The sequence below is a fragment of the Rana temporaria genome, chromosome 4 (genome assembly GCF_905171775.1).
Source record: "Rana temporaria chromosome 4, aRanTem1.1, whole genome shotgun sequence".
Lineage (NCBI taxonomy): Eukaryota > Metazoa > Chordata > Amphibia > Anura > Ranidae > Rana > Rana temporaria.
In genome coordinates, this window is record NC_053492.1 from 6,538,612 (window position 1) to 6,610,700 (window position 72,089).

At 46.7% G+C, this 72,089-nt stretch overlaps 1 protein-coding gene across 1 annotated transcript; it reads right to left on the reverse strand.

Annotated features, from left to right (window-relative positions):
- Window positions 1–5,388: 5,388 nt before the first annotated feature.
- Window positions 5,389–28,311, reverse strand: LOC120935242 (oocyte zinc finger protein XlCOF22-like; the record flags this gene model as incomplete). The annotated part of the gene is made up of 3 exons (XM_040347408.1): window positions 27,965–28,311; window positions 20,087–20,130; window positions 5,389–6,761 (listed from the first exon to the last, which is right to left on the reverse strand). Coding segments are annotated over exons 1-3 (1,764 nt in total), but the record flags the coding sequence as incomplete, so codon positions are not given.
- Window positions 28,312–72,089: the final 43,778 nt, after the last annotated feature.

Here is a 72,089-nt window from a genome sequence, read left to right on the forward strand (position 1 = left end):
TGGGGCAGAGGACAGTGTCAGTGGGGCAGAGGACGGTGTCAGTGGGGCAGTGGACGGTGTCAGTGGGGCAGAGGACGGTGTCAGTGGGGCAGAGGACGGTGTCAGTGGGGCAGTGGACGGTGTCAGTGGGGCAGAGGACGGTGTCAGTGGGGCAGAGGACGGTGTCAGTGGACGGTGTCAGTGGGGCAGAGGACGGTGTCAGTGGGGCAGAGGACGGGGTCAGTGGGGCAGAGGACGGGGTCAGTGGGGCAGAGGACGGTGTCAGTGGGGCAGAGGACGGTGTCAGTGGGGCAGTGGACGGGGTCAGTGGGGCAGAGGACGGGGTCAGTGGGCAGAGGACGGTGTCAGTGGGGCAGTGGACGGTGTCAGTGGGGCAGAGGACGGTGTCAGTGGGGCAGAGGACGGTGTCAGTGGGGCAGAGGACGGTGTCAGTGGGGCAGAGGACGGTGTCAGTGGGGCAGTGGACGGGGTCAGTGGGGCAGTGGACGGGGTCAGTGGGGCAGAGGACGGTGTCAGTGGGGCAGAGGACGGTGTCAGTGGGGCAGAGGACGGGGTCAGTGGGGCAGTGGGCGGTGTCAGTGGAGCAGTGGACGTGGGCGGTGTCAGTGGGGCAGAGGACGGTGTCAGTGGGGCAGAGGACAGTGTCAGTGGGGCAGAGGACGGTGTCAGTGGGGCAGTGGACGGGGTCAGTGGGGCAGAGGACAGTGTCAGTGGGGCAGAGGACGGTGTCAGTGGGGCAGTGGACGGTGTCAGTGGGGCAGAGGACGGTGTCAGTGGGGCAGAGGACGGGGTCAGTGGGGCAGAGGACAGTGTCAGTGGGGCAGAGGACGGTGTCAGTGGGGCAGAGGACGGTGTCAGTGGGGCAGTGGGCGGTGTCAGTGGGGCAGAGGACGGTGTCAGTGGGGCAGTGGACGTGGGCGGTGTCAGTGGGGCAGAGGACGGTGTCAGTGGGGCAGAGGACGGTGTCAGTGGGTCAGTGGACGGTGTCAGTGGGGCAGAGGACAGTGTCAGTGGGGCAGAGGACGGTGTCAGTGGGGCAGTGGACGGTGTCAGTGGGGCAGAGGACAGTGTCAGTGGGGCAGAGGACGGTGTCAGTGGGGCAGAGGACGGTGTCAGTGGGGCAGTGGACGGTGTCAGTGGGGCAGTGGACGGTGTCAGTGGGGCAGAGGACGGTGTCAGTGGGGCAGAGGACGGTGTCAGTGGGGCAGAGGGAACGGTGTCAGTGGGGCAGAGGATGGTGTCAGTGGGGCAGAGGACGGTGTCAGTGGGGCAGAGGACGGTGTCAGTGGGGCAGAGGACGGTGTCAGTAGAGCAGAGGACTTTTAATTGACATAAAAATAAAAGCAATCCACAGAAGAAAGAAGATATTAGATAAAGGCTACTGACTGAGCTCTGGACAATGAAGTGATTATACCAGGATGGGTCTGCAGGGAGAACTAGACTGTGATCTCCAATCAGCAGCCATGTCCCTGGAAAGAGCAGCATGACAAGTCCCACACTGGAGAGCCTGTGGACTGAACTGCAGGAAGGTAAAGACCCTCAGCTCTGCACTCACCCAGCTGTCGGTGTCCCCTTACCTCACACAGCAAGCTCTGTGTTTGTTCCTCCCGCTGTCCAGACAGGTCACATGCTCAGGTTGAAGAGGGGAAGAGCCAGAGGCTGTGTTTGCATGGAGAAGGCACTGGTGCGTCTCTCCCCCCTCACAGCACACAGTCGCTCCTGCAAAGTGTCACTGCACAATTTATACATTACCAGAGACTCGGCCAGAGCGTCGGACAGTGCAGGCAGGGAGGGAGATGCCTGCAAGGGGAACCCCATCACAGAGTAGCAATAGGAGACTTCTCAGCACTGTGTCCGGGGCTCAGGCGGACTGATTCCCGTACACAGGATTCAAAACCCGTACTGTCCGGGTGAATCCCGTACGGGTGGCAACCCTAATGATAGGGGTGTCCAAACTTTTTTCAAAGAGGGCCAGATTTGATGAAGTGAATATGCGTTAGGGCCGACTATTTTGCCTGACATCCTTTGAACCATTAAAATTTGGTCTAAGTGTGTTCGTCCGAGCACTAATACACGGCACAACAAGAATTCTCTTGCCTTTTTGGCTGTGTGTGGTGAATAGATGAGCTTGGGTGTGTTATTTGGATATACTGTATACATTTCTTTTGTGGCCCCAACGAATCACAGAGTGCTGCTCAGGACTAAGGATGAGCTTGGGTGTGTTTTTTGGATATACCGTATTTATCGGCGGATAACACGCACAGGCTTACCATTGCCATGAATGCAGCCTTACCATTGCCATAAATGTAGTCTCACATGTGCCATGAATGCAGCCTTACCATTGTCATCGGTGCAGCCTGATCGATGCCCATCTGCAGCCTCGGAGGGCAGAAGGAGGGGGCAGGATGAGTGCCGACAGATTACAAACAGGAGAATCTCTTGTTTACTCTGTGGCCTCTTTAATACAAAGTCCCGCCTCTTATGATCGACAGAACAGTCGTCCAATGGCATTCCAGGAGACGGGACTTCCAATACAGACGCTGCTGAGTAAACAGGAGATTCTCTTAATGTAATCTGACGGCGCTCTTCCTGCCCCCTCCCTGTCCCCTCCAGGGCAGCACTGATAAATACAGTGTATATCAGGGGTGCCCAACCATTGGCCCAGGGGCCACATGTGGCCCGCGGAGCTCTCTGATGTGGCCCGCGACCTCCTGCTCTGGAATGAAATAGAATACTGTTATTAAAGGTTAGTTTATTACTAAAATCACAGTGTATATATGGGCATATCTGTTCTGCAGTGGTTACTAGGCTGCTTTCAACTGATCCACAGAGGCAGAGCAGTGCACCTGCGGGTTACCTGCACTGAGCCATAGACTTCTATTACCTGCGAGTTTGGTGAGCTTTCTGAAAGTGCACCACACCTACAAGATATAATAGAAGTCTATGGCATGATGCAGCTAACCTGCAGCAAAGCCACAGGTGAATCCGTGGTGCGGATAAACCTTGCATCAGTGTGAAAGCAGCTTTGGGCCCCTTTCACAAGGTCCGTCCGACCCGATCAGACCCTCTACTTACCTCTAAGGAGTGGCAGATAAATGGACTTTTGTCCGTTTACAAACGCTTACCTCCAATCCGATCTGCTAAAAAAAAAAAAGAGTTCAGTGAGCTCTATAGAGTGGACTGCCATCCACCCGCTACACTCATTGTGGCCCACGATCGGTTACCAAGCCGCTTAAGTGGCCCTCGCTCTTGAAAAGGTTGGGCACCCCTGGTATATATCTTTTGTGGCCCTGGGGGCCACAAACAATATATATCCAAATCCCCAGGGGGGCCATATTAAATCAACAGGGGGGCCACATTTGGCCCGCGGGCCGGACTGTGGACATGCCTGGCCTATGATAAAAGATAATGGGAAAGACACAGACTAAAATACCGCTACCTTATACCGCTACCTTATGTAGGTGAAAGTTGTAAGGATTTTGTAGCCAGAGTATGTGGGACGGATTACTACCTCATTAACCCATGGGTAGATAATATGGCAGGATGGACAGAAGGTCTAGGCAGTTGTAATCCCTTTCCCCCAAATGACCCCTTTCGTATGGACATGATAAAGGTCTCTGTCTAAATGATAGAGACGAGTGGCCATATTATGGTCCGGACCCCCAATGGGACAAGGACTATATGCGCAAGGGAGGGGAAGATTGGTTGACATATGCTCCCTATTGGTATGGTAGGACAGATAAGAAAATTAAACATCCCAAAATACAGGATAAAGATCCAGCTTCGGAGAAGAAACATGAGTTAGAGAAATCTAAACCATATAAGCTTCGCCGTCACCCTGCCCCCGCCCTATAATGCTACTACAACTTCCAATTTCTCACGAAAGGTTTATACCCAAGTCTGAGTCCTGAAGACTTAGATTTGCTAGCAGGTTACCAGGCTACACAAGATTCGCATCTCCAACAAGGCAGGATGCCCTCCAGAGGCCAGCTTAAAAGAAGCCAACCGACTGCATCACACCGCAGAGCTCCGCATTTGCAGGGCGCTGCTGTGTCTGCGCATTATTCCAAAAGTTCTTTGGTGTGGGCCTTTTTTGAGACATGTGCAGCAGATCGCACCATTGCTATTTGCAATATATGTCTGAAGCGTATCTTGCATGGCCAAAACATCAGCCGCTTGGGCAATATATGCTTGACCAGACATATGTCGACCTGCCATGCAGTCCATTGGCAAGCGTACATAAAAGACCCATACCAAAGAACAAAGTGGACCTCTCCTTGCTCCTCATCAGCTGGGATCTCCAACCCCACTATACCTTCAGTCCTCTCAGAAACCTGCACTGAGAGGAATGAAGGTGTAAAGTTAGGTGTGTCACTGCCAAGTACTTGCAGGCAATCTGCTATCGGTACACCAACGTCCGATTGCACCAGGTAAATTTCCCTGCCCCAGCTGCTGCACCGCCAAAAGAAATTAGCTTGCAGCCACCCACATGCCCATCGGTTGAATGCTAGCTTGGCTAAATTGCTAGCACTTCAACTGCTGCCTTTTCAGTTGGTAGACTCTGCCCCTTCTGTGAGTTTGTGGAATGTGTGGTACCTCAGTGGCAGGTTCCCAAACGCCACTTTTATTCACGGAAGGCGATTGCGGCTCTCTACCGGCAGATGTCCTCCTGTTCGGTGAACCGCGAACAAGCAAAGTTTGCCGCGAACCGACCACCGGGTGAAACGCCAGGCCATCTCTAATTAGTATGAAATCATGTCTGACAGAGCAAACTGAGGGGTCTACTTATAGGAAATTCATTCAGCTGTTTTTTTAACACAGTGATTTCGTATGATTGTCAGCTCCATCTAGTGGCCATAAAACTGTATTTTTCATTAAATACCTCAATCAGTACAAATGGCACAAAACTGATTAATGGTCACTAGATGGAGTCAAGGAAATCAGAGTATGAAATAAAATACATCCAATATTCATCATGGCCGCTCACATTCATTCAACTATTTTTTTTTTTAATAAGACCTCTAAGTGTTTTTGAAATCTTACACCACAAAATGTACCCAATGAGAGGTAATGACTCAATTTTTATTTTTATACTGCTATCAATGGCCAACACGGTACAACACTTCATCCATGTCTTTGGTGATCTCTGATCTCCTTATGAACTGTTTCTTACATGATGAAGATCAGCCATGGAGTATATCTGAGGTGTATATCAGGGTGTGCTTCTTCCCCACATGAGAGCTGTGATGTCCAGCAACATTCATATACAAGACATTTCCCACACTCAAGGCACTAATACACCTTGAGGGTTGTGTGGGATCCCTGATGTACAGGAAGACAGGACTTCAGTGAGGAACAATTCCCTCACTCAGGACAGGAAAGTGGCTTCTCCCCTGTGTGAGATCTCTGATGTTTGTAAAGATTTAACTTCTGTGAAAAACATTTCCCGCACTCAGAACAGGAATACGGCTTCTCCCCCGCGTGAGATCTCTGATGTTTGGAAAGATGGGACTTCTGTGAAAAACATTTCCCGCACTCAGGACAGGAAAGTGGCTTCTCTCCTGTGTGAGATCTCTGATGTCTGTAAAGACTGGACTTATCTGAAAAACATTTCCCGCACTCAGGACAGGAAAACGGCTTCTCCCCTGTGTGAGATCTCTGATGTTTGGAAAGATGGGACTTCTCTGAAAAACATTTCCCGCACTCAGGACAGGAATATGGCTTTTCCCCCGTGTGAGATCTCTGATGTCTGTGAAGATGGGACTTCTCTGAAAAACACTTCCCGCACTCAGGACAGGAATACGGCTTCTCCCCTGTGTGAGATCTCTGATGTGTGGAAAGATAGGACTTATGTGAAAAACATTTCCCGCACTCAGGACAGGAATACGGCTTCTCCCCCGTGTGAGATCTCTGATGTATGGAAAGATAGGACTTCCGTGAAAAACATTTCCCGCACTCAGGACAGGAATAAGGCTTCTCACCTGTGTGAGATCTTTTATGCACGTTAAGTTCAGATTTAAAGGGGAAACAATTCCCGCACTCAGTACAGGAAAGCCTCTTATCTGTTGGAAGGATGGCACCGTCCCTCACAGTCTGAGGTTCCTCAGGATAAGAGGGATATGGCTTCTGCCCCTTGTGAGATCTCTGATGTTTGGAAAGATGGGACTTCTGTGAAAAACATTTCCCGCACTCAGGACAGGAAAGTGGCTTCTCTCCTGTGTGAGATCTCTGATGTCTGTAAAGACTGGACTTATCTGAAAAACATTTCCCGCACTCAGGACAGGAAAACGGCTTCTCCCCTGTGTGAGATCTCTGATGTATGTAAAGATTGGACTTCTCTGAAAAACATTTCCCGCACTCAGGACAGGAATATGGCTTTTCCCCCGTGTGAGATCTCTGATGTCTGTGAAGATGGGACTTCTCTGAAAAACACTTCCCGCACTCAGGACAGGAATACGGCTTCTCCCCTGTGTGAGATCTCTGATGTGTGGAAAGATAGGACTTCTGTGAAAAACATTTCCCGCACTCAGGACAAGAATACGGCTTCTCCCCCGTGTGAGATCTCTGATGTATGGAAAGATAGGACTTCCGTGAAAAACATTTCCCGCACTCAGAACAGGAATAAGGCTTCTCACCTGTGTGAGATCTTTTATGCACATTAAGTTCAGATTTAAAGCGGAAACAATTCCCGCACTCAGTACAGGAAAACCTCTTATCTGTTGGAAGGATGGCACCGTCCCTCACAGTCTGAGGTTCCTCAGGATAAGAGGAATATGGCTTCTGCCCCGTGTGAGATCTCTGATGTTTGGAAAGATGGGACTTCTGTGAAAAACATTTCCCGCACTTAGGGCAGTTATATGGCTTCTCCCCCGTGTGACATCTCAGATGTGTGCGAAGACCAGACTTCACTGGAAAACATTTACAGCACTCAGGGCAGGAATACGGTTTCTCCCCTGTGTGAGATCTTTTATGCCTATTAAGATTGGATATAGAATGGAAACACTTCCCGCACTCAGTACAGGAAAACCTCCTATGTGTTGGAAGGACGGCACCGTCCCTCCCAGTCTGAGGTTCCTCAGGGTAAGAGGAATACGATGGTCCATCTACACTGTGTGGTGCCGGATGGACATTTGAGGTAGTTGGGTTTTCTCCTGGACTATACTGTGTGATGTCCGCATCTTCTACTTTACAGTCTGGAGACAAAGTGAGACAATCCTCTGAGGTTTTCCTCTTCTCCCGTCCATCTACTAAAATAGAAATAAAAAGATTATTACTAGACATGAGCAGATTGGTTCCCCTAAACCAGGACTCCGCCCACATCAGGCAGCTTTGTCTCTGAGGATCTTACAATTCCACCCTCAAGGTAACTAGTAAATGGCTCCTCCGATCTCCTACCAGATCATTTCTTTATTCATGGACCTTAGTCAGAGAGTGAGGAAACAATGAGAACTGTCTTTTATAGGAGTGACAATGATGAAGAGATTATAGGACGAGTGTCCCCACCCCCTCTATCACTCATTACCATCTTCCCAACACTGAAGTACTGCACTTCCTTATTTAGTCATTAATAACAGCGGGACTGAGCCCCACCAGAGGTCAGAGAGTGAGGATGGGGGGGAGAACAAATGATGAAGACTGGACTGATTCTGAAGACCACCATCATTGGGTTATTGACTCCTCCCTCGTTATCACTTTCTGTTTAAGGTTCCAAAGTTTGAAGATGTTATCACATTATTATCAACATGTAAGTCTGTGCTCCAATCAGATATAAAATGGTAGGAAATGGGTGTAACAAAAGAGAATACATATTATGTGTATATAAATCAGTGGGTAGAGAGAAGTCAGGACTATGTAATGTACAACATACTGTATAAGATACAACAGATAGGACTATATAGTATCAGAATGGTGTAATGTACAACATAGAGTACATAGTGCAGACATTTATCCTGCAAGGCTAGTTAAAAACACCTGAACATATTAAAAAATATGGGGGTTTGGTAACACTATATAGTCATATAGTGCTAAGCCCACTTACTGCGACAAAGTACACCAAATTAGTGGGTCCTACCCTGTTAATAGAATGAAAGAACCTGCGTCTCAACCATGAGAGATAAACTCATCTATGTGGGAGAACTGAAGGGATTCCTCCTATGCACTGGTGGCCACTAATAAGAGGTAATAAAGAGGGGAGGAGTGCTCCAGCCCAAGAGACCTGGTCAGCGGACATGACGTGACCAGCCGAGCGGGACCCAGAATCGACATGTGAGACACGTCGCTGACCAGCAGCGGCACCCGCCTGGCCACCAGGGCCATGCCAGCGGAATCCGGGTGCACAGACACTGTGCCTCCTGTGGATTCTTTACTCCCGTGAGCAGAAGAGACTGGGGACTCTGAAACACCCCCCGCTTGAGGTGGGGGGGCTGGGATGGTCGCTGCACCCAGGCAGAAAAAAACAAAAGGTAAGCCTATCCCCTCCAACCTTGGAGAGAACCCAGCTCCCTGGTTCCCGCTGCTGCTTCCACCATGGCGGAGGAAACATAATAACTGAGGCCATGGTGGAAGAGGAGGGATTTAAAGGCTGCATGTGTTTACTGTTGAAGGGGCGGAGCTGCACTCTCTCCAAGGTTCTCCTGAAAGGCAATTTGAGAAATGTCAGAATTGGCCTGGGTGCTCCAGAACGCCTGAAGGTACTCCCTGCATGTTGGGCCTCTGTATGTGGCCACACTGTGTAAAAGTCTCACACATGTGGTATCGCCATACTCAGAATGTGTTTTGGGGTGTAATTTGTGATATGCATATGCTGTGTATGAGAAATAACCTGCTAATATGACAATTTCGTGAAAAGAAAAACAGAAACAAAATCTTGATGTTTCAAAGAATTGTGGGAAAAAAATACAACTTCAAAAAATTCACCATACGTCTTTCTAAATACCTTGGAATGTCTTATTTCCAAAAAGGGATCATTTGGGGGGTATTTGTACTTTTCTGGCATGTTAGGGTCTCAAGAAATGAGATTGGCCGTCAGTACTTCAGGTGTGATCAATTTTCAGAGATTGGCACCATAGCTTGTGGACTCTATAACTTTCACAAAGACCAAATAATATCCACCAATTTGTACTTATTTTTACCAAAGATATGTAGCAGTATAAACTTTGGCCAAAATTTATGAAGAAAAATTACGAATTTGTTAAGTTTTATAACAGAAACAAAGATATTTATTCTTTTTTTTTTTTTACAGAATTTTCAGTCATTTTTTTTATAGCGCAAAAAAAATAAAAAACCCAACAGTGATTAAATACCACCAAAAGACAGCTCTATTTGTGTGCAAAAAATTACAGAAATTTCATATGGGTACAGTGTTGTATGACTGAGTAATTGTCATTCAAAATGTGAGAGCACCGAAAGCTAAAAATTGGTCTGGTTAGGAAGGGGGTTTAAGTGCCCAGTGGTTAATGACCCACCTGTGCTGATCTCTGTAGGAGTGTCCTCCTCTATAAATGTCCCCGTTATTCCATCCTCCTCCATAGACTGCTGATCATCCCTCACATACGTCTCTTCTTCTTCTGATTTCACCTCAAATTCTATATCGATTGGATCTCCACTCTAAATCAAGAAAATGAGAGAAAATATCATCTGTAAACAATAGGAATTATTATTGTGACATCACATAAAAAATCCACACATCATCTCTAGGAGTCAATGTTCTAGATCAGGGATAAGCAATTAGCGGACCTCCAGCTGTTGCCAAACTACAAGTCCCATCATGCCTCTGGGTGTCATGCTTGATGCTGTCAGAGTCTTGCTATGCCTCATGGGACTTGTAGTTTGGCAACAGCTGGAGGTCCGCTAATTGCATATCCCTGTTCTAGATGCTCTGTCCCACCAACCTTGTAACAGTGAGGGATGGTGTGACCTTCCTGTGTGGAGTCCCGGGAATACAGAGGACGGGGACATCTCTCTGGTGGGTTCCTGGTATTAGGTGGCTCCATCATATCCTTGTGTCCTTCTGAAAACTCCTCCATCACTCCATACTCCTCATCCTCCTCTTTATACTCTTCTTTAACATCAATATTGTCATCCCCGATATTTCCACTCTGAATATAGAATAAAACATTCATTGTAACAAACATGCTGTGTATAAATCAGAACTACCAATAATTGTCACTCATCTACCTGATGATGGTGAGGGATGGTGTGACCTTCCTGTGTGGAATCCCGGGAATACAGAGGACGGGGACATCTCTCTGGTGGGTTCCTGGTATTAGGTGGCTCCATCATATCCTTGTGTCCTTCTGAAACCTCCTCCATCACCCCATACTCCTCATCCTCCTCTTTATACTCTTCTTTAACAACAATATTATAATATCTCAGGTTTCCACTCTGAATATATAATACAAATGACATCAATGGTAACAATGCAGATAATGTACAGATCCTAATGATACTATCAGTGATTGTTCCTCATCTACCTGATGATGGTGAGGGATGGTGTGACCTTCCTGTGTGGAATCCCGGGAATACAGAGGACGGGGACATCTCTCTGGTGGGTTCCCATTACTGGATCCATCTGTAGGAAACGCACACACTGACTGAATACATTGGGCTAGATTCAGATAGATTTCGGCGGGCGTAGCGTATCTCAGATACACTACGCCGCCGTAAGTTAGAGCAGCAGGTCCTGTATTCACAAAGAAGTTGCGCTGTAACTTACGGCGGCGCAGTGTAACTGGGCCGGCGTAAGCCCGCCTAATTCAAAATAGGCTGATTGGGGGCATGTTCTATGCAAAATACTAGTGACCCCACGTATTTGACGTTTCTAACGAAGGGCGCATGCGCCGTCCGTGGACGTATCCCAGTGCGCATGCTCCAAATGACGTAGGCAAATCGTCAATGCTTTCGACGTGAACGTAAATTACGGCCAGCCCCATTCACGGACGAGTTACGCAAACGACGTAAAATTTGAAAAATTCAACGCGGTTCCGACGTCCATACTTAACATTGGCTGCGCCATCTTTTTGGTGTTTTATCTTTACGCCTGAAAATCCCTTACGTAAACGGCGTATCTTTACTGCGACGGCCGGGCGTACGTTCGCGAATAGGCGTATCTAGCTGATTTACATATTCTAGGCGTAAATCAGCGTACACGCCCATAGCGGGCAGCGTAAATATGCAGTTAAGATACGACGGCGTAGGAGACTTACGCCGGTCGTATCTTAGCAACATTTAAGCGTATCTCAGTTTGAGCATACGCTTAAAGTTGCGACGGCGCGGATTCGGACTTACGACGGCGTATCTACTGATACGGCCGTCATAAGTCTTTATGAATCTGGCCCATTGTTTCTATGTGTTTATCAGATGATGGGGATCTAGGTGGAGCCTCCGTACTGCTCTCTCCTTTACAATAAAGTCTCCTCTTACCCGGTGATGTGAGGGGCGGCTGATTGTCCATCATGACGTCCTTGTAGAGATCCTTGTGTCCTTCTAAATACTCCCACTCCTCCATGGAGAAATAGACAGTGACATCCTGACACCTTATAGGAACCTGACACACACAATGATACAGTCACCATCCAGACACATCCCTTGTCTGTTACTGGATAATGTCCCAGAATTCCCGGCACCGCTCACCTCTCCTCCATCATCTCTCTGGTGACTTCTAGAATCTTCTTTGTATTTCTCTATTCTATCAGGGAGGGAGGTGGAGGCAATGTGATGGTCATATGATCTCCAGACTTCACAGGAGGAAAACTCTAGATCTGAACACAAATAGTGAAATCAAATACATTTCCCAGAATCCTCCTCACCTCACCATTCAGGTTTCCATTGTATTAAAGTCCCACTTCAGACGGAGATATAATTTACCCACACAGGACCCCCACACTCTCCAAGTTAAAAGCTTGTTGCAGGTATTCTGATGTCATTACATAGAATGCAGGACTAACAGTCTCACTTTGCAAGTGAGGAGGCCAAGGGTTCACCCACATCCTAAGAGCATCAGAAAAAAAGCCAGATAGATGGACATTAGGAGGAGGAGCTGTGAGGTCAGTGTGATGTCATAGGACATATAGACTGCATGGAGGGACATTTGGATGGGGAGATTTGAGGGGTCCTCTATATGAGGCTCCCATGCAGACCAAATCATTGTTCCTGGGTGTGTCCTATCTCACCTAAACTGAAGAGTGAACTTTGACCTTTACCATACAGAAATCTGTCAGGAATCTGTGAAAGTAAGCTCTCATGTGATCAGGTGACGTGTGGAGGAACCGAGTGTACACACCAGACAATTTTCTCCAGAGCTCCTAATGGTGGGGATGGGTTTTGCTGAGTGCTGGGGCCAAATTTCCACCCCCAGGGTCACTGCAGGTGTGGAGAAAAGCTGTGTAAGAGGATATGGAGGGGAGATGAGGAGGAGATCGAGGAATCAGGATAAAGGTCAGGACAAGCAACAGACGAGCGCATCCAAAAGATGAAGCCGGGGGTCACTACACAGAAAATCAATCCAAGGAAACAACAGGCAGGACGAGGAATAGCAAGAAGGAGCTCAGAGACAAATGAGAATATTGCTCAGCCAATGGGAGATTATCTCAGCATGACTTACATAATGAGGGGGAGGGGAGGAAGTCACTTAAGGTGGAGCTTGACAAATTTGCTTTGAAACTAGGAGCCAGCTAAAAAAGCTAGGAGAGTTTTTAAGGGAAGTGTGTGTTATTGGCTCCTGGAGCAGGGCAAGTAATTTGTGAGGTACAGGACTTGGGGTGCAAGGAGCAGGAGAAGGGTGCAGGACATGTTCTGCTGTGTGCAGAACATGGGGTGCAACGTACCAGAGAAGGGTGTAGGTCACCACAGGACATGAGATGCAGGAGAAGGGTACAGTATGCAGAATATAGTTACATAGTAGGTAAGGTTGAATAAGGACAATAGTCCATCCAGTGTGACCTGTGTAGGTGCACGTGTGTCAGTGTCAATAATCATTTCCCATATCCCTGTATATTGTGTTCTTTAAGATGCACGTCCAAGAGTCTCTTAAAAATATCAATACTCCCCGCAGCCACCAACACTTGTGGAAGAGAGATCCACATTCTTACCGCCCTTACAGTGAAAAAAAAATAGGATTTTTATAACAGCTTACCTGTAAAATTATTTTCTGGATAGTACATCACGGGACACAGAGCACCATAGTAATAACATATGGGATGTCCCAAAGCAATGCCATCTGAGGGGAGGGAGAAACAAAAAAAAAATAGCAGACCCCCGTCAGACATGAGGACCTATACTGCAGCCTGCAGAATGCTTTGCCCAAAGGCAGCATCCTCCTGCTGACCTACATCCACCTGGTAGAATTTAGTGAATGTATGCACTGATGACCAAGTTGCGGCCTTGCAAACCTGAGCCATGGAGGATTGATGACACACCGCCCAAGAGCCAATGACTGCCCTGGTAGAATGTGCCCTTGGGTGAAAAGGGAGAACTTTTCCCTTTAAACCATAAGCTTGAACAATGGTCTGACGAATCCATCTAGAGATGGTCATCTTCGATGCTCTTTTTTTGGGGCCTTCTGGCAAGACAAACAAAGCATAAGATTTCCGAATCTGAGCAGTTGCTTTCAGATAGAAATTACTGCCCTTACTACATCAAGAGAGTGTAGTAACTCTTCTTCTGCAAAACCTGGTTCTGGAAAAAACAAAAGGTAATGAAATATCCGGGTTCATATGAAAACTGGATACTACCTTAGGCAAAAAGGATGGGTGAGGACGTAACACCTTTTCCTTATGTACCAATAGAAAAGGCTCTTTACAAGATAAAGCTACCAACTCAAACTCTTCTTACGGAGGTTACTGCAACTAAAAATACAAATTTTCTTGTGACAAGAGCCAATGGAGCATTACATATTGGCTCAAAAGGGGGCTCCTGAAGAACTGACAAGACTAGATTTAAATCCCATGGACATAGAGGTGATTTATACGTGTTACGCCTTGTACAAAGACCTGAACTAAGGAATCTGAAGCAAGAGGCCTTTGGAGAAATACTGACAAGGCCGAGATTTGACCCTTAATAGTACTCAAGGCTAGTTTCATCTCCACTACTGATTGAAGGAAGGCGAGAATCCCGCTTATGACATACTTGCGAGGATGCAGACTCTTGTTTTCACACCAAGAAACATAGGCCTTCTAGACCTTATAGTAAATAGCCCTATTCTGCAATTAGCAGACCTCCAGCTGTTTCAAAACTACAAGTCCCATCATGCCTCTGCCTCTGGGTGTCATGCTTGTTGCCTTCAGAGTCTTGCTATGCCTCATGGGACTTGTAGTTCTGAAACAGCTGGAGGTCCGCTAATTGCATATCCCTGCCCTAGAGGCTGGCTTCCTTGCATTAATCAGGGTAGTTATCACTAAGCCTGAAAGCCTTGATGCTTTAAAATGAGGACCTCAACAGCCAAACCATCAAACTTAGCGTTCATAAGGCAGGATGGAACACTGGCCCCTGCGAAAGCAGATCCGGGCGAGATGGCAGAGTCCAAGGACTTGCCACTGCCATCCTTACGATCTCTGCATACCAAGGTCTCCTGGGCCATGCTTGAGCAACATAGGTCACCAGCTTCCGTTCCCCCTTGATCCTGCATAGAAGACGTGGAAGCAACTGAACTGGAGGGAACGCATAGATTAGTGAGAACTGATCCCAAGGGGTCACTAAGGCATCTGTCCCGCAGGCGTGCGGATCCCTTGTAGGATAACATGCCGGCGCGCGGCGATCGGTGATGCGGGGTGTCAGTCTGACACCCTGCATCTCCGATCTCGGTAAAGAGCCTCCGACGGAGGCTCTTTACCACGTGATCAGCCGTGTCCAATCACGGCTGATCACGATGTAAACAGGAAGAGCCGTTTATCAGCGCAGCCCCCCCTCAGATTCCCACACTGGACCACCAGGGAAGCCGCCAGGACCACCAGGAAAGGGGGCAACATGTGGATGGCCAGGTACATGCCCCATGGCCATCCACATGTTAAAAAAAAAGCACAATAGATGCCAATCAGTGCCCACAAATGGGCACTGACTGGCAACATGGACACTGTCAAAAATGTGTAAATAAATAAGTGATACCCAGCAATGCCATCAGTGCCACCCCTCAGTGTCCATCCATGCCCAGTGCCCACCTATCAGTGCCCATCTGTGTCACCCATAAGTACCCATCAGTGCCACCCATGAGTGCCCATCAGTGCCACCTATGAGTGCTCATCAGTGCCGCCCATGAGTGCCGCCTATCGGTGCCCATCAATGCCGCCCATCAGTGCCACCATATCAGTGCCTGTAATTGAAGAAGAAAACTTACTTATTTACAATTAAAAATAACAGAAAAAAATAAAAACTATTTTTTTTTCAAAATGTTCAGTCTTTTTTTAGTTGTTGGGTACAGTGTAGCATGACCGCGCAATTGTCATTCAAACTACGACAGCGCTGAAAGCTGAAAATTGGCTTGGGCCTTGGGCAGGAAGGTGCCTAAGTGCCTGGTATGGAAGTGGTTAAGAATCGGTTCAGACCCTTCAGGCCTCGTACACACGGACGGACTGCCTGCTGAAAACGGTCCGCTGGACCGTTTTCAGCGGACATGTCCGCTCGGAGATTTCTGTCTGATGGTTGCACACACCATCAAACAGAAATCCGCGCGGACACGATACGCGGTGACGTGGCCGCGCCGTCGCTGCGACGTGCGCGGCTTTAGAAGTTCAATGCTTCCATGCATGCGTCGAATCACTTTGACGCATGCAAAGGGCTTTCGGCCGATCGGACATGTCCGGTGAGTCTGTACAGACGACCAAACAAGTCCAACGGACAGGCTTCCAGCGGACATGTTTCTTAGCAGGCTAAGAAACATTTGTCCGCTGGAAACCTGTCTGATCCGCCGGAAAATTGTCCGGTCGGACGTACAGACGACCGAACATGTCCGCTGAAACTGGTCAGCGGACCAGTTTCAGCGGACATGTTCGGTCGTGTGTACGGGGCCTAAGATCTAGAATGGGTCTAACATCACCATTCAGTTTTGGCACCATGAAGAGATTTTAATAAAACCTTCCTCCTTGTTCCTCTGGGGCGGGGGTCTCCGTGATAACCCCCTGAAGCAGCAGTTGGTTTAGTGCCTGAAACAAAGACCTTTTTTTATATCAGGTCCTTGGGAACACTCGATCTTAGGAAACGTGGAGGTGGAAACTCCTGAAACTCCAGCTTGTATCCTAGAGACACTATGGAGATGACCCATCTGTCCTGGATCTCCTCCTGCCAGGCTTCTGCAAACTGCAGGAGCCTTCCCCCACTCGATCGAGCGGGGGCGCCCCTTCACAAGGAGGCCTTTGGACTCTGTTTTGCAGATTTTTGGCTCCAAGGCTTTTTCTGGCCCTGAACTTGGTTCTGAGGTCTCCCTCTTGGGGTTGATGGCGGAGGCCACCGAGACTGCCTAGAGGATAATGCCCCAGGCGAAGGAGAAGCAGAGCGTTTAAATGAAGGACTCCTGGTCCTTTTTTTCACTGGAAGAAGGGTACCTTTTCCACCCAAAATCATTAAAGAATTGACAAATGTCAATTACTGTTACTGCAGGTTGTGCTACTACACCAGCCATAGAAAACTATGTTTTAAGCAATGATTCCAGCCTCTTATTCCCTGGATCCTTAAATACCTGAACATTGTCCACTGGACAAGTTAGACTTTTATTCAGGGAAGAGACAGCAGCATCTACTGCTGGTACACTCCATTTCTCACTGTAGTTCCAACCTGTAGCTCTCTCTTATTATTCATAGGATGTGGGGCTTTGAATGATCCTTTCTCACTGAATGACAAAGTGAGAGAGCCTTCCCCCCACCCTGAAGTCACTTGGTATCTTTGTAATGGATTTTAGGCCGTAAATAAGGAGGCCTCCTTTTTGCTTTCCTTTACCAACTCCTCATTAATTGCCTTCCTTCTTATCCCTGAACCGGTTCTTAACCTGGGGGCCTCGAAAAAAATCTTCCCCCATCTTTCTTAGGCTTTACCATAAACTTCTTGCCCTTCTCTGTAGACCTAGAAAGGGCCTGGTCCAACCCAGAACCAAAGAGTAGGGAACCCCTAAAAGGTAGACCACACAAACTTTTCTTAGATGTGTTGTCCCCATCCCAGGTCTTAACCCACAAGATCCTCCTTGCGGAATTCAGAAGAGCCGCGGGCTTAGTGGTTGTACTTACTGTTTCGACCGCTGCAACTGCCAAGTAGGCCACAGCTCTTCCAAATCACCTTCAAGGAGTCCAAGACCTGTTGTAAGTTTGCGACACGTGGTCCATCAACTTTGTGACCCACATGTCTGCGTTCCTGGCCACACAAGCTGATGCCAAGGCTAGACTCATGGCCGCAGCATTGTCCTCCCAGGCCCTGCGCAGAAGGGTCTCGGACTGTCAGTCCATTTGGTCCCTGATATTGCCTGCATCCTTGAAGGAGAGGTCAGATTGTTTGGACACCTGTGCTAGGGAAGCATCTAGTCTGGGTGTCTTAAAAAATCATTCCTCCTTGAAGGGGCACCTGTGTTTCCAGGTCTTAAATTTTAAGAGCTTCCTCTCAGGCTCCTTCCATTCTCTCAGAATGATGTCGTAGGCCTTGTACACACGAGAGGATTTAGCCGCGGAAACGGTCCGGATAAATCCTCTGGCGGATTTTGATCTGATGGCTGTACTAACGATCAGATCAAAATCCGCGCGGAATTCCCTCCACGGTGACGTGTCGCGCCGTCGCCGCGATGATGACGAGGCGACGTTGAAATATAAGGACTTCCACGCATGCGTCGAATCATTACGACGCATGCGAGGGAGGGAATCGGACGGATTGATCCGGTGAGTCTGTACAGACCACCGGATCAATCCGCTGGACTGGATTCCAGCGGATAGATTTCTTAGCATGCTAAGAAATTTTTATCCGCTGGAAATCCATCGGCCCGAAAAATATCAGCAGATAAATATTCGCTGGGTCGTACACACCAGCGGATCTATCCGTTGAAACCGATCCGCGGATAAATTCCAGCGGATCGATCCTCTCGTGTGTATGGGGCCTTTGAGGGCCTGGTGGATTGGGAGAACCTTGGATTAAGGTTTAACTAGTCCTGAGTGGGCAGTGACCACAGGGGTGCAGTTCTAAACCTGCCACCTGGATCCTGAGTTTCTGCTTTATTAGTGGGGGGCCCTCCTGTGAGGATGAAACTTCCCTTACCTGGGCCCTACTAGAGTGGGGCTCAGGATCCCTGGGTTTCAAGTTTGCCTGGAATGCCTTGAGGGTCGTTAATATGTCTGTCTGTACAGAGAGAAAGTCCCTCCTTCCCAGCTTACTTGTGGATACACTTGTGGGGGTTTTGTGTAGTCCTGTGACAACTGGTCATTACAGTATCCACACCAGGGTTTGACAAATTTGCTTGGAATCTAGGAGCCAGCTTAAAAAGTTAGGAGCCAGAAAACGCACCCTGTCCCGACGAGCTCGCGCACAGAAGCGAACACATACGTGAGCAGCGCCCGCATATGTAAACGGTATTCAAACCACACATGTGGAGAAGCGCCCCCCATTGTCAGAATACAATAGTGCAGCAGGGAGAATTCCCCCATCCCCCTCCAATGTGTGGATCACTTCAGCTTGTTTCACTTATCCTGCTGGATGAACGATAAAACTGAGCCCTGTATGGCCAGCTTTGACAGCAAGATATATTAATCATCAACTGATCCCCCTGAAGGGGTTAATCTACATATTACCTCCTCTGCCGCCAGATCCAGCAATGTCTCCTCTCTACGGCCTTCCAAATGGAATGTCTTTTGTTCTCTCTCTGTATCTGACATCACTTCCTGTCTTCCATAGAGACTTCCTGTCTGGGTAGAAGTGAGATCACCACCTTGTGGAGCTCAGAGGAACTGCAGCCCAGTCAAACATCTCATAGTGTGAACATGGCCTTGTGCTGTGTGTGTATGTACTGTATATGCTTATAGATGGGTCATCTCCACTCCCACCAAGGGGGATAGAAATATATTACTGCTCAGGGGGGGGGGGGGGAGAGACATTTTGGCCCCTTTGATTTTGCAGTAAAATTGATGTCAGATTTAGTCATGTAGAACATCTGTTATATGGATACAAAGAACCCCAGCCGAGAGTAAAGGGTGGAAATGGCTCCTGATCCCCAGATTTGGGCAATTATGTCCCCAATATAAATAGAAAAAAACCTGCGCTATGTGTAACAACTCAAATACCTCCAGAAATAACTTCTACCGGACTGCTGCTGTAACAAAGGTAAGTCTTCCCTTTATCACCTAGAAGAGCATTATGTGTCACAGCGCTGTCCTATTGTGTGTGCCGCCCATCAATTATCACAAATACACTAAAATATGTGGAGACATTCATATATAAAGTGCTAGGGGCTCCAATAATATTCTCTGCAGATCTACTGCCTCCACTTTACACCTACTTCATTCATCTTATGGTGTTTATCGATAAATGAAGGAAACTGATCCATGTGCAAATTCATATACAACATAAAGTGTTTTGTGCTCAAGATGCTGTTCCCTGCAGATCCACTGCTTCCACTTTACACCTACTTTATTAGTAATTCTTGTAATATTTGCTTCTATATCAAATAAACTAAAAATCTGTGCAAATTCATGTAATCATACAATATTTTGTACTCAATATAGTATTCTCTGCATGTCCACTTCTTCCACTTGCATCTACTTCAACAAACTTATTTTGCTCAAGTGATGTGTGTTCCACAACTTCCTGTTCTGGTCACATCCCGAGGGAGACTGACAGAAACCACAACAGACTTGCAGGAGTGAGCGAGGAGGATCCAGTTTAGGGTGACCAGACACCCCTGATTTCAGAGGACAGTCCCCGGATTGAGGATACTGTCCCCGGACCAAGTTTGTCCCCGGATTGGATTTGAACAGGGGCTGGGGCAATTTTCTACGAACCGGGGTCTCGGGGTCATCGGACTCTGCAGAGAGATGGGGGTGGGGAAGGGACCCTCTCCCAGGAGAAAGATCATAATATCTTGCCTCCGTCTGTAACTTTCTGAAGTATCAACCTGCATTGATGTTCTTACCAGCTGTAACGATGTAAGCATAGACTATCTGTTTGCTGTCATATCTGTGGAAGAATAAACATTGTATAATGAAGTAAACCTATGTCTGTATTTTGGGAACCAAGAACGCCTGGAGAAGGAGAGTTTGAAATATCGCATCACACATGTTAGAGGAATATGTCCCCTATGTTCTATCTCTCTCATTTAACATTTGTCGAAGCCAGCCATGTTGGTCATCTTTTTTCCTATGCTTTGAAATGGGGAAATTAAGACACAGAGATGTTTGTTCAAATCTTGAAGAAAAATATGATCAAAGGACCTAGAAGCAAAGAGGCGTTTGTGTTCCATCAGACGAGAGAAGGCTCAAAAACAATGGTGAGTTTTTACGCTGTTTTGTTTTCTCACCTGTTAAACCGCTTGTTGTTTACAAGAAGAAAAAAAAAAAACTTACACGAGGCTAATGGGCCAGCTATTTTGGACAGAATGTTCAAGATATCATGGAAAATCCAGCGAGGACTTTCTGGTTAAGGAGAAAAATCGTAAATGTTTACGTACGTGAAGAGCTGCCAAGAAGATTCTAAAAAAGGTGAGAGTTCTCACAGAAGAAGTGTTGAAATAGAATCTAAAGCTTCACATTATTTTCAAAGGCCACCATTGTAGTTACACAGGCAGATGTACACTTTGGGTGAGCTATAATGAAGGTCGGATTTTGATGTATGAACGGTCCAAGAATACACTATACATTATACATTCCTTTCGCATACACAAAAAGGAGAAAGACATTATTTTTTACGCACGCATCTTTACATTTGTTTACTTGAGGATACCTACAGCTTAACTAAACATTTACATTTACACGAGCCAAAAAATAACAAGGCGAGCCAGAGAAAACACGAACAAGAACTCTTCAAAGAAAATAAGGACATTATTCTTCCAATGAACGAAGATACAGCAACATAAAAATGCAACAAGAAAAATCACCAAAGACAGACAATGTAACGAACGAAAGAAACTAATAAGACAAAGTTAAAAGAACATTGCATCTCTTGTTTTTTTAAGTGCACAGGAAAATCAGTCTAAACAAGGGGTAAATATGTTTTTTATATAAGTGGGTTAACATGGGATGGTTAAAAATCTCAAAGTTCAGAAGTACCGTATATCCCTGTATTATCGGGAATTGATATAATATTATTATTATTATTATTATACAGGATTTATATAGCGCCAACAGTTTACGCAGCGCTTTACAACATCAGGGAAGACATTACAGGGAGTGCAGAATTATTAGGCAAATGAGAATTTTGACCACATCATCCTCTTTATGCATGTTGTCTTACTCCAAGCTGTATAGGATCGAAAGCCTACTACCAATTAAGCATATTAGGTGATGTGCATCTCTGTAATGAGAAGGGGTGTGGTCTAATGACATCAACACCCTATATCAGGTGTGCATAATTATTAGGCAACTTCCTTTCCTTTGGCAAAATGGGTCAAAAGAAGGACTTGACAGGCTCAGAAAAGTCAAAAATGGTGAGATATCTTGCAGAGGGATGCAGCACTCTTAAAATTGCAAAGCTTCTGAAGCGTGATCATCGAACAATCAAGCGTTTCATTCAAAATAGTCAACAGGGTCGCAAGAAGCGTGTGGAAAAACCAAGGTGCAAAATAACTGCCCATGAACTGAGAAAAGTCAAGCGTGCAGCTGCCAAGATGCCACTTGCCACCAGTTTGGCCATATTTCAGAGCTGCAACATCACTGGAGTGCCCAAAAGCACAAGGTGTGCAATACTCAGAGACATGGCCAAGGTAAGAAAGGCTGAAAGACGACGACCACTGCACAAGACACACAAGCTGAAACGTCAAGACTGGGCCAAGAAATATCTCAAGACTGATTTTTCTAAGGTTTTATGGACTGATGAAATGAGAGTGAGTCTTGATGGGCCAGATGGATGGACCCGTGGCTGGATTGGTAAAGGGCAGAGAGCTCCAGTCCGACTTAGACGCCAGCAAGGTGGAGGTGGAGTACTGGTTTGGGCTGGTATCATCAAAGATGAGCTTGTGGGGCCTTTTCGGGTTGAGGATGGAGTCAAGCTCAACTCCCAGTCCTACTGCCAGTTTCTGGAAGACACCTTCTTCAAGCAGTGGTACAGGAAGAAGTCTGCATCCTTCAAGAAAAACATGATTTTCATGCAGGACAATGCTCCATCACACGCGTCCAAGTACTCCACAGCGTGGCTGGCAAGAAAGGGTATAAAAGAAGAAAAACTAATGACATGGCCTCCTTGTTCACCTGATCTGAACCCCATTGAGAACCTGTGGTCCATCATCAAATGTGAGATTTACAAGGAGGGAAAACAGTACACCTCTCTGAACAATGTCTGGGAGGCTGTGGTTGCTGCTGCACGCAATGTTGATGGTGAACAGATCAAAACACTGACAGAATCCATGGATGGCAGGCCTTTGAGTGTCCTTGCAAAGAAAGGTGGCTATATTGGTCACTGATTTGTTTTTGTTTTGTTTTTGAATGTCAGAAATGTATATTTGTGAATGTTGAGATGTTATATTGGTTTCACTGGTAAAAATAAATAATTGAAATGGGTATATATTTTTTTTTTGTTAAGTTGTCTAATAATTATGCACAGTAATAGTCACCTGCACACACAGATATCCCCCTAAAATAGCTAAAACTAAAAACAAACTAAAAACTACTTCCAAAAATATTCAGCTTTGATATTAATGAGTTTTTTGGGTTCATTGAGAACATGGTTGTTGTTCAATAATAAAATGAATCCTCAAAAATACAACTTGCCTAATAATTCTGCACTCCCTGTATAGTTACAATACAATTTAATACAGAAATGATCAGAGGGCCCTGCTCGTTAGAGCTTACAATCTAGAGGGAGGGTGAAGTGGAACAGAGGGTAGTAGATGTGGGGGGTGATCAGGTGGGCAAAGTTAAAATACAGTTGTTAGATGTGGGTAGGATAGGCTTCTCTGAAGAGGAGGGTTTTCAGGGATCCTCGAAAAGCTAAAAGAGAAGGAGATAGACGGATAGTTTGGGGTAAGGAGTTCCATAGGCTTGGAGAGGCTCTGGAAAAGTCCTGTAGACGAGCATGGGAGGAGGTGATGAGAGAGCTAGAGAGCAGGAGGTCATGAGAAGAACGAAGAGAGCGATTAGGTTGGTATTTGGAGACTAGGTCAGAGATGTAGCAGGGGGCAGAATTGTGGATGGCTTTGTAGGTCGTAGTTAGTATTTTGAATTTAATTCGTTGGGCGAGCGGAAGCCAGTGGAGGGATTGACAGAGAGGAGTAGCAGAGACAGAGCGGTTGGTAAGGTGGATAAGTCTGGCCGCAGCATTCATGATGGATTGAAGGGGGGTTAGAGTATGCAGCGGTAAACCAATGAGAAGGGAATTGCAGTAATCAAGGTGAGAGATGACCAGGGAGTGAATTAAGAGCTTTGTGGCGTCATTGGTTAGAAAGGGGCGTATTTTGGAGATGTTGCGGAGGTTGAGGCGGCAAGATTTGGACAGTGATTGAACATGGGGCTTAAAGGACAGTTCAGAGTCCAGGACTACTCCTAGGACCTTGGCATGTGGGGATGGGCTGATAGTTGTGCCATCAATTTTGACAGAAAGATCAGGGGAAGAGGCACGTGGGGGAGGAAAAATGATAAGTTCGGTTTTGGATAGGTTGAGTTTGAGGAAGTGACGTGACATCCAAAGTGATATATCTGATAGTAAATTAGTGATACGTGAGGAAGATGAAGGAGTTGAGGGGCAGAGAAATAGATTTGAGTGTCATCAGCGTAGAGGTGGTATTGGAAGCCGTGGGAGGCTATCAGCTGACCCAGGGAGGAGGTGTAGATTGAAAATAGGAGGGGTCCAAGAACAGAACCTTGGGGGACCCCAACAAAGAATGGTAGAGGAGAGGAGGAAGTAGAGTTGAAAGTAACGCTGAAGGTGCGGTTGGATAAGTAGGTAGAGAACCAGCGAAGAGTAAAGTCACAGAGACCAAAGGTGTGGAGTTTTTTTTATATATATATATATATATATATATATATATATATATATATATATATATATATATATATATATATATATATATATATATATATATATTTAATGCCAGAGTGTAAAGACGTTCTTTTTTAAGGAAACTCAGTTTAATGCTGCTTGTATATGTTTAGGAACATTTTAGGCCTAAACAACAGAAATGTGTTATTGCATGTCATTCAAAGCACAAACAGGGGCAGAAGTTTAAAGGAAAAACTATTGATTAAAATTATGTAAGAACTGTATAAAAATCAGTTAATGGTAAACAACAAGGTATTTAGGGCCAAATTCAGAAAGAACTGCGGCGGCGTAACGTAACGTCTTTAAGTTACACCGCCGCAAGTTTTCAGCGCAAGTGCCTGATTCACCAAGCACTTGCGTGTAAACTTACGGCGGTGTAACGTAAAGCCGTCCGGCGCAAGCCCGCCTAATTCAAATGGGGCGTGTACCATTTAAATTAGGCGCGCTCCCGCACCGGACGTTCTGCGCATGCTCCGTTCGCAATTTTCCCGCCGTGCCTTGCGCGAAATTACGGCGCCCCAACGTGTTTTTTGAACGGCGACGTGCGTAACTTAATTTTCGTATTCCCGGACGTCTTACGCAAAAAAAAAAATGAAATTGGACGCGGGAACGACGGCCATACTTTAACATGGCTGTTCTAAAGTTAAGCCATGAAAAAGCATGACTAACTTTGCGACGGGAAAAACCGACTAGCGACGACGTAACGAACGCGTGTACCTTTGTGGATTGCCGTAAAAGCTCATTTGCATACCCGACGTTGGAAAACGACGCGAACTCCACCCAGCGGCGGTCGAAGTATTGCATCCTAAGATCCGACGGTGTAAGTCAATTACACCTGACGGATCTTAGGGCTATCTATGCGTAACTGATTCTATGAATCAGCCGCATAGATACTCTCAGAGATACGACGGTGTATCAGGAGATACGCCGTCGTATCTCTTTTGTGAATCTGGCCCTCAGTATTTAACAAAAATCCTACAGATTTGGTTGTAGAAAATAATAAGTTAAGAATTGAGCAAATTTTACAAAAGATTCCAAACTTGGTTTTCTCTATTAAATTAAAAGCAGCAGATTGTTTACTTAAGTTTACCCAGGAAAAATATTAAAATATGAAAGTTTTGTTCAATCCAAAATGAGCAAAAATAGAAGAAAGACTATTGTTAAAAGTTTTTTTTTTTTTTTTTTTTTTTAATTTTTTTATTTCTCATCAAAAAGCCGGTCCTCGCGAACCACCAATACACACAAGTTACAGTAGTAAGAGTACAAATCAAGCACAATCACAGAGATATCTATAAGTCTTTGGTTTTTACAAGTAATGTCGCGGTGGGATATGAGGGCGTGACCGAGAACTCTCGGGACTTGTCTCTAAGAGGATACATCAGTCCTCAGTTGTCCTGGCATTGGGGCTCGATCGGGCCGACCTCCAGGTCTATTTTCCGTTTTCAGTGGAGAAGATAGAGTAAGAGTTAGAGAGAGGTATAGAGAAGTCTAACAGAGTGAAAATAGGGAGAGGGGAAGGGAGGCGGGTAGACGAGGGGTGGGGGGGGGGGATGAGGTGGTGGTGTCTGCACGAGCAGGGTCGGTGTAAAGCGCCCCCACGGGGGCGTAACATGAGTCTAAGTCGTTCATGTACGTGTAGGGTGTCCTAAGGGATAGGCAATGTATCTGTCAGTGGGGTTGGAGCTGGGCATTCGGTCCCTCTGAGACTCTGTCCCTCATCTGGGTATTTGAAGATGTTGTAAAGCTGCCACGTCTCAGAGTATGTCTCGTGGCGTTGCTGGCTAGAGAGTATCAAGTCCTCCATTCTACTGATCTCGTCCACCTTATGCAGCCAAAGAGCAACAGTCGGGGGGTGAGGTGACTTCCATCGGAGAGGCACGCAGGCCTTGGCCGCGTCCAGGAGGTGGCGAACCACGGACTTCTTATAAACTCCAGATGGCATGTTGGTTGCGTGCAGGAGGAAGTAGCCCGGGTCGTCTGGTACCACGTATCCTGTGAATTTTTGGGCAATCCGTCGTACCTCTCCCCAGAAGCCCCTGATTCGTGGGCAGGTCCAGAGGATGTGTAGTAGGGTGCCCCTGTCCCGCTGGCATCTCCAACAGACGCCAGCAGAGTTGGGGAACAGTTTATTTAGGAGGTCCGGGGTCCTGTACCAGCGGGAGAGAATCTTGTAATTCGTCTCCTGAGTTTTTGCGCATAGTGAGGATTTGTGTGTGAAGTGAAGTATGGTTTGTTTTTTGGCGGGTGAGAATTGTGTGTTCAGGTCCCTTTCCCATTTTTCCAGGGCTGGTAGCCGATATCCTCCAGATGGTGCTATCAGTATGGCATACAATAGGGAGAGAGCGTGTGGAAGCACTCCAGATTCCTCGCACATCTCCTCCAGCTCAGTCATTGGAACTTGTCCCGTCGGGGGGGCAGGGATGCTACTTAAAAAATGAGACAGTTGATTTGCTCTCAAAAAGTCAAGGCGGTAGGCGCCGTTGGGGTCTGTCAGTTCTGCTGCCGATCTCCATTTCCCCCCGCACTAAAATGGGATGCCTGGAACAGGCCATCCCTCATGAGGTTAAGAAACCTCCTATCCCGTAATCCCGGAACAAAGAGCGGGTGACCAATGATAGGTCTGAGAGGGGAGTCCCCAGAGGCCAGGGATCGCCGAGTCATAAGGTCCGCACAGACCCTAACTGTGTTTCCTATTAAGGGGTGGTTTCTGGTCATAGGAGGGAGCGGGGCGGAGCACCAAGGTGCTCGTCGCAGGGGGATGTCAGTCTGATCTTGCTCTATTGTCGTCCACAATTTATTATGCCCGTGACGGCACCAATCAATTAGTCTCACCAAATGTACTGAGTGATAGTAAGTCCGAATGTCCGGTAGGGCCAAGCCTCCGTGTATTTTAGGGAGGGATAGGACCGATCTGTGTACCCGTGACTTTTTCCCCGCCCAGAGAAAGTGAATGAACGCTGAGTGTATTTGTTTAAAATACTCCCCGGGGATGCGAATCGGGAGGGCCTGCAGGAGGTACAGAAACTTGGGGAGGATCGTCATCTTTAAAATGTTAACCCTGCCTACCCACGAGTGTAGCCCGCTAGTCCACTGAGTTAATAGTTTCCGGACTTCTGCCAAAAGGGGCGGGAAGTTCAGTCGGTAGAGGTGCGAGAGTGTGGGAGGGATGAAAGTCCCTAAATATTTGAGCGCCACTGCCGTCCACCTCAAACCGAATCCTGTCCTAAGCCGCGCAAGGTGGTGCTGCGAAATCCCTATGCCCATGGCCTCTGACTTTGATAGGTTGATCTTTAGATTGGAGAGTTTGCCATAGTTATCGAATTCCCGGAAAAGGGCTGGGAGGGAGGTGTCGGGGTCTGTGAGGGTGAAAAGTAGGTCGTCCGCGTAGGCGGATACTTTATATTGCGCGTTCGTGGTCACGACGCCCTTTATGTCAGGATTCAAACGGACATGGCACAAAAATGGCTCTAGTGACAGAGCGAACAAAAGGGGCGAGAGGGGGCATCCCTGTCTCATCCCATTAGTTATCGGGAATGAGTCTGACAGTACCCCGTTAGCTCTCACTCGCGCCGTCGGACCGGTGTATATCGCCGTCACCCAATTTCTCATCTTGTCTCCAATCCCTACATGTTCCAGGGTCGCCATCATAAATCGCCAGTCTACCCGATCGAACGCTTTTTCGGCATCCGTTCCGACCAGCAGACTCGGGGTCTTATTGATGGTCACCATGTGTATCAGGTTAAGTACCTTAATGGTATTGTCCCGGGCTTCCCTCAAGGGGACAAAGCCCACTTGATCCAGGTGTATCAGACTCGGGAGATACCTCTGTAGCCTCGACGCCAGAATTTTGGTAAACAGCTTGAGGTCAGTGTTGAGAAGGGATATGGGGCGGTAGCTGCTACAGCTAGCTGGGTCTTTCCCTTCTTTCAGTATTACAGATATCTGGGCTTGCAGTGTGGTGGCGTGGAGCAATTTCCCTGAGCCGAGATCGTTAAAAAGTCTCACTAGGTGGTGCCCCAGGGTCGGTAGTAACGTCTTGTAGTATGCTATGGTAAGTCCGTCAGGGCCCGGGGCTTTCCCCGGCTTGGCGCTCTTCAGCGCAAGCTGGACCTCTGGAAGTGTAATGGGGAGTTCCAGATCCTCTCGGGCCTCCGTGGGCAGAGAGGGCATCAGTGACGACGAGATATAGTCCCTTATTGTGGTACTTGGAGTAGGGGGTCTGTTCAAATTGTACAGTGAACTATAAAATTGCCCGAATTCCCGCGATATCTGTTGTGGAGTAGACTGTTTCTGTCCCGAGTTGGACAGCACGTGTGGGATGGTTAAAAGTTTTTATAATGGACTATTTTTGATGAGAATGAGGATTTTGTTTGGAGGAATTTTCTCAGGAAAATGGCCAATTCACAGTTCATTAGGCTGGAACTAATCTGTGAGTTTCGTGAGATTGTCTCCTAAACAATGTTTTGTCATTATTATAATCAAGAAATGTCATATTATAATGTAATGTACATGATTTTTAGCAGATGTACAAACCAAATATGTTTAACATTTTTAAAAAAGGTTAAAAATTTTAAAAACGATAAAATGACAACTGGATGTTAAAAAGTAAGGTCAGTTGAAGCTAAAATTATGCAGCGAGATAAGCCACAGTTATGTAAGTAAGTCATGCAAAAGTTACTTTATCAATTTTTCAGTGGATATTTATTGGGAAGAATCCATTTATATAATTTATATATATTTATATATATATTTATATTGGCACAGATTAAACTTTCTGGGCCAGATTCACAAACAGCGCAAATTAAGTTACTCAAAACTTATGTAATTTAAAGCGGAAGTAAACCCATCGATTTAACAGTTTCAAAAAGCAGTTACATTTCCGGCATGCCGGTATTGCTAACTGTCACATTGGTTGTGCTCTCAACCAAACTGTCAAACCACCAATGGCTGGTGTCATAACTGATCACATGTGCGGCACCATGGCAGTTGAAGATTAAACAGAGGCCAAGATGGCAGCTTCCTTGGCTGAAAATGATAGGTGGGTTTACTTACACTTTAAGTTACGGCGCCTTAATTTTGTGTCGTAAGTGCCGTATCCACAGCGCATTTGCGCCCAAAATTGCGCAAGCGTAACTTAAATCCCGAGGTGTAAGGCGGGGTTATTGCAAGTGGGAAGGAAGTGGGCGTGCTCCATTGTAATGAGCCGTGACCCCATGAAAATGAAGGGCCGGTCGTACCTGCACCTCACTGGGCATGCTCAGAACTTGGCTCGGCGCAATCAGTGAGATAGGTAAAAGGCCAAGCGTACTTAGTTTGAGAATCGCCCTGTGTATAAATAGCCCCAGACAAACACACTTCCCTTGCAAAAGTACATCCCTGTGTTCCCCTTTCCTAGAGCAAGTTGCTTCTGCTCTGTCGTCTGTTGGTGTGTGTTGGTGAGTTGAGTGTTAGATTAAAGTTGTGGAGGAGTAGTAGAGTGTAGTAGTTGTGTTTTTTTTCTAAGTGTTTTTTCTGTTTGTTTTCTGCTGATTGTTTTTTTTCTGAGTGTATTTTCTGTTTGTTTTTTCCGTGTTTGTTTTTGAATTTGTAGTAGCTGTCTACTTGTGTGGTTTGATTTTTGTGTGTGTTTCTTCTGTGAGTATTTGTGTTTGTTTGTTGTGTGAGTATTTGTGTTTGTTTGTTGTGTTTGTTTTTTGTTGTTGCTGAGTGGTGGGTGTTATGGCACCGAAGCGTAGGAAGCTTAATTTTTCTACCACAGAGAAGCAGACACTTGCTCGGGCCATCACCCGATATGGGCGTTATTTACATGGCCCTGAGAGCCGGAACACCACCCCGGCCAGGAGGAGGGAGATCCTAAAAAAAATTACGGATCAGATCAATGCGGCGGGGGGGGGGGACCCCCGGTGGGATACAAAAGAAGATCAACGATCTTAAGAGCCTGGTCCGGGACAAGATGGCCAGGATAAGTGCCCATGCCACGGGCACTGGAGGAGGCCCACCCTGCGCCGTCAGGCTGACTGAGGAGGAATGGGCAGTGGCCCGGTGTTTCCACCCACAGCAGGTGGTGGGCCTGCCTGGCTATCAATCTGATTCTCCAGTGAGGACAGGTAAGTTTTGGCTTTTTCTATTTGGTGATTAGCATGTGTGGGTGGGGGAAGGGAAGATGTGCCAAGTGTGTGGATCCTCCAACCTGTGAATGTTTTGTGTCCTCCACAGATGGCCAGGAGATTGCTGGGCCATCAGGCCAGGAGGTTGCTGGGCCATCAGGCCAGGCTGCGCCATCCCCAGGACAGGAGGCTGCTGAAGAGTTCCAAGAATGGCAGGATTTCCCAGGGGAGGGGAGTGGCCACACCTCCCCTCATGAGGAGGTTGAGGGGGGGGGGGGGGCTGAGGAAGAAGATATGGACATAGCCAGGGAAATCCTTTTGGCTACGGATGTGGATCCCCCTGAGGCTACCCCTGAGGCTGGCAGCAGTCAGGCCACCATCAGGGGTAGCCCCTCCCACTCCTCCCCCAACAGGCCTCCACCCACAAGGGTCTCTCTCTCCCCTCCTCCCAGGCCACAAGCCTCAACTGCAGGCAGGATGGCAACCCATGAGACCAGGGGGGTGGCTGAGCGTCTGCCGGCCATTCTGCAGAGGGACAATGCCCGGCAGACCCGCCAGCTGGGTCAGATCAAGCAGACTCTGACCCAGATGGAGGACAGCCTGGGTGCAATTAAGGAGTCACTCACTGATGTGGCCACAAACTCCTTGGCGGTCATCACATGCTTGTGTGACCTGCAGACCGCCAAAACAGGCGTGGCCCAGGAGGTGAGTGCCCTGACCCAGGCTGTCCAGGACAACACCCCGCCTGCCCAGGCCAATACAGCTGCCCTCACAATCTGTCTGACCAGGATAGCAGTGGCCTTGGAGGGCAGGCCAGCAAGAGGACAGTCACCAGGGGAGGCTCCTCCTTCCCCTGCTCACCCCCCCCAGGAGGATCCTCCTTCCCCTGCTCACCCCCCCCCCAGGAGGCTCCTCTGGTTGGCTGTGCCCGTGCCCGTGGCCAACCCAGGCGAAGCTTACGCCGCTGCCATTAATTTTTGGGGGTACTTTTTATTTTATTTTATTTTTTGTTTTTATTATACTGTACTTATGATTTGTTTTATGTGTGTGAATGATGTATGAATGTGGGGGTGGCATTCCTGATTAAATAAGGGTGTCACCCTCAGTTTTGGTGGAGTAAGGGATCCCCAGGACCAGGGAGAAGTGATCCCAGGTCCGTGTGAAAGGTGTATGAATGCACAGTGACATAATTGGAGCCGTGGCGGGGCGTTACTGCTCCCAAGTACCATTGGGGGTACTTGGATCTAATCCAATTAGATGTGCATGTGATGTGTCTGTGCTAGGGACCACAGTGGGTGTGCATTCATGCATTCTCATTGTGACATGATTAATGTGTGTGTTTACTGTGCAAAGATGCATTCTGCGAGGCGTCTCCTGGCTGCTGTTCCCTCAGAAGAGGGGGTACCCTGGGTTACTTAAGTCACTAGTATAGTTATGAGCATGGATGCCCCTGGCATGGTGGCATACAGATTGTTGTCCTGCAAGTGTGTGTGCTCAGCTCTTCCTTAATGGTGTTGCTTTAGCTGACCTTTACACGGCATGTGTAAAATTAGGGCACCTTTTATAAAGTGTAATTTTACACCATGAAACTAACAGAAGCGCACAGGGCGTAATCTACGCCGCACACACTTAATTTTGTGGATCGCCTTATCTCCCTCATTTGCATCTTTGCCTAGCAAAACAGCGGTGTGTCTAGCGTATTTTGCGCGCGAGGAAGCGCCGGTGTAATTTTTTTTAGGTAGGACGGAAAAACCTGGATTTCAGGCATATCTCATTTTGAGGATCAGGCGCAAAGATACGCGCGGCGCAAATTTCAATTACGCCGCGCATCTCTAGTTAAGTCGGCGCATCTGCTTTGTGAATCTGCCCCTCTGAGTATCTGTCTACACTGAAAAATGATCTTAAGACTTGTGTTTGCTTAGCAGTCAGAGTGACAGGGCATGTTGTTCAATTAATCATACTATATGATTGGTTCAGAAAAAGTACTTAAAAATGATTAAGTTTCTTTTAGAAATAAGATATTTAGGAAAGCCCAACCTAAATGTTCTTTTGCAAAATTAATATGGTTATAAGTAGTGCTGTCAAACGATTAAAATTTTTAATCGCGATTAATCGCATTAATGTCATAGTTAACTCACGATTAATCTATCTAATTTATGACGAATTTCCCCACAAATATCGCACAATTCTGCAAGTGATTATAATTTACGATCGCTTTTTTCTAGCTGATCTAAAACCATTTTTGACATAAAGGGACACTTTTGGACAATCTACAGTTTTCAGGCAGAAAGAATAGTTTTTATTTTATAAAAGTACATGTAGGACACTGGGCAGACCACTAGGGACAAGGGGGGTGTGTATTTTTTACATACAGTACTGTAATCTATAAGATTACAGTATACTGTGTGTATTGTGTTTGTTTACTTTTTTGAATTTGGCGCCGTTCTCCGCTCCCGTGCGTCGTAACGTCGCAGGGAACGGAGATCGGCGGCACACAGACACTGTGAATCGAGCGAGGAGGACCCGCCGAGCGAGGAGGACCCGCCAAGCGAGGAGGACCCGCTCGATCACACAGCGGGGTGGCATCGCCGATCACACAGCGGGGTGGCATCGCTGTATCCAGGGACAAGGTGAGTAACTTGCCTGTGAATCCAGCGAGAAGGTAAGCCGCGCCGCGCCGCGCCGTTGCACACTCTGCACGTCCACCCCGAGCCCCCCCGCGTTAATCGCGCAACAAAAATATTGACGGCGTTAACATGGGTTTGCGTTAACGCCGTTAATATTGCGTTTAACGCACAGCCCTAGTTATAAGTAAAGTATAGTAAAGAAAAATACTATAATCTGGTAAAAATTTTACTTTTACAAAATATAATTAGTCACAGAATAAAGTGAGGGACGATGAAATTTGTCTCAGTACAGACTGATAATGAAGATAAAATTCATTGTAAAAATAATTGATTCCAACAATAATGGATAGGGTTATTTTTAAATGAAAATATTTATTTTTGCATATACAGGTACCTGACAGATTGACTGACAAATTGATTAATTGATTTTTTGTTTGAGCTAATGAAAGAAATTTTGAACTACTCATTATTAGAGCATTTTTGTCATCAAACTTCTGAATATTGTTTTATTATGTTTATAGAGCAATTCAAAAGGCGAAGAGTGATCTGATACTATAAAGTATTGAGAAATTTGCAATCTGTGTAGATTGAGTATATTAGATTTTTTCACCTGTTAAAGAAGGATACAAGGATGTTTTTTCCTTTTTAGTAAATTTTTTTAATAAAATTAATTAATTGAGGTAATTCTAGAAAAATTTATATATTTTTAATGAAAGCTAAGTACACATTCCATTGGGGTTGTTTTCAAACCATGGAATCAGATAATGTTTTTTTTTCCATTTTTATAGGACAGGTGATGAAGGACATGTATGCAATTTTAGTATTTGATAAAGTTATTGTTTCTTATCATCTTTAGTACCCAGATATTATAGAACGCTACAATAGTATTTTAAAGTCTAAATAGGGTAAGATGATTGAAGAAAAGGTAAATACTAAGGGCCAGATTCAGAAAGAACTGCGGCGGCGTAACGTAACGTCTTTAAGTTACACCGCCGCAAGTGCCTGATTCACCAAGCACTTGCGTGTAAACTTACGGCGGTGTAACGTAAAGCCGTCCGGCGCAAGCCTGCCTAATTCAAATGGGGCCTGTACCATTTAAATTAGGCGCGCTCCCGCGCCGGATGTTCTGCGCATGCTCCTTTCGCAATTTTCCCGCCGTGCTGTGGGCGAAATTACGGCGCCCCGACGTGTTTTTTGAACGGCGACGTGTGTAACGTAATTTCGTATTCCCGGACGTCTAACGCAAAAAAACGGAAAATTTATTTTCAGTACTTAAAGCGGTTGTAAACCCAAAATTTCATCTTTGCATATCATTTTGTAGTTTTTTTTTAACAATGAATTGCCATGAGTCATTTTTTCTGTACCTGCCTCCTGTCCCTGTTATCGATATTTTCTTGAGTCATTACGTATACCCCGCATGCGCCGTGTCATCCTTCATTCCGGCCAGCTGAGACCTGGCCGGAAAGATTCAGTGTCCATGTCGGGGCTGCGTCATTTCCTGCTTTAGACGTCAGCCCCGACATCCTGCTATACTACATGCACAAGAGCGTCATGGTTACCATGTGACCTGTACGTCACATGGTACAGGAGAGCCAAACGGCAGACAGACAGCCAGTTTTAAAGTCCGTGGAATGTGTCTGAGGAATGTGCTTACACAGCGTGCTCCCGGAGGTATTGTCACTCCTTTCTGAAGCACGCTGTGATTTATTTTCTATACGTTTCCATAGTAACCGGAAACAAGGCTTGGAATGTCTCTTTACTAGTGCGCATGCGTGGGATTATCGAGAGAAGGACGTTCTGTGGGCGGAAATACAAAGCAGATTTAGATGCAAAAGACCACAGTGAAGATGGCGCTGGCGAATATACTGAAATAAGGTTTGGATTATTAAGAACATATGCTGTAAGCTAACATATTTATATATACACAAAGTGGTCATTCGATTCATACTTAATTTGCCTTTCAGAATATTATGAATATAGTATTGATGTGTGTGGGTTTACAACCGCTTTAAGGTAATTTTCCTTTCCTGATGGACTCCATGGCAGCCTACGTGTGGGTTATCCCCGCCTCCTCTCCAATGCTATAGGACCCCCTACCCTATAAGTTTGAGCTCACCGGTAGAGACTGTGTTCCGTAACTAGCCTACTCTAGACCGATGGGGGGGAACTCCGGCTGCCATGGAGTCCATCAGGAAAGGAAAATTACGGTAAGTACTGATAATAAATTTTCCGTTTTCCTGACAGACTCCATGGCAGCCTACATGTGGGAAATAACTAGCCAATCCACACGGGTGGGTATGATGAACAGAAATACATTTGATTTGACCTGTCAACTGACAAGTTTTACAAACACAAGACCATAGAAGGTAACGGAGCAGGCTCACTACAGAAAGTGACAAAAGGTAATAATGGAGGCCCACAAGGCCATCCTACAGAAGACATCTGGAACCATAAGCTGGACTCTTGCTCATTAAACTGATATACGCCTAGTGGAATGTGCTCTTGCCGACTCCAAAGGAACCGGGTCCTCTGCTTTATAAGCTTGTTGGACAGACTGGACAATCCCGGCCACAATCATTCCGCTCGAAGCTCAACTGCCAGCATGCAGGACGAACAACTAGACAGAGTGTCTGAGACGGAGGAAGTAGCTCACAAGCATGCCCCCGAAATTTCATCTATGTCCAGAGGATGAATTCTAGTGGACTGGTAGGTCCAAAAGTTGAGGTAGGATGATTCACTGGCTCTTATGGGACCTTGAGGCAATCATAGATTTGAGTCGATCAAAGGAAAAAAGGCGTATGTCTTCTAGAAACCAATCGATCTGTCAGGGCATCCATTCCAGAGGCCTAGCTGCACGACCCAGAGTGTAATACCTCTTAAGCTTAAAGTTGCCGGTAAAGACTAGAGAGCAGGACCACTTCGGAAGGACTTCCCAGGGGCAGAATTTGCTTGAAGGGACCACTCGTTGGTGACCAGCCGAATACATGTCAGGAAGACCACTGGGGCTTTCTGGACTCCGGGATGTAAGCCGTTGACATGCAGGATAGGTTTTTCTCTACCCAAGACATAATGGACTTGACCTCCCTCTAAGTGCTCCCAGATTCTTCATATAGGAGATCACTGTGGTGTTGATCACTCTTAATGATACTGACTCTCTCTTCCGGGAACTGGAGAAAGACTGAAGGGCACACCAAGCTGCCTGAATCCCCAAGGTGTTCCAGTCCGGGTTGAGAAAACGTATACCTAGCTTGACTAGGGCAAGATCCGATCTGCAAAGAGCTCCCCAACCGGAGAATTAAATTGACCGTTGCCCCTTGGCATATGTAGCTGCAGGAAACATAATTGGCAAAGAAAAAAGGATGCAACGTCTGCAGGGACCACTTGACCATAGGGGTCTTGGAGACCATTGAGCCGAAAAGCTTTGGCACTGTGAGGCCCTCGGCCGTGAAGAGATTAGAGATAACAAAATTCTCTTCTGAGAAACCGGGATCTTCCCCACTGGGAGTGGGATGGTGCTTCCCACCATAGGAAAAAACGAAGCTGGGCTCCAGAGTACACTAGGTGCTGGATTGGTCCTAGGTGGCCTTTTACCCTGACCTATGAACCATCCAAAAGCTGGCCAAGGTGGAGACTACCTCCTCCCTGTGAACCAGCAGCTACCCTTTGTCCTGCGTCAGCAACAGGAGGTCGAAGTAGTGACACAATGTACCCCTCTTGTTCTGATGAGGGCCATTATGGCCAGAGGAATTCTTGAGAAGACTTGGGTGAGGTTGTCGGCTCAACAGGAAGGGAGACGAACTGTAGATGTTCTTGTCCAACTTGGAACTGGAGGTATTTGCCAAACTCCTTCGTCACTGGAACGTGGAGATAAGTATTTAAGTAGATTTAGAATAGCCGGTGATCCGGCTGTACAGGTAGTCGACAGAGTCTTCCTTTGACTCTTTCAGATTTTATGCACTGTTTAGGTAAGTCAGGACTGACACTAGTTGCCACAAACCTTCTTCTTCTGCTACGAGAAGGGGGAAATATACCCCCTGGGGACCTCAGTCCCTTCAGACCTGTACCACTGCTCCCTGCGACTTCAGTGCAACCATGAGTGGGGAGTATGCCAGGGACTCCACTTCTGTCTTGCAGGGGTATACTCTGAATAATTTGTTTGATGAAGAAGTTTTCCTGTCCACCATACTTCTTTCCGATGATATCCTTAACTCCTGTGAGAAGCAAAAAGGAGAGAAAGAGTTTTCTTCCCCCGGATGCTTAAAGAACCCCTTTGCTTAGCCGGGGGATGGAATGGTCTTGACTATAGTGCCAGAAAGACTTTAAATCCTTTGAAACCTTTCATCAACTTCCAACTCTCTGTCCGAAGAATCCAGAGAAGCAGCGTAGGGCTGGAAGGATCAAAATCCTTTAGGCCGCATTTTAGCCAAGGAGCCATGTAGAAGGATAGACTGGCTCTGTGTGTGGGATGTATCCCATTATTTAAGGGATTTCTCTCCCACATGTTTCACCAGAGACTCAATATTTTATTGGACCCGTCTCCTTTTCCCTCAACCGCCTGAGCATAACCTTGGTCACATAAAGACTTGCCTTCCGGGACTCATGTCCCAAATCTCCAGCAGACTCTGCAATCAGCGCGGCTGTCATGGCAGTGAGTGTGGTGAATCGGAGGAGAAATGCTCCGTCTCCTCTAGTTGCAGGAGGAATGCTCCGTCTCCTTCTAGTCGCAGGAGGAATGCTCCGTCTCCTTCCAGTCGCAGGAGGAATGCTCCGTCTCATTCCAGTCGCAGGAGGAATGCTCCGTCTCCTTCCAGTCGCAGGAGGAATGCTACGTCTCCTTCTAGTCGCAGGAGGAATGCTCCGTCTCCTTCTAGTCGCAGGAGGAATGCTCCGTCTCCTTCCAGTCGCAGGAGGAATGCTACGTCTCCTTCTAGTCGCAGGAGGAATGCTACGTCTCCTTCTAGATGCAGGAGGAATGCTACGTCTCCTTCTAGATGCAGGAGGAATGCTACGTCTCCTTCTAGATGCAGGAGGAATGCTGCGTCTCCTTCCAGTTGCAGGAGGAATGCTACGTCTCTTTCCAGTTGCAGGAGGAATGCTGCGTCTCCTAGATGCAGGAGGAATGCGACTTCTCCTAGTTGCAGGAGGAATGCGACTTCTCCTAGTTGCAGGAGGAATGTGACTTCTCCTAGTTGCAGGAGGAATGCGACTTCTCCTAGTTGCAGGAGGAATGCGACTTCTCCTCTCGTTGGAGGAGGAATGCGACGTCTCCTCTCGTTGGAGGAGGAATGCAACGTCTCCTCTCGTTGGAGGAGGAATGCAACGTCTCCTCTCGTTGGAGGAGGAATGCAACGTCTCCTCTAGTTTCAGGAGGAATGCAACGTCTCCTCTAGTTTCAGGAGGAATGCAACGTCTCCTCTAGTTGCAGGAGGAATGCAACGTCTCCTCTAGTTGTAGGAGGAATGCGACTTCTCCAGTTGCAGGAGGAATGCAACTTCTCCAGTTGCAGGAGGAATGCGACTTCTCCAGTTGCAGGAGGAATGCGACTTATGCGACTTCTCCAGTTGCAGGAGGAATGCGACTTCTCCAGTTGCAGGAGGAATGCGACTTCTCCAGTTGCAGGAGGAATGCAACTTCTCCAGTTGCAGGAGGAATGCGACTTCTCCAGTTGCAGGAGGAACGCGACTTCTCCAGTTGCAGGAGGAACGCGACTTCTCCAGTTGCAGGAGGAACGCGACTTCTCCAGCTGCAGGAGGAACGCGACTTCTCCAGCTGCAGGAGGAATGCGACTTCACCTCCAGTTGCAGGAGGAATGTGACTTCTCCTCTTCTGTCTAGACGCGAATCTCGTCTAGATCTAGACAATAAATGGAGAAAGTTGTGGTCTGGCAAGGTCTCGGACATCCTGGACCACAAATTGCTGGTCCGATCTTTTGAAAGAGCTGCAAAAGAAAGATTGGGGGGGGGGACACCAAACGCAATCTCAAACCCTTGAGAATGCAACCTCAGCCCCCTCCCCTTGCCTGCACGTACCCAGTGCGCAAGGGCTGGCTGCAAAAAGGCAGTGACCTGTCCATAACCTCTGGACGGGACTTCAGCAAAAAATACATACAGTCTGCGGATGACCCGTAAATGCTACCCAGACCAGGGAAGCCAACCAGAAGAAAAAACATCTATTTATTATTATTTTTTGTTTTTATAATATCAAAAATATACATATACACTAATAACATACTTTTTTTTTTTAACATATAGTGCATCCTGGTGCAGACTCAGCTTGGGGGAAGCCACCGCTCACTGTCTGAGGAAAATTCCCGCACTGACAGGAGGCAGACCTTCGAATCCCCGGCCTGGTGACGTCACCGCCCCCTCCACCTCGCGCCTGCGCCGTGAAGACAGCCTAACGGCGCCTGCACGGTCGCCGGACCACCTGCCACTGGGTGAACGCGAGAGGCAGGCCTCACTATCACAGAGGCCCCGCACATGCGCAGAGCGGCGGCAGCACCCGCGACCCGGAAGTACCCGTGGCACCCTGGAACGCAAATGCATTCCATGCGCCGTGAGGGGACACAGAGGTACCGGAGAGTACCAGGAAATAAAGGGAAACAAACAAACAAATAGACACAGAGGCGACTGCCATGGAGGAAGTGAAAAAGGTTCAGACCTTGCCAGCCGTTGATGCGTCCACCTTCAGGCATACCGTGGCAACCTCCATTCCATCACTGGGGTATATATTTTTGGAAGTGCGGTTGTTCACCTTTTTCCTTTCAAGCTTTGTTTCCATGCATTGCCTGAACCCAGGTTTCTGAGAGGACACTGATTGCTTAGTGCACTCAGCTGGAGCGGCAGATCCCTTCTTCTCTATGGAGTATATACTGCCAAAGAAATGCACAGGCCAACTCGTAGCTCAGCCCTGAGCTGTACCGCATGGATGATATGCCAAAAATTCGGAAATATTCCAAACGGACGCCAGCAGGAACAAACGTGATGTAGGTCCATGAGGAGGACAAAAAAGGAACACAGTCTCTACCGGTGAGCTCAAACTTATAGGGTAGGGGGTCCTATAGCATTGGAGCGGAGGCGGGGTTAACCCACACGTAGGCTGCCATGGAGTCTGTCAGGAAAATTGAAATACGACGCGGGAACGACGGCCATACTTTAACATGGAGGAGTAATTTTACACCATGTAAATAGCACTCTTAACTTTACGATGGGAAAAACAGACGTAAGAGAATGCGACGAACGCACGTACCTTCGTGGATCGCCGTAAACACCTAATTTGCATACCCGACGCTGGAAAACGACGCAAACTCCACCCAGCGGTGGCCGAAGTATTGCATCCTAAGATCCGACGGTGTAAGTCAATTACACCTGTCGGATCTTAGGGCTATCTATGCGTAACTGATTCTATGAATCAGCCGCATAGATACTCTCAGAGATACGACGGAGTATCAGGAGATACACCGTCGTATCTCTTTTGTGAATCTGGCCCTAAGTGACTTATTTACCTGTTATATTTTTAGTTTTAAACCTTTTCTAAAGTAAGGGTTGGTTACATTTTTTTTTGCGTTAATGACAGGATGAAGAATGTCTGTTCTTCTATGTCTTTTTAAAATTAGCATATTGTATATAGTTATTTGCAATCTGTTGCATAGGACAAAGTACAAGTATAGGAATTTCAGAAGTTTGTTCACAAAACATGGCTAGGCCTTTGCTAAATTTGAATAGAAATGATGGGCCAGATTCACGAATAAATGCGGCAGCGTAACGTAACCCGTTTACGTTACACCACCGCAAGTTTTCAGTGTAAGTGCCTGATCCTCAAAGCACTTACCTGTAAACTTGCGGCGGTGTAACGTAAAGTCGGCGCAAGCCCGCCCAATTCCAATGGAGCGTGTAACATTTAAATTAGGCGCGCTCCTGCGCCGGACGTTCTGCGCATGCTCCGTTCCCAATTTTCTGGACGTGCTTTGCGCGACATTACGGCGGTCTGACGTGTTTGTGAATCGCGACGTGCGTAACGCACTTACGCCGGGAAAAAAAAAATTCAAAAGCGATGCAGGAACGACGGCCATACATGGCTGGTGTAAAGTTAAGCAATGAAAAACATTGCTTAACTTTGCGACGGGAAAAAAATACTTGCGCCGACGTAACGAACGCGAAAACCTTTGTGGATCGCCGTAAAACCTAATTTGCATACTCGATGCTGGAATACGACGCAAACTCCCCCCAGCGGCAGCCGAAGTATTGCATCCTAAGATCCGACGGTGTAAGTCAATTACACCTGTCGGATCTTAGGGCTATCTATGCGGAACTGATTCTATGAATCAGCCGCATAGATACGACAAGAGATACGACGGTGTATCAGGAGATACGCCGTCGTATCTATTCTGTGAATCTGGCCCTAAGTTTTAAATAAGATTTCTACTTCTTATGAGTATGTTTCATAATTTATTCCCCAACTTCTGTGGGGTAGATTCAGTAAAGAATTACGCCGGCGTATCCATAGATACGCCGCCTAATTCAAAAGCTGCACCGGCGTATCTATTTTCTGTATTCAGAAAGCTAGATACGCCGACTGTAGCCTAAGATACGACTGGCATAAGTCTATTACACCGTCGTATCTTAGGGTGCATTCTGATGCTGGCCGCTAGGTGGCGTTCCCATAGTTGTCAGCGTAGAGTATGCAAATTGCATACTTACGCCGATTCACAAACGTACGCGCGCCCGACGGTAGTTTTTTACGTCGTTTGCGTAAGTCGGTTTCGTCGTAAGGCTGCTCCTGCTATTAGGAGGCGCAGCCAATGGTAAGTATGAATGTCGTTCCCGCGTCGCGATTTTCAAATTTTACGTCGTTTGCGTAAGTCGTCCGTGAATGGCGTTGGACGACTTTTACGTTCACGTCGAAGCCAATGACGTCCTTGCGATGTCATTTACCGCAATGCACGTTGGGAAAATTTAGGGACGGCGCATGCGCGGTACATTCGCCGCGGAAACGCGCCTAATTTAAATGATCCACGCCCCCTACGGGATCATTTGAATTACGCGCGCTTACGCCGGCCCCTTTTATGCAACGCCGCCGCAAATTAAGGAGCAAGTGCTTCGTGAATACAGCGTTGCTCCTGTAATTTACAGCGGCGTAGCGTAAAAACGATACGCTGCGCTGCCGTATCAGTGCGTGGCCCTACCTGAATCGGGCCCTATGTGTTATTACTTCTATTTTTTTCAAAATTATTTTTTGATTATGTTATCAAGGATCATCATTTTTGGATGAACTCCAATGATTTATTCATATGGACTTACATCAAAAGTGACATATTGATCGGTCGATCATTATGTAAGGGGGAGTTGGAATGTAATTCTTTTTTTTTTGTAAAATTATTTTTATTGAATTTTTCAAGACACATACACAATAACAGGCCACAAACGCGACCAACAGTTACCGGTCATGACACAGAGACCGGTGTACAAACCAAAACCCAACCAAGAGAAAAGGGGGAAGGGGGGGGAGTGGGGGGGAGAAGAGGGAAAAAAAAAATGCTTGCATTAGACATATTCAACACCTGTCAAATGGAATGAGATGGATTATAATGCAGTGAAGTCCAAGCTTGACCGTTCCCCCTTACACAGTATAAATAACGCCTTCTTGCCGACCCTTGACCCCAGTACCGAGCTAAGAGACGGATGCTCGCACTCCATCATGGAGGACCGAACCCCTCCATAGTAGCATAGTAACAAGTACCCTCTTCAAAGTGCACAGTCGTCATGAGACATATCCTGCGCCCCTACCCACAATTTCCCTGACCCCCTCAGCCGTCAGACCCCGCATGCCTCCTACCCATCCAGCTTAATCTGACACTGTATCCACAGAGGCCATCCAGCCCCCCCATACCTTATCAAACTTGGTCAAAGCCCCTCTATTCAAGTAAGTTGCCTTATAAAATGGGATGGCTTTGTTGACTAACACCTTCCAGGCTGTCACCGTTGGGGCTGAGGAGCTTTTCCACGAAAGGATGATTCTTTTTTTGGCATAAAAAAGCAGCAGAATGAGAAGAGTCCTTATAGCCCTGGTCGTGGCCAGGGGTTCAACTAGTTGCAGCAAACACACCTCCACAGTCATGGGGATCGAGATAGAGGTGACCGACCTAATGCAATCTACCACCGCCCGCCAGTATGCCCTGACCTGGGGGCAATCCCAGAAGACATGCATAAAACCGGCAGAGGGCATGGAGCACCGCCAGCAGGCAGAGCCCTGACCTCCGAACATTCTAGCCAGTCTGGCCGGAGTCAGGTATATCCTATGCAGGAACTTGTAGTGTATAAGCCTGTCCCTAGTGGAGACCAGGGCCTGAAATGCCGCCCCCCAGACATCGTCCCAGTCGTCCCTGTCCAGTCCCGGGGCCACAGCCACCCAAGCACTCCTGCAGGGCGACAGCAGCCTGGTAGTGTCCTGAAAGAGCTCCCGATAGAGGCTAGATAACGTCTTAGGAAGTGATTCGCTACGGGCCAGCGATTCCAAATCCCCGATCTCTAAAGTCAAAGGGACCCCACCAAATTGAGCCAGGAATGCATGGCGCAACTGCAGGAACCTAAAGAAATGGGTATTGGGAAGGTCATAGCGCGCCTTTAGTTCATCAAACGTCAGAAGTATACCGTTCCCCACAATGTGGCTTAAGGTCTTTATCTCATAGGCCGCCCACACCACCGGGTCCGGGTAGTCCAGAAAGTGTGACAAATTAGGGTTTCTCCATAGCGGCGTTTTAGGGGAGAGGGTGAGGCGACCAGAAGGCCTCAATTCTTGTGCCACAGACCATGCTCTGATCACTGACCTCATGGAGTGCGTCAAGGGGTAAGGGGCCCTCGGGCCTCTATAAACTAAGTAGGAGAGCGCCTCATAGGAACCCACACAAGCCGCCTCCAACGACACCGCAGCATCGTCCGGAGCAGAAGTCAGCCAACGGTGTGCAACCGTCAGCTGGCCTGCCAGGAAGTACCTATGAAAGTCGGGTACCGCCAAACCCCCCTCCCCCCAGGGTTGTTTAAGGATGGCCAACTTGAGACGAGGGAGATTACCCTGCCACAAGAAGGAGGAGATCATACCATCTATGGCCTTAAAAATGGACTTTGGGATCCACACCGGAGTGTTCCTAAGGGTATAAAGCAGGAGAGGAAGAATCTTCATTTTAATAAGATTGACCCTACCAATGAGGGACAGGGGGAGATTCTTCCAGGAGTTCAACTTCCTGGAGACAGTGCTCAACAATGGGGACACATTGAGGTTAACAAAGTCTGACACAGAGTTCGTAATTTGTAACCCCAGGTACCTAATCTGAGTTACCCACTGTAGGGGATTAGAAGGATCAGCTTGTCTAGGCGACCCATGGGACCGGAGTGGGAGGATTTTTGACTTGGTCCAGTTGACCTTGAGGCCCGAGACCACAGAGAACCTGCTCATCAATGAGAGTGCGGCATGTAGGGAAGGACCGGTATCCCCCAGAAACAAAACCAGGTCATCTGCGTAAAGCGCTAGTGACTCAGTCAAGGTGCCCACCTTGATTCCCTCAATTTGAGGCGAGGATCGTAGTGCAATTGCCAGGGGTTCCATCACCAGGGCAAATAAGCCCGGCGACAAGGGACACCCCTGTCTGGTGCCTCTGAATACCGGGAAGGTGCACGACACCTCACCATTTAAACGAATTGCCGCCACCGGACTGCTATATAGCAGTGATATCCATTTAAGGAACACAGGGCCGAAGCCCATACGCTCCAGTACCTGGGTCATGTAGCCCCAATCAATGGAGTCAAACGCCTTCTCAAGATCGAAAAACACCAGGGCCCCCCCGTGAGATATGTCCCCGTCAATCTGTGTGTGGGCGTACACTCTGCGTAAGTTAATATCTGTAGCCTTCTTGGGCATGAACCCTGTCTGGTCAGGTGAAATTAAGTGTTCTAAGCAGGGCATCAACCTATTAGCTAACATCTTGGTCAAAATTTTTAGGTCCATATTTAGTAGAGCAATTGGCCTATATGAGGAACAATGGAGGGGGTCCTTCCCTGGTTTGGGAAGCACAACCACCTGGGCCTCGTACCACGAGGGGGGCAAACTTCCCACCTCCAAACATTCCCTGTAAAGGGTCAGCAACCTGTGCGAGACCACATCAGAGTAAGTCTTGTACCACTCTGCCGGAATCCCATCAGGGCCCGGTGCCTTTCCATTTGGGAAGGAAGCAATAGCCACAGCCAGCTCCTTAGGAGAAAAAGGGGCCTCCAGGAGCTCCACCGCCTCCCCAGGCAACACCGGGATCGGAAAGGAGTCCAGCAGGTCCGTCAGAACCTGATTGTCATACTGTGGGATAGCCGCATAGAGGTCAGAGTAGTAGGACACAAAAGCCTGCATTATCCCCTCCCTGTCCCCCACCAAGGCTCCTCCTGCCGTGTGTATGCATGGAATTGCCACATGAGGCCTAACATCTGCCGCCAAGTATGCCAGCAATTTTCCGTTCTTGTCCCCCTTCTCAAATAAGTCTTCCGCCTTACATTTAAACATGCATTGCGTAAGAGATTGCTGATGAACCAAGAAGGCCCTTCTGGCCATCTGCAATTCCGCGAGTGTGGAGGCAGAGGGCGCCTCAGCATGAGCCTTTGCACACCAAACCTCATGGACCTGGAGCGCCTCCGACTCTGAATTCTTCTCAGTCCTAGCAGCCTTGATAGCAGCAATGTACACACCCCGGGTGGACGCTTTAAATGCATCCCATACCATGTGCCTACCCGTAGAGCCGTCATTAACCTCCCAGTACTCAGCAATATGGCCGGCAACCAGCGGCTCAACCGATGGTTCATCAACCCACCCCGGGTGTAGTCTCCAGATCCTCCGACTACCCCCCCCCCAGGGCGGCACAGCGTCACCTGCAAGGGGGTGTGATCCGAGAGACCCCCGGCCAGGTAACCAACATCGGTCACCAGCGGCAGGAGGGCCGGATTTGCAAAGGCCAGATCAATACGGGAGGAGGATGAGCTGACGTGGGAAAGATAGGAGTAACCTCTCTCACCAGGATGTTTCCACCGCCACACCTCCTCCAAAGCCGCCACATCTGCCCAGTGCCCGAGATCCAGATTCCGCACCCGGTTCGGGTTAGAAGTGTCCAGCTCATAATCGATCACATTATTAAAATCCCCAGCCACTAGCAATTTTAGTGGACCAAAGGTGGCAATCTTCTCTAAAATCAGGTACAACACCTCCTTGTGAAAGGGGGGAGGGATGTAAACATTTGCTATAGCCAACAGCTGAGAGTCTACGGTGAGGACTACAATAGCATATCTCCCTTGAGGGTCCGTCACCACATGTTCTATATTACATTGCAATTTCTTATGCAGCAAGATGACCACACCTCTGGCGTATGAGGAGTAAGTGGAGTGCACTGCCCTCTGTATCCAGCTCCTGTTCAGGGAAAGGGTTTTACTACCCACCAGGTGGGTTTCCTGCAGGAGGACAATATGGGGGTTCAGGGATTTGAGGTTGGAATGTAATTCTAATATAGGAATTTTTTTGAATTTTTTGAAATATGGAAAAAAATAGTTGTTATATTTTGGTTTCTAAATCTTTTATAAGTATACATATTGATACACATAGAATGATTCATTTTTATTCATTTTTATAGAACACATAACTTGGGAAAATTGGATGGATAGTTTGTTATTACAAGAATGTATAACAAAGTATACATTTGAAGTATTAATATAGTTAAAATACATACATGCTTGTGTGGAAGAAAAGGATTTTAAAGTGTCTAAACAGAATTATTGTTGAATTAAATAATATGGAACGTTGAAAAAATAAATAAAAGAAAGAGTTGCTTGCTGGTCATGGATAGATAAATAAATTAAATGGATAGGTAAATAAATTAAATAGATAGAAAAATAAATAGAAAGAAAGATAGAATATATAAAAATATGACAATCAAATAATGGGAAAGTTATGTTTTTATGTATCCACAAACAAATAGATTACGTATTATGTTTATAATTGTTCAGTGTCAAGGATAATGTATAAAAAACTTATACTGAAGAAATTTGGTTATTGAAATTTCAAAAGAAATGCAAAAAAAATTGTATTTATTAATTAATAATTAATATTATAGAATAATATAATTTGATACATCAAATATATTTATTTCTTCTTTATGATAAAATAGTTATATGATATGGTTGAAGTTATAAGAAGTAACATTTATGAAGGTAAAGGAAGAAAATTTAAATTTTACATAATTTAGATGGAGAATAAATTAAAATTAATTAATAATATAATAATTTATAGATTCTTAAAGGAATGAAATGGTTAAATATTTCACAGCAATATCTCAGAATTTTGGAAAAAGTTTATGTACAATATCTGAAATGTTAAATTGTATTGTTTGTATTGGGAAAAAAAGTGGATCAGAAACTTTTATTATTTAAGATGAATGCACTTATTTTGTTTGTTAATTACAGTGCATTAAGGGGGAATTGTTAGATTTTAAATTCATTAATATTTTTATGTGATAAATGTTTCTGAATCAATGTTTAAGACATGGTAGTTTGGAGGGCAAACAAGGTCAGTTACAGGATATTACATCTGTTGTAGACTGCATCTATTCTTGAAGACATACGTCAAGAAAGTGGGTGGAGATGTTACTTAAAAATACATAAGTGGGTGTTAACGATCATCACCAACCTTCTTTGGAAGCTAGTCAATTATGCTTAGTTAGCTTTTAAACCAGTATAAGAACACATGTGGGTTGTGTAGTGAAGGAGGAACCTCAGGGTCACCTGACCCGACGAGGGGCTCATGGTCATTGGACTCTGCAGAGAGATTGGGGTGGGGAAGGGACCCTCTCCCAGGAGAAAGATCATACTATCATACCATCATAATATCTTTCCTCCGTACCAACCTGCAAATGATGTCTTACCAGCTGTAACAATGTAAGCATAGACTGTTTGTTTGCTGTCATATCTTTGGAAGAATAAACATCGTATAGTGAAGGAAACCTGAGTCTGTATTTTGGAAACAACGCCTGGAGAAGGAGAGTTTGAAATATCGCATGACACGTGTTAGAGGAATATGTCCCCTCTGTTTATCTCTCTCATCTCTCTCTCCCCCACATTTAACACAGACGGGCCGGGAAAAGGACACTGTAGCGGATGTTGCACGCCCTCAGTGCCGCCTTAACATGGTCAAATGATTTCCTGAGTTTCTGGGTTTCCACGAATAATCAGGGGAAATTATCAATTTGGTATTCTGGTAACGTAGGTTGCCCACAAGCCTGGAGGCACGGAGAATTTTGTCTCTATCTAAGAAGTTGAGCAGGCGGAGAATGAAGGTTTGCGGTGGGGCTCCAGGAGGTTCCGACTTGGGTGGAATTCAGTGCGTCCTCTCCACCACATAATGGAGTGACATACGAGCCTCAGGGAGGAGGGTATGCAACATACCTTCCACGAAGCCTGTGGGGTTATGCTCCCTTCGGGTAGGCCGACAATGCAAAGGTTTTCTATTTTTGGCTTCTTCAGCTCTGTACTCCAGGGCTTTCACTTTGGTGTGAAGAGTGCGGACTGCTGCGCCATGTTCTGCGACCGTGTCTTCAGTGTTGCTCACTCTTTGTTCGGTCTCCGCTACTCTGGTCCTGAGTTTGTCCATGTCTTGGCGGATAAGGCCCACGGCCATCTGCACGGCCTCTATTTTTGCTGTTAACGTGGACTGGCAAGTAGCAATGGCCGCCATGATGTCCGCCAGCCTGGGGGGTCGGGACTTGGCCGACTCCATGGGACCCGTCTGTGAGGCCCTGTGGGAGCTCCGGGTGGCTTAGACCCGCACCGGGGGTCAGCGGCATCTGGGGGGGGTCTGACAGTGGCGGAAATGTCAGTCTTTTGCCCCCTGTGTTGAACTTTGTGCCCGAGCTCCAGCGCCACATCCAGGGCCCGCACCGCAACTGGTATGTAGTACTCCGGGTGGCGAGCCCCAGCCAAGTGTCTCAGTGCCCGTATTGTGGACTATGTGCGCCATGGGCAGCGTGGAGGGCTCCACTAGCGGGATCAGCGGATTGCCGGGGAAGGCTACTAGAGGAATGGGGAACAGTCAGTTATAACCCCTTACCATCAGGCACCTCAGGGCAGCCTCGTCCCAGTCAGGAGCTCCAGGGCCTGTCAGGAAAGGCCTAGCTACTCGAGGGGGCCGGGATGCATTCCGGGATGAGCCGGCAGCTGCCGATATTCCAGCCTCTCTCCCCGCCGTCTGTGCAGGTCAGAGCTCTGACCTTGTGGGGTTGTGGCGTGTCTACACCCCGTTCCGGAGCTTCGGGGGCCACCAGGAAAGGCCGCAGCTGCAGCCTAGCTGCACAAGGGAGCCGGGAATGCGCCTGGAGAAGAGCCGGCAGTCGCCGGTATTTCACCCTCTCTCCCCGCCGCCTGGGTGTCAGAGCTCCCATTTACTCGTAGGGGTTGCAGTGTGTCTAATCCCCAGTCCAGAGCACGTGGTTCCTCCAGGAAAGGCCGCGGCTGCGGCCTAGCTGTACTCCCCGCCTGTAATGTCCGTACGGGTGAGTAAGGTGGCTTAAAATAGCCCAGGATCCAGATTAAAAGCCGAAATGCAGAGGAGCTCTCTGTAAAAGCAGCCGCTCACAGCATCATCTTGGCCATGCCCCCCTCTTAGCACATTATTAACCATGACCAACACCTTAGACACTGATGAATAAACGGAGGTACTCTCCATATGGGAGGGGTTATATAGAGGGGAACTTTCCTTGTAATTAGGGTGTGCCAGTGTCCAATCACCTGATGGTGACATATTAACAGGGCTCTGCGTCCCGTGATGTACGAAAAAGAAAATAAAAACTCCATAAATCTATGCCATAGTTTGTAGACACTATAACTTTTGTGCAATCAATATACGCTTATTGTTTTTGTTACAAAAAATATGTAGCAGAATACAAATTGGCCTAAATTGATGAAGAACTTAGGGCCAGATTCACAAAGTACTTACGCCGACGTATCTAGAGATGCGCGGCGTAATTCAAAAATGCGCCGCGCGTATCTTTGCGCCGTATCCTCAAAACGAAATACGCCTGAAAACCAGATTTTTCCGTCTGACGTAAAACGATTACACCGGCGCATCTTGAAGCGCAAAATACGCTAGACACACCATTGATTTTCTATGCTAATATGCAAATGAGGGAGATACGGCGATCCACAAAAGTACGCTTGTGCGGCGTAGGCTACGCCCTGTGCGCATCTGCTAGTTTCACGGCGGAAAGTTACACCTTATAAAAGCTGCCCTAACTTTACACCAGCCGTGTAAATGTCAGCTAAAGCAACATCGTTAGGGAAGAGCTGAGCACACACACTTGCAGGACAACAATCTGTATGCCAACATGCCAGGGGCATCCATGCTCATAGCTATACTAGTGACTTTAGTAACCAAGGGTACCCCCTCTTCTGAGGGAACAGCAGCCAGGAGACGCCTTGCAGAAGGCATCTTTGCACAGTAAACACACACATTAATCATGTCACAATGAGAATGCATGTACACCCACTGTGGTCCCTAGCACAGACACATCACATCCTCATCGAATTGGATTAGACCCAAGTACCCCCCACGGTACTAGGGAGCAGCAACGCCACGCCACGGCTCCAATTATGTTACTGTGCATTCATACACCTTTCACACGGACCTGGGATCACTTCTCCCTGGTCCTGGGGATCCCTACTCCACCAAAACTGAGGGTGACCCCCTTTTTCCATCAGGAATGTCACCCCCACATTCATACATCATTCACACACATAAAACAAATCATAATCACAGTAGAAAATCATAAAAAAAAAAAGAAAACCAAAAGAACATCCCAAATTATCAATGCCGGCGTGAGCTGGGCCGGCCACGGGCACGGCCAACCAGGGGAGACTCATGGGGGGGGGAGAAGGGGTAGGAGGAGCCTCCCCTGGTGACTGTCCTCCTGCTGGCCTGCCCTCCAAGGCCACGGCGATCCTGGTCAGGCCCAGAGTGAGGGCAGCCTTATTGGCCTGGACAGCCTGGGTGTTTGCGTGGACAGCCTGGGTCAGGGCACTCACCTCCAGGGCCACGCCTGCTGTGGCAGTCTGCAGGTCACAAATGCACGTTATGACCGCCAAGGAGTTTGTGCCCAATTCACTGACCAAGTCCTTAATTGAGCCCAGGCTGTCCTCCATCTGGGCCAAAGTCCGGGTGACCTGACCCAGATGGTGTGTCTGTCGGGCCTGGTCCCTCTGCAGATTGGCCGGCAGGAACTCGGCCACCCCCCTGGTCTAATGGGTGGCCTTCCTGCCTGCAGCTGAGGCTTGTGGCCTGGGAGGAGGGGAGAGAGAGACCCTTGGGGCGGGAGCCCTGTTGGGGGAGGAGTGGGAGGGGCTACCCCTGATGGAGGCCTGACTGCTGCCAGCCTCAGGGGTAGCCTCATCCCAAGACAAAAGGATTTCCCTGACAAGGTCCATCCGATCATCCACAACCCCTCCCCTCCCCTGGGGACTCCTGCCCTTCTTGGGGCTCTTCTGCAGCCTGTTGTCCGGGGGTTGGTGCAGACTGGCCTGATGGCCCAGCAATCTCCTGGCCATCTGTGGATGACACAAAACATTCACAGGTTGGAGGATCCACACACATGGCACATATTCCCTTCCCCCACCCACACATGCTACTCACCAGATAGAAAAAAAAAAAAACTTACCTGTCCTCACCAGAGTCAAAGCCAGGCAGGCCCACCACCTGCTGGCTATGGAAGTACCGGGCCAGCGCACGCTCCTCCTCAGTCCACCTTAGGGTGCACGGTGGGCCTCCTCCAGTGCCCCTGGTATGGGCAGTTATCTTGGCCAGCTTGTTACGGACCAAACTCCTCAGATCATTGATCTTCTTACAGATCCCACTGGGGGTCCTCGTCCCCCCCCCCTCCGCATTGATCTCATCCGTAATCTGTTGGATGATCGCCTTCTTCCTGGCCGGTGGTGTCCCGGCTCTCAGGGCCATGTAAATATCGCCCAAATCGGGTGAGCGCCCTGGCAAGTATTTGCTTTTCTCGCACCGAAAAGTTCAACTTTCGTCTCTTTGGTGCCATCTCACCCAACACTCAGCACCAAATACACACAAAAAACAAACAGAACAAACAAACAAACACAAATACACACAGAACAAACAGACACAAAAAGACACAGAACAAACACACCCAAAAATCAAACAGCAAAAACAAGACACCAAAATCAAACAATACAAGCAGACAGCTAATACAAAATCAAAAACAAAAACAGAAAAAACAAACAGAAAAAAGACTCAGAAAAAACAATCACAAAAAACACTCAGAAAAAACACACAGCTACTACAACCTCCTACTACAATAAATCTTTAATCTAACAATACTACACTCACCAACAAACAACAGAGCAAAAGCACCTTGCTTTAGCAAAGGGAACACAGGGATGTACTTTTGCAATGGAAGGGCGTTTGTGTGGGGCTATTTATACACAGGGCGTATCTCACTAAGTACGCCGGGACTAGTTCCTATCTCACTGATTGCGCCTGGCCGAGTTCTGAGCATGCCCAGTGAGGTGCAGATTTGTGCGCGCATGCACAGTACGGCCGGCCCTTCATTTGCATGGGGTCACGGCTCATTTCAATTGAGCACACCCACTTCCTTCCCACTTGCAATTACCCCGCCTTACGCCTCGGAATTTACGATACGCTGGCGCAAATTTGGGCGCAAATACTCTGTGGATACGGCACTTGCGAAATTCAACCGCCGTAACTTAAATGACATGCGTTACGCCGATCTAAATAAGCGCCGCTCTACGTGAATCTGGGCCTTAGATTTTTTTTAAAACATTTATTGGTTGTTTTATAGCAGAAAGTAAAAAAATACTGGGCCAGATTCTCGTAGATCGGCGTATTGTTGTGCGGGCGTAACGTATCCTATTTACGCTACGCCTCCGCAACTTAGATGGGCAAGTGCTGTATTCTTAAAGCACTTGCTCCGTAAGTTGCGGCGGAGTAGCGTAAATAGGCCGGCGTAAGCCCGCCTAATTAAAATTTGGAACAGGGGGGCGTGTTTTATGTAAATAACTTGTGACCCGACAATTGATTGACGTTTTTCATGCGCCGTCCGTGGAATATCCCAGTGTGCATTGCTCCAAAGTACGCCGCAAGGACGTATTGGTTTCGACGTGAACGTAAATGACGTCCAGCCCCATTCACGGACGACTTACGCAAACAACATAAAATATTCAAAATTTGACATGGGAATGGCGTCCATACTTAACATGTACGCCACCATATAGCAGGGGTAACTTTACGCCAGGAAAAGCCTAACGTAAACGGCATACCTGTACTGCGTCGGCCGGGTGTACGTTCGTGAATTTGTGTATCTAGCCGATTTACATATTTCTAGGCGCCAGCGTAAATATGCAGTTAAGATCCGACGGCGTAACAGACTTGCGCCGGTCGGATCTAATAGAAATCTATGCGTAACTGATTCTAAGAATCAGGCGCATAGATACAACCTCCCAGACTCAGAGATACGACGGCGTATCTGGACATACGCCGTCGTATATCCTTTGAGAATCTGGGTCACTGTTTTTTTTTTTTATTATTTTCTTTTTTTTGTTTATAGTGCAAAAAAGAAAGACCGAAGTGGTGATCAAATACCACCAAAAGAAATCTCTATTTGTGGGGAACAAAAGGACATCAATTTTGGGTACAGCGCTGCACGACCGCGCAATTTTCAGTTAAAGTAATGCAGTGCTGTATCGCAAAAAAATGGCCTGGTCATGAAGGGGGTAAATCTTCCTGAGGTGAAGTGGCTAAACAAAAAATAAATAAAGTTACACCCAAGCACATAAAACCCCTCCACCCTGTTTTGAAAATGTTATGAAGATGTATTTAATATGTATTGTGATAATGTCTCCCAGTGTTAGTTCTCCCGCAACCCGCTCTAAAGAGCTGACTGGAGCGGACTGACGTTGGTTGAGACCCGCCTGGTAGTGGAAAAACGTCTTAAGGTTGGAGATGAGGTTTGCAGAGTGGGGATATGTCCACAAATGAAGGGCCCTCTGTGCATTAGCGCAGACGAACGTCGAGGAGGGGATATGTTCACTCTGCAAGGACATTATTGGTTATAGGCGGATGTGCGCTCTTGTCTCTGCTATGTCTGATCAGCATGGTCGGGATTCGTAGCGCACGCCTGCAGATAGCCTCTCTTCCACAAGCAATAATAGTATAATCCGAGTATGCGCTGTTCTCTGGAATAGCGCAAAATAAGGATTCCTATCAGTGGTAATGAGAGCTTATGAGTGTAGCACTGACCCCCGAAGGAGCTGCTGGTTTAATTTGGGCCTGCACTCTACCAATAAACCCCACTAACTTGGCTCAATCCCCTTGGCACAGCTGTGATGCAATGCAATACAATACAATGTAAGACAATACAAAATACCTGTATTATAACCCCAGGATCCACTGACTGCACTTGGAGTGAGAAAAACAGTATGCCACAACAACTGGATACTTAACCAGAGATATATTTTACTGTGAAATATGCAAAGAAGTGATTACAGTAATTGTGCTGTCATCCCAACGTAAGACGACAGCACAATTGATTTAAACATAAGCTATTTGAAAACAGTATACATAAACATTTTATACCTGGGAGCTCCCCCTACTTTATTAGCTATGCGTGAGATCTCACTTAAAGTACTTGGTCTTGGATCTTCTTTTCTTCGCTAGCTAAAGTGATTTGTAATCCACAGTTTTCAAGTCAAATTGAAGTGAAAATGCTCCTGGTGTAACTGCAACAACTATTTTAAAATCGCTTGAAACGTCAAATTAGATAGGCCTCAAGCCTTCTCAGTTTCAGTTCCTCTGCTCCTCTGTGGAACTATAAATCCCAGTGAGGCCTGTATATGAGTCTAACTGCGTGTAAACTTAGCAAACTGTGGGTCGTGACCCGCTCACCCACTGGATCGGAGCTCCAGGTAGTAACTTTTGTTCAGGGTCCTGTGACTGCAACTTGCTTCTCCGTCAGCTCTGTTCAGCTCCGCTGGATGGCTCCGGTTCTCCGATGCTCGGATGAGTGTCTCCCGGTCTCTGCAATCCGGCCACTGTCCTCTAGCTCTCCGAGCTCAGCCTTCACTCCCCAGCAGCTCAGCATCAGCATCCAGAAGGCTTTTTGTTTACCCTCCTGTCTCCCCTCGTCTCCAAGGCAACCCAAAATCCTCAACAAAACATCTCTCTGCATTACCAGTATTTGGTCACTAGATGGCTCCAAATACTTAAACATAGCAATGTCCATAGACGTTGTATTAAAGTATGCAAACACACATCAATATACAAGAATGTCAGCGCTACATGAGCGTTTCATAGTCAGGGAGAACGTCCATGTTTTAAAGCCATACGGCTTAAGCCCCATACACACTATCAGTTTTCCTGCTGGTATTCTCTTCAGGTTTACCAAAACCATGTAGTACAAGGACCTGCCTGATTGCATTCAAATTGAAACGCTTAAGGTTTGACCTCATATTAGATGGTTTTGGTAAACCTGAAGAGAAAACCATTAGGAAAACTGATAGTGTGTATGGGGCTTTAGCTTGTTAAAAACATACATACACGCTTTCCCTGCCCGGACACGCCCATAAGACTTAAGCCATTATTGTATTGCATGTATTTAAATAGACCTGTTGGAAGGGTTATCCTGTATTGTCACATCCTGTGTGGTCAGATCCTTATATGGTCAGATCCTTATAAGGTCATCTTCCTGTGTGAAGATCACATGCTGTGACATTACTTCCTGTTGGTGACTTAGTTTTGTGATGGTGACATTACTTCCTGTTGGGATTTTAATAAAAGAGCGAGAGACACTGTTCCCAGTCGTGCTGGGATAGAGAGATGAACATAACAGTCTGGTGGTGTCTGGTTTTTGGATGAATGGGAAATCGAATGATTGGTAAGCTCATTATATCATTAAAGCGGAGGTTCGGCCGCTTTTATTTTTTAAAAGTCAGCAGCTACAAATACGGCAGCTGCTGACTTTTAAAAAAAGGACAATTACCTGTCCAGCGTGCCTGCGATGTCAGCAGCCGAGGCTGAGCAATCGCTCGGTCCTCGGCTGCTTCCGCCGCCATCCTCTGTGAGGGAATCAGGAAGTGAAGCCTAACGGCTTCACTGCCCGATTTCCTACTGCGCATGCTGTCACTGGTCCCCGCTCTCTCCTGGGAACAGTGTTTCCTAGAAGACAGCGGGGGGGGGGGGGGGGACGTCACAGCCTGGATTCCCCACGTGGATCAGACCCGGAAGTGGTGCAAATACCTGTCTCAGGTATCTGCACCCCCCTAAAAGGTGCCAAATGTGTATTTCACTATATAAACTCACTTTACTCTTAAAAAATGTGTGTAAAATGCAAAACTCTGGTGGGTGTAACAAGATGTCCGCTTTCCCCCTTCTCAGTGTATCCTTACTTACTTCTGTTACACATTCTGATGGGTCACCAAATCTGATGAAACAGAAGTAAGTAAGGATACACTGAGAAGGGGGAAAGCGGACATCTTGTTACACCCACCGGAGTTTTGCATTTTACACGCATTTTTTAACAGTAAATTGAGTTTATATAGTGAAATATAGGACTTAGAATTCAGTATGAATGTTTAGATGTTGAATTTTAAAATCAACAAACTTCTGTCAGATTAGCAAACCTGCGAGATGAGCAGTCTTGTAGCTGCTTTTAAAATTCAACATGTAACCAGTCAGATGAAGTTCTAAGTCCTGTATTTCACTATATAAACTCACTTTACTGATAAAATTAAGTGTAAAATGCAAAACTCTGGTGAGTGTAACAAGATGTCCGTTTTCCCTCTTCTCAGTGTATCCTTACTATGGAGGAGTGCAGGGTGTAGCAAGATGGTGGTGACAAAACGTCACTTCCATTACACATTCTGACGGGTCACCAAATCTGAAGAAACACAGGAAGATTCTATGGAAGACAGGAAGTGATGTCAGGTACAGACAGGAAGTTACGGGTGAGAGGTGAGTCGGGAAGAAGTAGAGAGAAGACATTTTGTTGGAAGTGGCAGCAGAGGAGGTAATAAGATCTTATTTTCTATTTACACCCAGTAACCCCGTCATGTCCGTCCTCTTCCTCCATAGTCACTGTGATGTCTTCTATCTCCAGCAGATGATGATACACACATATATAGTGTGGAAATGTAGATTAACCCCTTCAGGGGGATCAGTTGATGATGAATAGTGATGTGTCGGGTGTGTTGGAAACCCCACTTTCCGATCCCGCCAGTAAGCCGACACTGTACAGCACTAATCATAGGCAGTGAGACATTTCCTGGTACGCGGCTGCACAGATCGGAAAATGTCTCACTGCCTGTGATTAGCACTGTGCAGTGTCGGCTTCCTGGCGGGATTGGGAATGTGGGGTTTCTAACACCCCCGAGCCCATCACTAATGATCAATATATCTTCCTTCCAAAGCTATGGTTCAGTTTTATCGTTCAGCCAGCAGGCTGAGCAAAAAATCTGAACCGATTCCCCCCATCCAAACATTATAGGGGGATGGGGGAATCCTCCCCACTGAACTATTGTATTCTAACAATGGGGGGCGCTCCTCCGCTCTCAGAATACACAGATCAGTGATGAAGCTAATTGGCTGCAGCCGCTGATCGAGTGACTTTTATCCGGCAGTGACCACACATGGATGGGAATGTGACCGATCCCTGCTGAACCAGCTGAATTTCCATGTATCTATGGTCAAATCTCAGGTCACCATGGTGACTAGTCCTGGCCCCTGGGCTCTTGTCAGCCCATTCTCACTGTTGGTCTGAATAATGTTTCTGCCTGAAACCCGGACACATTATTCAGACAGGAATGTGGCTCGGAGCGGGTCCTGGTGGGAGGGTGAGGGGAGCAGAGGAGGTGGCAGCACCCGACCTGGGAAGTCAGGGGTGGACTGGGCAGGACAGCAGTCAAGTGTGGCATGAGAGGACTCATTTTACTGAGCTCCCGGTGCCGATCTTTCTCCTTTTTGTGGCCGCATTACTGTCACCATCGGCTACTGCTTCCACCCACATCATTTAACAAATGTCCTGCGGTGACCTAAACCCCATGTCCTGTGTTCTGCACCCCATGTCCTGCATTCTACATACTGTACACTTCCCCTGCACCCAATGTCCTGTGTCCTGCATCACGTCTTGCATTCTGCACCCTGCACCTACCCCGGCTTTATCCTACAGCAGTGTTTCTCAACTCCAGTCCTCAAGGCGCCCCAACAGGTCATGTTTTCAGGATTTCCATTATTTTGCACAGGTGATTTGATCAGTTTCACTGCCTTAGTAATTATCACAGCCATTTCATCTGAGGAAAATCCTGAAAACATGACCTGTTGGGGCGCCTTGAGGACTGGAGTTGAGAAACACAGCCCTACAGAGTGTGGATGCCTGTGTATGTAAATTATTCCTCAGTCTGAAGTAAGGCTTTAATAAATAGAGACCTGACCGGGGAGGTGAGGAGGATTCTGGGAGGTCACATGACATCACACTTATCTCTATTAATAAAACACAGACCTGATCGGAGAGGTGAGGAGGATTCTGGGAGGTCACATGACATCACTCTTATGTCTATTAATAAAACACAGACCTGATCGGAGAGGTGAGGAGGATTCTGGGAGGTCACATGATATTACTCCTATCTCTATTAATAAAACACAGACCTGACCAGAGAGGTGAGGAGGATTCTGTGAATATCAATTTGATTTTACTGTTTTATTGGGGGTCCTGTGTGGGTAAATTATACCTCAGTCTGAAGTGGGACTTAAAAAAAATGGAAACCTGAATAGAGAGATGAGGATTCTGGGAATATCATTTCATTTGATGATTTGTGTTCAGATCTAGAGTTTTCCTCCTGTGAAGTCTGGAGATCATATGACCATCACATTGCCTCCTCCTCCCTTCCTGATAGAATGGAGAAATAAAAAGAAGATTCTAGAAGTCACCAGAGAGATCGTCGAGGAGAGGTGAGCGGTGCCGGGAATTCTGGGACATTATCCAGTAACAGACAAGGGATGTGTCTGGATGGTGACTGTATCATTGTGTGTGGCAGGTTCCTATAAGGTGTCAGGATGTCACTGTCTATTTCTGCATGGAGGAGTGGGAGTATTTAGAAGGACACAAGGATCTCTACAAGGACGTCATGATGGAGAATCAGCCGCCCCTCACATCACCGGGTAAGAGGAGACTTTATTGTAAAGGAGAGAGCAGTACGGAGGCTCCACCTAGATCCCCCATCATCTGATAAACACATAGAAACAATGTATTCAGTCAGTGTGTGTGTTTCCTACAGATGGATCCAGTAATGGGAACCCACCAGAGAGATGTCCCTGTCCTCTGTATTCCCGGGATTCCACACAGGAAGGTCACACCATCCCCCACCATCATCAGGTAGATGATTGACAATTATTGGTAGTTCTGATTTATACACAGCGTGTTTGTTACAATGAATGTTTTATTATATATTCAGAGTGGAAACCTCGGGGATGATAATATTGTTGTTAAAGAGGAGGATAAAGAGGAGGATGAGGAGTATGGAGTGATGGAGGAGTTTTCAGAAGGACACAAGGATATGATGGAGCCACCTAATACCAGGAACCCACCAGAGAGATGTCCCCGTCCTCTGTATTCCCGGGATTCCAGACAGGAAGGTCACACCATCCCTCACTGTTACAAGGTTCGTAGGACAGAGCATATAAAATACAGTCTCATGGAGATAATGGCCCGGATTCATGTAGCACTTATGCCAATGTATCTCAAGATACGCCGCGTAAGTGCACATATGCGCCGTCGTATCTATGCGCCTGACTCTGAAAGCAAGATACGCCTGAAACTAGGCTTCATCCGACCGACGTAAGTTTCCTACGCCGTCGTATCGTGGGCGCATATTTACGCTGGCCGCAAGGGGCGCTCCCATTGATTTACGATTCGAATATGCAAATGAGTGAGATACGCCAATTCACAAACGTACTTGCGCCCGGCGCATTAATATACGTGGTTTACGTAAGTCGTACGTCCGGCGTAAGGTTAAGCCTCATATAGCAGGTGTAAGTCAGCAGCCTCAATGCAAATGACTGCACCAGGGAACACAGCCATAGGTTTTTACATCGTTTACGTAGTGTGTGAATAAGGCTGGGCGTAGATTACGTTCACGTCGTAGGCAGTGATTCGACCAATCTTAGGCGTTCGTTCTGACGTGATTCTGAGCATGCGCACTGGGATACGTCCATGAGCCGGTGCATGCGCCGTTCTTTATTCGTATCTTGATGGCTCTCGGCCCATCATTTACATGGGGTCACGCCTCATTAGCAAGGCTAACGGCCACTGCCACTTATGACGAGTTACGCGGAGGGAACCCAGCATAGATTAGGGAGCAAGTGCTTTGTGAATACTGTGCTAGCCGCTCTGCGCTACGTCGGCGTAGCGTATATTCGATATGCTACGCCGGCATAACTATGCGCCAAGGTATGTGAATCCGGGCCATAGTGTGGATTTCTTATTTGAGCTTATATTTTACAGTTGATATTCTCTCTCATTCTCCTGGTTTAGGTTGAAGATCTGATAGTTATAAAAGTAGAGGTTGAAGAAGAAGAAGAAGAAGAAGAGAGGTATGTGAGGGATGATCAGCAGTCTATGGAGGAGGATGGAATAACGGGGACATTTATAGAGGAGGACACTCCTACAGAGATCAGCACAGGTGGGTCATTAACACTAAATACATTCCTGCACCCATACTGCTCACTGATTGGTCCAGAGGTAGGGCAAGAACTTTTTGATATCAGGCTGTAATACCCTGGTCACTTTCCTAAGATGCGTTCCCCATCCTGTATTTCTCTTGGATAATTTTCCTTCTCTGTGCTGCAGACACAATTTATGTAGCTAGACTGAATTTATGGAGATTCTGGGGTTCAGCTGTAAGCAAATGTCAATTCTCACAATAGACGTTACTAGACCTAGGTACCTGGGGTATGTGTCTTCTGCCGCATACCCGGTACTAGTTAGATATTTGACGGAACAATTCTCCCAGGGTTACTTGTTCTGTTATCTGCTGGCTGTACCGGGTGGAGGGATATGTCTGTATAGTCTCAGACCCAAGTCACTGAGTGCAGTCTCAGGAGATGGGAGGAAGCGGTGTGGGACCTCTGCAACTTTTCTCAATTAAACATTTAAAGTGATACTAAAAGTACAAAAAAAAAAAGAAAAATCAAACGTGTTATACTTAACCTGCTCTGTGCAATGGTTCTATTCTTGTATCCACCTGCCTGCACTCCTGGCTACTGCCCCCTGCCGAGTGCCCCCATTGCAAGCCACTCACTCCAGAAGGATCTCCAGTCTCCTTGGCTTGTAGTGTAATGTACACTACATTACACCACTGCTAAGAGGTCCTGATACAACTTTATTCCGTTTAAAATCCAGGGGGGGTGGGGTGTGACCGAAAGCCGACCTGGACGGACTCTCAGCTTGAGAGCTCTCCACCAGCCCACAGCTATTAGACCAAATTTCGGGGGAAATTCAAGCCACCCATGAGCTACACCCGCACCACTCGATCCTCCTCAGCTAGAGGACCATCCCTGCCGCCTCCGGGTGCTTCCACGTCCTTCAGGGACTACTTAAAGCTGCCCCAGATGCAGCCAGGCGGACACAGCAAGATGGCGACAGAGGCCTCCCACCGCCCAGCCTCCACACCGCCATCCCAGCAGGACCATCACCCGCAACAGGATCCGCCGGCATCTCTGCCAGGCCGGGCTTCAACACAGGCCCAGTGGGCCTCACGCTCCAGAGAGCTTAGCCATTCCGGGGGGGGGGAAATGCGGCAGTCCCCCAACCCCCCCTCCTATGACCAGGTGGCACAAACTCGGCCCCCCACCTCCTGGGGATGGCCCCCCGACACCTACCCTGCCGTGGGCCGAACCTTGGGACCGCGTCATCCACGCGGCCCCCACCCCAGGCCACGGGTGTCCCCATAGTGGACTACCACCCACACTCTTGCCCCCCTCCCCCGCCCCAAGACACCGCAGGCGCAACAACGGGTGCCGGGGTAGACACAGGCGCAACAACCGGAGCGACAGAGGGAGCGGAAACAGGAGCGACAACCGACCTATCAGAAGCGAGATGAGCAGTGCGTGCAAGCAGGGTTTGCAACGCCTGAGCGAACTGACCCAGCAGGTGATCCTGCTGATCAAGTCTGGCGACCAGCATGGGTAGTGTGGATAGCCCTGTACTGTCAGGATTCATGGCTTGGGCCTAATGTCATGGAAGCATGAATCAGACGTACAAAACAGATAAATGAATAAGAAGACTTTATTGGAAACCAAACAGCAAAGTCAAAGTCCACACAGATGATCGAAACAGCCAGAAGAGTCGTCCAACGGTGCCAGGGTCGATAGCCAGGGATGAGAGTCAGCCGAGCCGGGGTCTGTAGCCAGAGACGGGGTGAAACGAAGCCAGGAATCAGGAACCAGAAGGAACGTCCAAAGCCGGGTCCAAAACCAGGAACAGTCAGCACGATCACAGGAGAGGTGTGAGACGAAGAGGCCCACGAGCAGAAATGCTGCAGCTGCCGTCCTATATATATGCTGAGCAGCCAGCTCCTCCCAGTGGAAAGGAGGAGCCGCAGGGTGTGGCAGGTTACAAGAACCCCATGAAGCAAGATGGCTGCCAGCACATGTCAGTGATGAGGAGCCTGCAAAGAGGTAAGACCATGACAGGTGGCATTTATTAAGCAAGGAAACTATAATAGATTCGTAAGAGTGTGGGGGCCTTGGTTGAGGGAAATGGGATTCCCTTTGTAGAGACCGCTTCTTTACGGGGTTTGGAACCCCCCTCACCCTGGACGCCAGTAATTCTCTATACAATTAGGGACTAATGGCAAGGAAGACTGAATTTTCCCCTATTCTCTTTTGTTCTTTTTGGCTTGGCCCCTCTTTTTCTTCTCTTCTTATATCTAACACACTAAAGGATAACCCAGACTAAGATACCTGCTCCTATTTGGGGCAGTAAAAATAATAATATGGCACAATATTTATGTGGGGGGGGGGGGGGTGGAGGGAGGGATGGGATATGTTAATTCACTGTACGTACATAATAAATGTTTGTTTATATATGTATACATCTGCACTAGATAACTCATATCATTTGTATGTAATTATGCATTGTCAAAAGTTGGAAAATAATAAAGAGAAATTAAGTTAAAAAAAAAAAAAGTTCCCTCAGGCCAGGGGGTGGGGCTGTATGTAACGGCGAGTGGCGGGAACACACGGCATTTGAAATGAAAGCTGTGGTGTTCCTCGGTGCGCTCATCATCCACCCGGTAATCAACTTCCTCTTCTCTGTTCCCTGCATGAAGGACACATATAGACAGCATGATGGGCACAGGTAGGCAGCATGATGGGCACAGGCTGCATTGGTGGACACGGCAGGCTGCATCAGCGGATACGGTCAGGCTGCATTGGTGGGCACAGATAAAGTTGTTAATATTTATTTTTAGAACTTAATTCTGCATAAAACATTTAAGTGTAATTTTATGAGATTTATGAGGGTGTGTTTAGGGTGGGGCATGGTATTGGTTGGGTGGGGCAACTGTTGGCGAATAACCCTTGAGGCTTGGCTAGTAGCTTAGGACTTGAAATTTTGGGCCCTGTCGTTATTACAGTCACTCTTTTGGCTCAATGAACAGTCTAGGGATTTCCCTTTTTAGATGCTTTATTAAAAGGTGACCTGGGATAGGGTGCAGGGGGCTGTGGGATACTCCAGTAGTACAGTGTAGTAACATATGGACACTCTTACTTTCTCAAACTTCTTAGTACAGTCCCTCCAACCGCAACTAAGGGACTTAGAGACACCATAGAAAATGTCCCACTTAAGGCAAGCTCTGATACTAAAGCACAAGAGATAGTGGGCCATATTCTTAAACAAGTTACGTAGGCGTATCAACAGATACGCCTACGTAAGTCCGTTTCCTATGTTTAAGTGTATTCTCAAACTGAGATACACTTAAACATGCCTAAGATACGACAGCTTGCGCCGTTGTATCTTAGGCTGCAATATTTACGCTGACCGCTAGGTGGCGGTCAGCGTAGAATATGCAAATGACTAGTCACGCGATTCTCTAACGTACGCTTGCCCGCCGTAGTGTTTTAACGTCGTTTCCGTAAGCGATACGCGGCGTAAAGATAGAGATGCCCCCTAGGTGGCGTACTCAATGTTAAGTATGGCCGTCGATCCCGCGTCGAAATTTCAAAATTTAACGTCGTTTACGTAAGTCGTCCGTTAATGGCGCTGGACGCCATTTACGTTACAGTCAAAACAAATGACGTCCGTGAGACATCATTTAGCGCAAGGCAAGTCGGGTAATTTACCCGACGGAGCATGCGCATTACGATCGGCGCGGGAGCGCGCCTAATTTAAATGATCCACGCCCCCTGCCAGGATCATTTGAATTAGGATGGCTTACGCGGGTGGACTTTACGCGATGCCGCCGCAAGTTTACAGGTAAGTGGTTTGGGAATCCGGCACTTGCCACTTAAACTTGCGGCGGCGTAACGTAAAGTACATACGTTCCGCCGCCTTAGATGTACAAGAATATGGCCCAGTAGCAGCACAGTCACTAGGATCCTACATACAGGTCTGTACTCACAAAAGTCCCTGGATACTTGCATGCCTCCTTCCAATGTCAGCCAGACATTTCTCCCTTGAACTCTCCAGACCAAATTCTCAATCAGTTCTAGCAAGGTTCAGTATAATAGGCCCCCAGCTTCAGCATATCTGGGACCTCCATGATCACATGTAGAACTACAGCTGGACTACCCAGAAGAGCAGCAGCCATTCAGCCTGGGAACTTCTCCTCCTGGACAAGAACAGCACTGACTCAGGCCCCAGTCTATTTATGCACTCCCCGGCCCCCTACTAGGTACTCTCCTCCAGGGATTGACTGAGATTACATAAATATTCAGGCTGTCTATTTGCCTCTTCCAGCCCACTAAATTCTAGAATCCTGCAGCCAGAGAAGCTTATACGCTCCAAAGCAATCACATACTGCTTCAATGATTACAGGGGAGCCAAAAATTATTTACCGAGCCAATCTTATCTAGTAGCCTATCTAGAAGGGTGCTACAAACGATATAGTTTATATTACATAGTTCTGACCCCTGCACTATATACTCTATGTTGTACTTTACATAGTCCTGACTTCTGCTCTTTCCCCTCTACCCACTGCTATATATACACATAATATGTATTCTCTTTTGTTACACCCATTTTCTACCAGTTGGACATTTTTTGTATCTGATGATTTGAGGAGCCATTTACTAGTTACCTTAATGGTGGAATTGTAAGATCCTCAGAGACAAAGCTGCCTGATGTGGGCGGAGTCCTGGTTTAGAGGAACCAATTTGCTCATGTCTAGTAATAATCTTTTTATTTCTATTTTAGTAGATGGACAGGAGTTGAGGAAAACCTCAGAGGATTGTCTCACTTTGTCTCCAGACTGTAAAGTAGAAGATGAGGACATCACACAGTATAGTCCAGGAGAAAACCCAACTACCTCAAATGTCAATCCGACACCCCACGGTGTAGATGGACCATCATATTCCTCTTATCCTGAGGAACCTCAGACTGTGAGGGACGGTGCCGTCCTACCAACAGATAAGAGCTTTTCCTGTACTGAGTGCGGGAAATGTTTTCATTATAAATCCCTTCTTAATGCGCATAAAAGATCTCACACAGGGGAGAAGCCGTATTCCTGTCCTGAGTGCGGGAAATGTTTTTCAAAGAAGTCCCACCTTAACACACATCAGAGATCTCACACGGGAGAGAAGCCGTATTCCTGCCCTGAGTGTGGGAAATGTTTTTCACAGAAGTCCAATCTTTACAAACATCAGAGATCTCATAGGGGGGAGAAGCCATATGCCTGTCCTGAGTGTGGAAAATGTTTTTCACAGAAGTCTGATCTTTACACACATCAGAGATTTCACATGGGTGAGAAGCCATATTCTTGTCCTGAGTGCGGGAAATGTTTTTCACAGAAGTCTGATCTTTACAGACATCAGAGATCTCACACAGGGGAGAAGCTGTATACCTGTCCTGAGTGTGGGAAATGTTTTTCACAGAAGTCCAATCTTTATAGACATCAGAGATCTCACACAGGGGAGAAGCCATATCCTTGTCCTGTGTGCGGGAAATGTTTTTCAGTGAAGTCCCATCTTGACAAGCATCAGAGAATTCACACAGGGAAGAAGCTGTATTCCAGTCCTGAATGACGGAATTGTTCCTCACTGAAGTCCTGTCTTCCTGTACATCAGGGATCCCACACAACCCAAGTGCCTTGAGTGTGGGAAATGTCTTCTATATGAATGTTGCTGGACATCACAGCTCTCATGTGGGGAAGAAGCACACCCTGATATACACCTCAGATATACTCCATGGCTGATCTTCATCATGTAAGAAACACTTCATAAGGAGAACAGAGATCACCAAAGACATGGATGAAGTGTTGTACCGTGTTGGCCATTGATAGCAGTAGAAAAATAAAAATTACCTTTCATTGGCTGAGAACATTTTGTGGTGTAAGCTTTTACAAACCCTTAGAGGTCTATTGTTAACAAAAAAATTGTTTAACCACTTAAGACCCGGACCATTATGCAGGTAAAGGACCTTTTTGCAATTCGGCACTGCATCGCTTTAACTGACAATTGCGCGGTCGCGCAACGTGGCTTCCAAACAAAATTGGCGTCCTTTTATTTCCCACAAATAGAGCTTTCTTTTGGTGGTATTTTATCACCTCTGCAGTTTTTATTTTTTGCGTTATAAACAAAAATAGAGCGATCATTTTGAAAAAAAAAATCTATATTTTTTACTTTTTGCTATAATAAATTTCCCCCAAAAATATATTAAAATTTTATTTTTTTTCCTCCGTTTAGGCCGATAAGTATTCTTCTACTTTGCAATACGAGTTTATCGATTGGTTTGTGCAAAAGTTATAGCGTTTACAAAATAGGGGATAGTTTTGAGGCATTTTTATTAATATATTTTTTTTTTACTAGTAATGGCGCCGATCAGCGATTTTTTACGTGACTGCGACATTACGGCGGACACATCAGACATTTTTAGGAACATTGTCATTTTCACAGCTATAAAAATGCACTGATTACTGTGCAAATGACAATGGCAGTGAAGGGGTTAACCACTAGGGGGCGCTAAGTGTGCCCTAAGGGAGTAGTTTTTACTGTAGGGGGGCATGGCTGGACGTGTGACATTACTGATCGTCGTTCCCTATAACAGGGAACAGACGATCAGTGATGCTGCCACAGAGAACGGGGAAGGTGTGTTAACACTCACCTCTCCCCGTTCTTCAGCTCCTGTGACAGATCGCGGAACACCAGTGGCGATCGGGTCCTACAGGCATGGTCACGGAGCTTAGGACCGCGACCCACGGCTGGACACTTAAAGGGCAACGTACCTGTACGGGCCTGTGCCCAGCGGTGCCATTCTGCCGACGTATATCGGCGTTATGCGGTCCTTAAGTGGTTAACGAATGTGGCCAGCTGTGACAAATTTTAGTCATATTTTATTTCATACAATGATCATAAGTGCCATATAATGGCCACAATTCAATTTTGCACTATTCTTCCTAATTGAGATATTTCAGGAAAATACTGCATTATGGCCACTAGATGAAGCCAACAACCATAGGAAATACAGTAACTGTATTTATTTAAATACGGCCAGAATTTGTCATGGCTGGATGAATGTTTTTCACAATGATACACCCAATTATTTACAAATAGACCTATTTTTCATTCATCAGGCATTGTCTCATTTAAATAACTGAGATCATACTCATGTACTTTTAAGTGCACAGTAGACATTGAAAAACATAAGTTAGGGGGCGCATGTACGAGATTGAGGAAGATGGCCACCTAATCTCCTCACTCCGTGCCATCAGAACAATTCTCCCCGGCTGATCATGCACATCCCGTCACAGGTGAACTGGCTCCTGAGGCTGCGAAAACCACCAGGCTCCTACTGGATATACTCCATACTCTTCGGAACCGTCAGCGCCTGAGCCAGATGACTCCACGTGGCTTTCATCGGCAGGCCTCTCCAAAAATGCCAGTCAGATCACATATGTGGGAATAGTGGAAGTCAATGGGGCTCGAACCTGCAAAATCCAAAATTCTCACTGAAGGCTTATGTGCAAGTTCTTTGCCATAACAAGTGTATGGGGATCTGGCTCCTGCCCCAGGGGACATGTATCAATTGTAAAAAATGTTTTTAAAACTGACTTTTTTCAGGAGCAGCGATTTAAATAATGCTTAATGTGAAACAATAAAAATAAAAAATTCCTTTGAAGATCATGCCTGGGGGATGTCTATAGTATGTGTCACAAACTATGGTGAACGGGAGTGAACAACAACTGCGGTTAAGGAAAGAATTCAATGCACCTCCCTATGTTATGTGAGATTTCAGTATTGGACCCCAGGCGACACTCCAATCAGAGAACAGGACTTTGGGGTTCACTACATCATCTCTCTCACATATAGGAATGCGTTGAGCTACTAAGGGCGGAGGTATTACAACATGCCTCCAACCGTTAGCATAGAAAAATTACAATGAAGATCAACGAGCACTACTGCATTAAAGATTCCAATCCTCTTCTTTATGCAAGTGATTATCAGTACGCGACCCCAGGCATCACTCCAATCAGAGAACAGGAGTTTGGGGGTCCTCTACATCATATCACTTTAACATAAAGGAACGCATTAGGCCATTAGGGGTGGAGGTATGAAATACCTTCAACCCTTAGCATATAAAAGTTAAAGCGAACATGTTTAATAACTTAGGGAGTGAGCCCATAGACATATAACAACGTATGTCAAGCACGTAGTAAATAAGGATAATGTAGACAACTAAGTTGCGTAAGAAAGGCAAATATAACTCAGCTAAATTGAGAGTGTGTGTCTCTTTAAGATATTCCACAGAGAACAACTAAAGACACAATAAGTAATCCAAGCAGCCATGATTAAGCACTAGCAAGAGTGCGAAACTAGTCGGCTGTCCTGGTTTATGGTTGTGGTGATTATGCATGTTCCTGCTTGAAAATAAAAGACAACTTTTTTGAAAAGTTATTTCGGAGTGCGGCTGTCCATCTCCTTTCTCCTATTGCTACTAATCCAAGCAGTTGGTTAATATTAAGTAAGCCGGTTTAAATACAGTACTTGCTAGAAGCAATATATGAAGCAGGTAATTCTAGAGAAGTACAAGTGTAGTAAGTGCTACTTATCCGTTTGCAGAGCTTGAATGTTGTAGTATCTTTAGCAGCAAGGTTTTTGTAGTGCAGGGTTCCCTGGAGGATAATATCTTTAGGGTGTCCCCAGCAATTGCATGAGTTAGATGGTAGTAGGGATCCAGCGTAGCATGATGTCCAATTGTGGGGATAGATGGTACCAGTAATTGTGGCATGGCCGAGTATGGCTGACAATAATAGAACAGCGTGTGTATTACACGCTGTTCTATTTAAGGCTGAGAGGCATGTGTGCCGAATAGAGCGCTAATGGCACTCGGCACTTCCGTGTTCCAGGCTGAAACCAATGCGGCGCCAGGCGATGACGTCATTGCGTGGTCGCCGTGTTGCAGTCCAACGTGGAACGCATTACGGCACCAGGCACCGATTACAGCCTATAAAGTAGCGCCCCTTTCCCATATTTTTTACTGTACCGCAGCAAAATGAAATTTCTAAAGGAAAAAACGTCATTTAAAATTGCTTGCGGCTGTAATGAATTGCCAGTTCCCAGTAATATACAGTGGGGATCGAAAGTTTGGGCACCCCAGGTAAAAATGTGTATTAATGTGCATAACGAAGCCAAGGAAAGATGGAAAAATCTCCAAAAGGCATCAGATTACACATTCTTATAATATGTCAAAAAAAGTTAGATTTTATTTCCATCATTTACACTTTCAAAATTACAGAAAACAAAAAAATGGTGTCTGCAAAAGTTTGGGCACCCTGCAGAGTTTATAGCATGCTCTGCCACCTTTGCAAAGCTGAGACCTGCCAGTGTCATGGATTGTTCTCAATCATCGTCTGGGAAGACCAGGTGATGTCAATCTCAAAGGTTTTAAATGCCCAGACTCATCTGACCTTGCCCCAACAATCAGTACCATGGGTTCTTCTAAGCAGTTGTCTAGAAAACTGAAACTGAAAATAGTTGACACTCACAAAGCTGGAGAAGGCTATAAGAAGATAGCAAAGCGTTTTCAGATGTCAATATCCTCTGTTCGAAATGTAATTAAGAAATGGCAGTCATCAGGAACAGTGGAAGTTAAAGCAAGATCTGGAAGACCAAGAAAAATATCAGACAAAACAGCTTGCAGGATTGTGAGAAAAGCAATTCAAAACCCACGTTATACTGCACGATCCCTCCAGAAAGATCTGGCAGACACTGGAGTTGTGGTACACTACTCCACTATAAAGAGATACTTGTACAAATATGGTCTTCATGGAAGAGTCAGAAGAAAAACTCTTCTACGTCCTCACCACAAAAATCAGCGTTTGAACTTTTCAAATGAACATATATAGCCAGATTCAAGTAGGTCGCCGCAACTTTAAGGCGGCGTAGCATATCATATTTACGCTACGCCGCCTTAAGTCAGAGAGGCAAGTACTGTATTCACAAAGCACTTGCCTCCTAACTTACGGCGGTGTAGCGTAAATGGGGCCGGCGTAAGCGCGCCCAATTCAATTGAGGATGAGGGGCGTGTTTTATGTTAATGTTTGGTGACCCGACGTGATTGGCGTTTTTTACGAACGGCGCATGCGCCGTCCATGTACATATCCCAGTGTGCATTGCTCCAAAGTACGCCGCAAGGACGTATTGGTTTTGACGTGAACGTAAATTGCGTCCAGCCCTATTCACGGACGACTTACGCAAACGATGTAAAATTTTTAAATTTTGACGCGGGAACGACGGTCATACTTAACATTGACTAGTCCAGCTATTTGATGGAATAACTTTACGCCGGAAAACGCCTTACGTAAACGGCGTATCTTTACTGCAATGGGCGCACGTACGTTCGTGAATCAGCGTATCTAGGTATTTACATATTCTACGCCGAACTCAACGGAAGCGCCACCTAGCGGCCAGCCTAAATATTGCACGCTAAGATACGACGGCGCAGGCTGTCGTATCTTAGCTAGGTTTAAGTGTATCTCAGTTTGAGAATACACTTAAACTTACGACGGCGCAGATTCAGAGTTACGTCGGCGTACCTACTGATACGCCGGCGTAACTCTCTCTGAATCTGGATAATAGACAAGCCTGATGCATTTTGGAAACAAGTTCTGTGGACCGATGAGGTTAAAATAGAACTTTTTGGCCAGAATGAGCAAAGGTACATTTAGAGAAGAAAGGGCACAGAATTTAATGAAAAGAACCTCTGTACAACTGTGAAGCATGGGGGTGGATCAATCATGCTTTGGGGTTGTAATGCAGCAAGTGGCACAGGGAACATTTCACGAGTAGAAGGAAAATGGATTCAATAAAATATCAGCAAATTTTGGATGGTAACTTGATGCCATCTGTGAAAAAGCTGAAGTTAAAGAGAGGATGGCTTCTACAAATGGATAATGATCCTAAACACACCTCAAAATCCACGGGGGATTACATCAAGAGGCATAAACTGAAGGTTTTGCCATGGCCTTCACAATCTCCTGACCTCAACATAATTGAAAATCTATGGATAGACCTTAAAAGAGCAGTGCGTGACAGACAGCCCAGAGATCTCAAAGAACTGGTAGACTTTTGTAAGGAAGAATGGGCAAAGATACCTCAAACAAGAATTGAAAGACTCTTGGCTGGCTCCAAAAAGCGTTTACAAGCTGTGATACTTGCCAAAGGGGGCAGTACAAGATATTAACTCTGCAGGGTGCCCAAACTTTTGCAGATGCCATTTTTTTTGTTTTCTGTAATTTTGAAAGTGTAAATGATGGAAATAAAATGTGACATATTAGAAGAATGTCTAATCTGTAATTTGATGCCTTTTGGATATTTTTCCATCTTTCCTTGGCTTCGTTATGCACATTAATACAAATTTTCACCTGGGGTGCCCAAACTTTCGATCCCCACTGTAGGGTAAAAA